This window comes from Pinus tabuliformis, chromosome X (assembly GCF_031772625.1).
Source record: "Pinus tabuliformis cultivar Carrire ecotype Pingquan chromosome X, CPIR1, whole genome shotgun sequence".
In the NCBI taxonomy this organism is placed as follows: Eukaryota; Viridiplantae; Streptophyta; class Pinopsida; order Pinales; family Pinaceae; genus Pinus; species Pinus tabuliformis.
The window spans coordinates 45,558,082-45,630,170 of NC_142308.1; positions in this window are offsets into that span (position 1 = coordinate 45,558,082).

The window sequence follows — 72,089 nt, forward strand, 5'->3', positions numbered from 1 at the left end:
TGACTCAACCATTTGATTTTGGCTCTCGATTAAATATCGACCCCCCTTCTGAATTTTGACTCTTGATTTTTTACTCTCCCTTTTGATTTCAGCCTCCAAATTTTGGCTCCTAAATTTTGGCTCTCCTTTTAGGCTTCCCATTTAGTTAACCAAGATTTCACTAGTCCTTCTCTACTTCAGGGATGAAAAATAGGACCATTTGACATAAATACAAGATGATATGACAGGTTACAACATTGACTCCAGTTGGGGACAATGTATTGCAAGCAATGCATTTAGAACCTGTAGACTGGTAGCCCTCACCATTGGGCATGGAGTCAAAATATAATGAATCTGTAAAAGCAAAGAATCTCCCTTGAACTTTATTTGTTGGGAGTCCTCTCCTCGTAAAAAATGAAATGAAGAACTATAACTTCTAAAAACTGGAAATTAAATGCTCACATAGTGAGATTATTTATTTACAACTCCTACTTATGCACATGGGTCAATTCACACAAGTAAAGTTAACCTTCCGATGATACGAGGCTAACATCTGAGTAGTGGACCTTATGTCTTTGCATTGTTGGGTTTTAGGAATCAAAATAGGCATGCACCATTTGAAATTTTCAAGTAAAACATTTAATACATACCCCATAATGGAGACTTGTTTATGACCAAAGAAAAATGCCATATAGTCAGCTACTGGATCACAAAATTGATGAGAAAAATTTACAGCTGCCTCTCTTTATTGAACATTTTGTAGGGAAGAATCTTTTTGCAAAATGCAACCACAAACATTACTTGGCTCTTCAACTTTGGGCTCTTCTTGAAATTTTTTTTGCTGGTAATATTCTCCCCACTTGCTAGTAAGAAAATCCCTTTGAAAATATGCAACAATCTCATCCTCATCTGAATCATATGAGTCATAAATGAAAGAGTCTTCATCAAATTTATTACCAGCTTCTTGAACTTCAAGAACAAAGGTAGGTATAAACATGGGCCATTAAAACTGATCGAAAACTGTTGATTTATACTCATAAGAAGAGGTCGTGTTTATTTTTTGGGAACCCTTTTCTTCTTGTGGTTATCTTAGGCATATGCTAATACCTTGTTATTCATTTAAATGATGTAAATCATAAACTGGAGCCTCTTTGTTATCCCCATTGTCAACTTCCTCTTTCTGTGCAACTTCCCTTGACTGGGACTATTGTGGTTCTGTAGCACCCAACCCCCCTTCTAAGTCATACAAATCATATAAAAGAGAACCATAAAGTTCAAGAAAATACGTTTGCAAGGGTTTATTTGTAGCTTAAGGATGTCTCCTTATTCCTTTTCTTGATTGTTGGGCAATGCTTCTTCATGCAAGTATATGTTTTCCTGGAGTTGAGCTCCACAAATATCTTCAACAACATCATTAGTCTTGGAAAGATTTTCAACATTAAAATATTCACATCAATCTTTAAACAAAGAAACTGGTGGATAAAATATTTTGTAAAAATCATTATATGTTATGTGAAATATCTTCAGAGAAGATATGTTGCCATGAGTTAGTGTTTTGTACCAGACCCTAACATCCATATCCAAAGAATACATGAAAAATTTCATTTTCACTTCTTCATGAAAAACACCCTGTTTCTCCATACGTTGATGAAAGTCCTTAAGGTGTTGGTTTGGGCTTCCATCTGTAATTCCATTGAATCTAGGAAAATTGGTAGGGCATTCTTGAAATGGATGAACATGATGGAGGTGACCAACGATGGAAGAAAAATCTAATGGGGAAAATTTATTGGTTAAGAATGCAGGAAGAGCCATTTTGAAAAACCCTTTAGGAGAGAGATCTTAGGGTCGAATTCAGGGGGACTTTTATGTCAAGAAGTGTCAGAGCGAGTAGGAGGCATTTTGAAAGCCATGATGATCAAACGAAGATTTAAACAATGGATTTGCCAAGGTGAGAGATATTCAACCCACACCCCCTCTTGCTCACCTAACTGAGGGGTGTACAAGTGTCGTATCGAGGGAAAACATTTTGATTCGTCCCTAGAACCGATGGCAGAAGATGTTGTAGCTCCTAGAGACAACCCTCACATTGAGGATAGGTTAGTACCTAGGAGATATTAGTGTCTCTTGAAGATAATCCATTGTTGCTCAAGAGATAAATGTAAAATAATTTTAAATCTGGTCCAATTAACTTTCAGAGAGGTAGATCCAAGACGCACATAAACAATGTATCATCCCAAAAATAAATGTTTCAGGTCTAGTGGCAGACACACAAAGAATGAAACTTAAATTTGTCACTGCAGTAAATATGGAAATGAGAAATGTAAGGGAGGAATCTAGTGCAGAGGACTGGATAAAAACATAATCCTATGCAACAAATCCCAGTATAATTATGGAAATATAAAAGGAATAAAGTGAAAAAAATTATGGAGCACATTTTAAGGCTTTCAACTCAATGTCTCCTAGGTACCATTTGCTATCACATAACATTAGTAAAGCTATGATTTTATAGGTACCATCTGCTATCGCATAACATAGTTAAATATGTAATTTCACCGGTACTGTCTGCTACAACATAACATAAGTAAATATGGGATTTAAGAGTGAATCTGATAGCTACAATTACATAATTTTTGAAGAATAAAAACACACATGAAATGAATATAGAGGAATAACACATACTACATATCTGCTTGAAATCACTAGGACTTCTTCATTGGTCTTTGAGAATGGAATACATTTCACATGGCCTAAACTTGCAAAATATGCAAAACAGTTACAACCACAGGGACAAAAAAATAGAACCCTCGAAACTGGAAAATACAAAACCCTTCTAATGAGTTTTTGATCCCTCTTTATAGGGAGAGAGTCCAAACAAACATTACAAAATTTATTGAAAGTAATACAACTTTCTAAACTACTAGATGTCTGAGAATGAAGATGTTCTAGTTGTCTTAATGATTACATAACATATCTGATTCTTTTCTTGAAAGTGGAACATTAACTAAGACATGAGAAACAAGAGGTGTCATGATTGACACAAAAAAATATCTCCCATGATGATTCCTTTGATTGCCTCTGAGCTATCCATGCCTCTGCCATAATATTCCTCCATGATTACCTGTCAATACGCCTGTCTTTTTCTCCCTTTAACTGCTTGAATTATCCCTTTTGGAGTTGGATGTGATTGAGTGGGGTGGCATTAGCGGAATTCTGCAACTTAACTTCTGACTCATCCATCCTTTATCACCTCTGTGCTACACTATCAGGGTCCAATACATCTTGTGACATTAACATAGTGAAATTTTGGAGTTGCGACACATCGTAACTTTATTTAAAATGACATTACAAAAATACAAAGTCCCGACGCCCTTCTGTGCTCAACTCCTTATTGCTCATACACCATAGAACCACCACCTATGACCACCAATATAACACTGAGGTGTTATAGTATCAGAGCTTTAATCCATCGTAACTCTATTTAAAATAAACGTTACAAAATTGTAACATTCTGATTCTCTTAGCCTCTTTCCTCTTTGCCCTCTTATCACAATTCAGCCATAGAACTGGATTTCATGACCAATGTATTGATGCTTGGGTGCTAAAGCCTTAGGGATCCTGTTAGGGGGCTATTTCACTTTGTAATCACGCTCTTCCCTTTGTTCTTTTGGTTCCTTACTCCATGTGTCAGTCTATATTGGAATCCCCTCTTATCAATCTTTTTAAAAAATCTTTTATCGCAAAGTTTCGATATCTCCATCCCTGATTAGCTCCATAGAACTTGGGTTCTCGACCCTGGTCTGCATCCTTGGTTCTCTGAGTCCTCATGAACAAATGTTGCTTAAAATCAGAGCCCCTTCATTGGATCAATTTTTTTTTATAAAACAATTTTACAAGAGTTACGAAAAGTCCATCCTCCAAAACATGACCTCCGAAATGACGTCACGTTGATGTCATCATTTCCATGTGGTGCCTCATTAGAGGTGACATGTGTCACCTATATTTGCCCCATTGGGCCCTCAAAAATTCCAAAACTAACTACCACATGTTCACCACATGACCATGTCACGTTGATTTCATCTACCTCGTCAACTTTTTAGAGCTAATCACCTGCTGCCATGTGTATTTTCAGAGGAGAGAGAAAGGTTCTTTGGGTTCTTGGTTTTGCGATGATTTCCTATGTATTTCTATTCTCCTTTCACTTCGGCTCTTATAACATAATTCAAATTTTTAAAGAGTTACGAGGTTTCAATCCATGAACTTCCCAAATGACTGACCCTTCGAAAATCGGGTTTTGATGTGCCTTCCTTTTGACTGCTTGCTTTGATATTCAATTTTGGGTCCACTTTTTAAATAGACTGCTGAAGTCCCTTATGCTTTGAACTCCAATATCCCAAAGTCCTGATATGTTTCTTGCTAGTCCTTTCGATATCAGGTTCTGATATGATCAACTCCCGAATTTCAACCCTCCCTTTTGATTTTGGCCTTTAAATTTTGGCTCTCCCTTTGAATTTCGACTCCCGATTTTTGGCTTCCCCTTTAGTTAACCATGATTTCACCAGTCCTTCTCTACACCAGGGATGAAAAATAAGACCATTTGAAATAAATACAAGATTGTATGATAGGTAACAATAAGAGGTACATATGCAAGTGGGTCTTAGGCCTTAGATTTTTGTGATTTCCTTTGTAAAAGTTAAAAGACCGGAATGAGAATTTTTCCGCAACTATCAGAAAAATTTCCCATTTCCCCAAATCTATCTCCCCATAAATTTTCAATTAGGATCCCTATTAACCTTCCAGGGAAGAACCTTTGGGGTGAGTTATCCGTGGGGTCCCCCACTGTTGTGATGTGCACCAATCACCAATCACTTTTCTCGCCATGTCATCTCGCTTCATCATTCCTACCTTGTGACCCCACTACTCTTTCAAATATATCCCGAGTAATACTGTTGATGGCTTTCATAGATCCCTCTTGTGTGGTCTCATGGTGAAGGGTGGGGGGGTCCACTTTTAACAAGGACCGCCGATCACAAAACCGCGGGTTTGGGAAATCCAACCCATCGTGGCCCCCCCATTGTTTAACCCTTGTACATGCATGGGTCCTCACTCTTTCTGTGATGAGTTAGAAGTGATGTGTGGCACACAATCTGCCTACAAACTTGCTCATAGTTTAATTGTTTCTCACCAACTCCTTTGCAACTTTGGAGAAACTCGAAACTTTCTGCCATTTTGGCGAGCTCCAGTTATAACACTAAGTTTAGCTTTGCAATATTTGAATTTTTGTCTACTACCTTTTATCTGCAACAACTTTGGATCCACAGGGTCGTTTTCAAGCTTACATATACCATTGGAAAACTATTTTCAAGCTTTATCCATTTGAGTCATTTCAAAGAGTTATTGATTTCATATTATAAATTGAAAATGGATCCAAAGGCTCTGATCTTTGATAAATCTGCGTGCACCCATCTTTTCCTTTTCCATCAATGACAACTTATGTCTAACACTTGACTTCTATTAATAAATGGAAAATGTTGAAACTATATACATGCATAATGAAAAAAAACTAGCTCGAATGGTGGTAGTTTATCTCTAAGAAGAGATGTGACAACTACATGCCTTCATCGAAATGTGTTACAATGAGGCTGAAAGGCCTTTTTATAATAAGTAAGTAATGAGAAACCATAAAAATCCAAAGACATAACCTTAGGAGATGAAGTACCAAAGGCTTTTGGGCCTTGATGGGGTAAGTTGGAATGTCAACTTCTCAAGGTTGTAACTTTGGCATATAATATCTGTTTGTTACTCATCAAAGCCTATTGGAAAAATCTATCCGAGAAGTACATTTTTCAACTTTGTTTAGGGCATCAAAACAGATTCAGAAGTTTAGGACCTTAAAAATGTCAAAAATAGAAAATTGCCAAAATAGAAAAATCATGTTGTGAGCTAGTGGAATAGGTGGGTGATCATCGATATCCACCTAGATAAAATAGGCCAAGAAAATAAATATTGCTATATTTTTACATCCCAAGTCAAACAATTTCTAGTTTTCAACAATTTATAAAGGGATCACAACTGGTGGATGATGATGTTGCATGCTTGAAGATGTTCATGTTAAACAAGTAGAAGAAACAAATGGTTTGTTTTGCACACAAGGAAAAGGTGAGATCACTAAGAAAATCATAATCAACACCATAGACCATGTGATGAATTTGGAGAGTGATGCATCACATCAATAGGACCTACAAATTAATAATTAACACACAGAGAAAAACTGAAAATCCACACAATAGGTATGCACATAAGATATCATAAAACAATTAATTAATAAATAAAATATGTACAAGAGAAATATTGGCCTAATCATTGGCCTCTCATTCCTCACTCTCACTCACTTACATGCTTCATGGGCTTTCCTATATTTATACAAGTGGATTTGAACCCAAAGTAGGTTCTAGATCCTAAATAAACTCCCACAATATCTCTCATGATCCATAAAAAATCTCACCTAATCCCTTATCTCTAGATAAGATATAGCTAACCCTCAAATAAATTCTTCCAAAATACTCTCAAACCTTCTCCTATTTACAATAATTCTCATTCTCTCTTAAAACTATAGGAAAATACAATAAATAATTAAATCCTAACTTAGGAAACTAACTCCTTTAGTAAACATTCAACCCTAGGTTAGATTCTCCTGCATCAGACTCCCCAGGGAAAAGAAAATCATTGTCTCCGAACCATATGTCTTTATAAGTTGGTAAAACTCCTCCTAGATCCCAAACTTTCACTCGTAGTAAATTAGTTGCTCTGTCAGGTTGTTGTTTTATGGTTGTCTTTTCTCATCTTCCATGCTTCCAAACTTTATGTTGTAATTCTCCTCTTTCTTTGTATATGTATACTTGTGTAGTCAAATGTATCTTGTTTTTGTTCTTTTAACTCATCTCATGATATCTTGGTTTATGTGCTTTCATTAGTTTCCTTAATTCTTCAATTTCATCATCCAATTTAGTTTCTGATTGAATTTTAGTGTTACTAGTTTGGAACATCAATTCACCATCTCTAACATTATATTGCAAATTATATTTTATTTTAGGTTCCACATTTTTGCTAGTTGAACATTTCTCTTCTTTATCAACAAGTTGATTGGATTCAATTTCCATCGACATCTTTTCTAGCAATTGTAATTCTTCTTCACATTTCATAAGAATTTTACCGTCACTTTAAAAAATCATTTCAAGAGACTGGTCTTCATCCCTACATGAAAGAAAATAAGTGTCTTGTCTATCATATGCAACATATCCTGCATCCACACACCAATTGTCAGATTTAAAAACATAAGGCTTTATAGTCTCGACAGATGATTTTGTCTTGAAGTCTTTATGTTGATCTTCTAAACAATTTGTGGCGCCATTTGTAGGAATCAAACCCACGTTCATATCAACAGACTTCTTTTCATCATCATCATCGTCCTCACCAAGCATCGGTCCTTGTTCTAGTTCACAAAAGCATACATTCATCTTGGTTACCTGGATTTTTTTTGCTTCCTTTAACAAAACTTTAAACTTGTGTTTTTTCCTTCTTATAATCAACTGCTTGATAGACCATCTAGCTGTCTTCTTCATTATCCATCCATGTTTCTGATTCTGTAGCAGTTCCATCAACACGTCAAATCATGTCTTCAACCCAACAATCTATTTTTCAAACTCTTCATCATTTATGCCCACTGCTATAACATCATTGTGACTTTTCCCCGAATTTTGCAAATGACTATCCATAGTCATCTTCATCTCCTTTATCATGTTCACCATCACATACACTCTTCATTTAATTAAAGAGAGATTTCAACCCATATGCAAATTAAAATATCTTGAAAATTTGTTGATGGTATATATATACTATTCATGGATTTTTTATAAACCATGTGCATATACCATTTTATACATTACCATCATTACAATCCGTGAATAAATAAAACTATGTATTCTCAAACCCACACATGGTTTTATGAAACCATATATCACCCACTCAAAACCGTGTGCAACAACTCACCACGTATCATTCAACATTTATTCTAAATAAATTTGTTAATGAGGCGATTTTCTCATTCCTTAACCACATATCCTCTATCTTCATAAAAACCACCATGACCCATTACAAATTATCATTTACACTTTATAATCCTTTGATAAAACACCAATTTACCTTTACCATTTACTTTCACCTTTACCTTTACTATTTATTTTTACCTCAAATTTATTGTAAGCCAGAAAATCGATTAAGTTACAACTTTGTGAATAACACTATAGTAGAAGGAATAATCCAACGCCAAAACGCCTTTTAAACACAACAAATATCAATATTGGCCAAAACGCCTTTTAAACACAACAAATATCAATATTGGCTTTGATTTAATGCTTCAACTTCATGTTATCAATTTACATGGAAAATTTACCAAAAATGCTTCTATAATTTACTATTTCTGGAACAAAGAAAAGTTGTCGAAACTTCGAGAAGCTACCAGATATTTTCTTTAACATTTACAAGATTTCACAACTCCATCATCAGGCAATTTTGCATCAAGTTCCTCTCCAACTCGTTGGGCACTATTCTCAATAGATAGGTGTTAAAATAAATTATTGGTTATTTCAACTGCAGGACACCCAAATCAATAGCTGAGCGCTCCAATTACTATGCCGATTTCACGTATTCAACTTTATGTAATTGAAAATGACCCTGGACTATATATTCAAGGATTCAATGCACTATATATAACATTATACAGCTTTTTCTTTCTAAATATATATATATATATATATAATTAGTCCACCATGCACTTAATACCAAACCTCTGAAAATATATATATATATATATATATATATATATTAATTATCAGTCCACCATGCACTTAATACCAAACCTCTCCTTAATGTAGGGTACTTCCTTCTAATGTTTTGAATGGTCAAAATGTATGGCTAGACCATGATTTCCATACGATGTTGGTTATACTCTATTCTAAGGAATTTCATCATTGGCTGGGTGCTATTTGTAGTATCTAGCCTCCATTTTTCGGACTAGTAATTCAAAGGAGTATGTTATTCTTCTAATTGCTTTAATAAACCAATTTCAATGTGTGAAGGATTAAACTAAGATGATTTATTACAGAAAACACTAATACAAAAAATGATGCAGTACATCAATAGGACTTTCAAATTAATAATTAACACACACAAAAAATTGAAAATCCACTCAATAGGTATGCACATAAAATCTCAGAAAATAATTAATTAATTAATTAAATATTTACAAGAGAAATATTGGCCTAATCATTAACCTTCCATTTCTCACTTTCACTCACTTACATGCTTGATGGACTCTCCTAGATTTATACAAGTGGATCTGAACTCAAAGTAGGTTATAGATCCTTAAAAAACTCCTACAATATCTCTCATGATCCATAAAAACTCTCGCCTAATGCCTTATCTTTAGATAAGATATAACTAACCCTCAAATTTCTCAATTTTCCCAAAATATTCTCAAACCTTCTCCTATTTACAATAATTCTCATTCTCTTTTAAAACTGTAGGAAAATACAATAAATAATTAAATCCTAACTTAGGAAACTAACTCCTTTAGTAAAAATTCAACCCTAGATTAGATGCTCCTACCTCAGAGAGTATAGACCTATAACAATGACCCTTTCTCAAGTAAATAAATCAAAGGTCGATAAAATGACCAACCAACTAGAAACATACAAAAAAAAAATAAGTTAATCCAGTAAAGAATCAAAAGATGTATTATAAAATAGCTAAGTATGATATGACCTACTTTATCAAAATACAATATAAAAATCCACGATGAACTTTCATTGACTCACAAAGATTATACAAATTTATATTTGATATGCAAGAGATTTTTAGCAAAGCAATGATATTATCCTCTCATAACTTAGGATGGAAAATATGTTTTGGCCCTTTTTATTTTGTAGAAATAATGATTTCCATAAGATTATCCCCATCTTCCTCACTTTTAAGAAAATAAAATTGACCAGCATGACACCAATAGATTATTAGAAGGAGCCAGCTAAAAGCTTTGATGAAGATATCAAAGAAATGGTCAAAAACTATAACCAATATATAGAATACGCAAAAAAGTTAACATAGTTTTCATGAACTTTTTAATATGGAATTCGAGAGAAACTATATCTAAAAGAAACTTAAAACCACTTAATTAAATTCCTAGATTCAGATGTTTTGGAATTTTCCCTATGGAGCCTCAAATATTTGAAGGTTCAATGTCTAAAATATTTCAAAATATGGTTTTAATTAAGTTTCCATATCCGTATATTGGAGTTTATTATTCCAAAAGTTTTGGATACATGGGATTGTTAAAAGTTGAGGATGTGGTGGAACCATTTCCCTCAAATGTGACTTTTTGTCCATATGGCTCAAATAAGCCAAAGCCAAAACCTTGAAAATCTGGAAAATCTAAAATCTAGGGATCATGAAAAAGGTTCCAAAATCTAAAATCTAGGAACTTTGCAAAATCCAAATGGTTTGATATTTGGGATTTTTCATAAAGGACTTCTAATAAAAAGTTTGGATATGGATTTTCTCCGTTGTGGAAATTATTTTCTCTTTTGATACACCTTTTAAACCATTGAACAATTTGATTAAATTAATTTTTTATTTCAACAATTTTACTCAATAATTTGTCAAATTGGGATAACGATCAAAGAAGTTGTGATTCAATGCCAAAGAATAAGTGACAATGTGAACTAATGAATAGGAGAATAACACACAAAATTAATTTGCAATTTATATTAATAATGTAGAAATACAATTTTATTGAGAGCTTTCTTCTTTTATATTTTTGTTTTTTCACTTTGCCATTATTTTTTACTGGATGGAGTTTATTTTTACAATTACGCATGAGAATGACTCAAATTCTCAATGGATGATTCATTCCATCCTTATAAATAAATTCCAATTTTTATAATTTTTCAACGACATACTAAGCCTAGCAAACTTCATTACATTACATGGAAAAATAAAAATAAAGTCTTGAAACCGCTAGAATAAACTTAGAAAAAAAAACTAAAATGTAAAAGATGTTCCTACATCAATTTCTGATGGAATAAAAGATTAGTTGATGGGCTTTATCTCATCAGAACTTTAATACTTTATCCATATTTGGAAATTTTTATTGTTGTTATCCACATCAATGATCTTTCCATATGATTAAGTATTGAAAGTACACATTTCCCTGAGTCACTAACATTTTATTCAAAATTATTTCAATTTGTAATTGTAATTGCTTTACTTTAGGTAGTTGTTTCTTCCATTCATTAGTCTAAAATTTTTACAAGGTACATATCATTTATAATGTTTTACACTCTTTTGTAGGGTATAAATATTAAATATTAAAAATTAGAAAATTTTCATAATCATTTGGAAATTTTATTTCATAAACATTTGAGGAAAATTTTCCCAATATGCTCCAATCTTTTTAAGTTTCAAATTTTTTATATTCTCTCTAGAAAATATTTATTTTCTAAAGTATGTTATAACTAAGTCACCAACTTCAAAGTTCAATTGTCTCTTCAAATTTAATTTATATTTGTATTTGTTGATACTTTCCTATAACTACTACATAACTCTCTGTAGAAATTCCCACTGTAGATCAACATATTATGCAATATACTAAAACACAATACAAGATCTACTTCTACAACACTTTGTGGAAGCTTAATCGAATTGAGCAAGATCAAGAGAACACATATAACTGAGAATGAGAAATAAATCACACATAACATAGAGGAAATAACCCGGGGAAAGCCTTAGCCTAAAACCCCAACCTCTGTATTATCATACAAGTGGAAATCTTGTTCAAGTTACAAAAAGATTCAGCTCTCAAGCTACTATGCTCTCTCTGCAATCAAACAATACAGCTCACAGATTGAATAGACATAGTATATGTCCTCCTCAAGCCCTCCAAGCCTCCTATTTCCTTGCGCAGTTTTTCTTGAGGTCTAGTGAAGCCACATGTGTGAATTGGCCTCATCACACTCACAAAGCCTGAAGAAGTAACTGCACAATCCTCAAAGAAAAAATTCCTTCTGCATGTAAGGAATATTCACAATGGAATATTCTAGCAACTGATAGTACACTGCCCCTCCATCTGATCTCAATTGGTTCTCTATATGAACTGACATGCATGATTTATTTATGAGAGAATATTCAGTTATCTGAAGTGTAGTAGTTACATACATGCATGCATTAACTAACTTAACTCACATTAATTCAACAAACTGTTTGAATTAATCTAACTGGACTTGACTCAGTTAACTGAGCCAACTAATTACAACTCAATATTACAACTCATCCTTATCTCTTTAACTGATGAATAAATTCCTCAATTAATGGAGAAACTATTGCATGCCCCCACATAGACTTCATGTTTGATTTTCCTTAACTAATTAACTCAAGATGAATTAATTAATTATTTTACAAATAGTTGCTAAGATGAAATTTGAATTTTACTTCTCTATTTTAGTTTAGGGACTGACTAAAATAGGAAGGTATCCCGAAATGCTATTTATAGCAGTACTAAATTTAGCACTTCTATATTTAGCATTTCTTGTTGCTATTTTCAACACTCCCTCTCAAAAAGAAAGCGATTATTAGTGACCCCAATCCTGTCTCTGTGGAACTCGAACTTTCATTTTGACAATGCCTTAGTCAAAATATCTGCATCCTGTTTCTCGGTCGAAACATACAACAACAACATGATCCTCTTGACCACACAGTCTCGAAGATGGTGATACCAGATATCAATGTGCTTGGACCTGCCATGAAAAACTGGATTCTCAGAGAGTTTGATACAACTCTGCTTATCACAGTAGATCACTGTAGGACCCATCCTCTGACCAAACAATCCCACTAGAATCTTCCGCATCCAAATGGCTTCACATGCAGCCTGACTAGCAGCCATGTATTCAGCCTCTTCTGAGCTAAGTGCAACTGATCTCTGTTTCTTGCTGTACAAGGAAACTATAGTTGAACCAAGGTTGAAGATTCCTCTAGAAGTGCTCTTACGGTTTGATGGACTCCCTGCCCAATCTGCATTTGTGATGCCTTGAAGCTTCACTCCCTCTACCTGTCTGTACCACAATCCGAACTGATATGTGCCTCTAAGGTATCTCATCACATGCTTCGCTACCTTCCAAAGTAGCTTGGTAGGCTGAACCATAGCTTGACTTAGCTTGTTCACTGCAAAGCATAAGTCGGGTCGTGTGTTCACCAAATACATAAGTGAACCCACTAGATGCCAATAAACAGTAGCCGCTACTACCTCACTTGAAGTAGCATCCTCCTTCCTCTTGTTCCCAGATAGAGGAGTCTACATGGGTTTGCTCTTCTCCATGTGAAAGTGCCTGAGTATCTCATTGGCATACTTGGCTTGAGACACAAATACTTCACCATCTTTCTGCCACACCTCCATGCCTAAAAAGTAGTGCATAAGGCCCATGTCCTTCGTCTTGAACTCTCTTGCAAGGTCCTCCTTGCAAGACTGTATTAGCTGATCATCACCTGTCAAAATTAGATCATCGACATAAAGAACAATGATCAATGGTTTACCTTCTACCATGATGTGGTAATGGTTCGCATGTGCTTCACTCTTGGTGAAGCCCAAACTGGTGAAATAATAGTCGATCTTGGTGTACCAAGCACGGGGTGCTTGCTTCAGCCCATACAAAGTCCTCTTGAGTTTGCTCACATGCGACTTATGATTAAAGGTCTCGAAACCTCTGGTTTCTCAATGTACACCTCCTCCTCAATCTTCCCATTGAGGAATGTTGTCTTCACATCCATCTGGTGGATCTTCCACCTCATCTGAGCTAATAGTGCCAACATCGATCTAATTGATGAGTACCTTGCTACGAGAGCAAAAGTCTCATTGTAGTCAATCCCCTTGACCTGTGAGAAACCTCGGGAAACAAACCTTGCCTTATGTTTCTCAACACTGCCATCAGTTGCCTACTTTACCTTGTAAAGCCATCTGGAACTCAAAACTGACTTGCCCTTAGGCCTTGGGACAACATCCCACACATTGTTTCGAATGACAGAGTCGTACTCCTCTACCATTGCATCAACCCAGATCGGTTGCTGCATTTCCTCCTCAAATGAATAAGGTTCCATATCTACACACTCCCCAACCAGGACCATGTACCCAGTGTATCGTTCGGGCGACCTCCTCTATCTGTGCTAAGAAGAAGGTTGTCCCACATCCTCCCGTGCATCCAACATCAACCTGTCAGCTTCCCTTGAGTGTTTCCGCCCATCTCTGGAAGTATCAGCATGAGTGGATGTCTCCACTCCCGATCCTCTGCATGCGGCTGCTCCGCATCAATCTGAGGCTCCTCCTACTTAGGAACTGAAATTTCCTCCTCTGTATGCAACTTGAGCTCCCTCTCAAGTGACACGTTCATGGCTTTCTACTCGTCGAACTTCAGATCCCTGCATACCATAATCCTCTGAATGGAAGGCAGATACACCCGATAGTTGTGGGGTGTATCCGTGTACCCCACAAGTATTCCCGACTCAATTGTTGGGTCTAGCTTCTTCCTAGCATCTTTGGTCACATGACAGTAAACTGATGATCCAAAGATTCGAAAGTGACCTACATCAGGTCGCTTCCCATAATAGGCCTCCATAGGTGTCTTCATTCCCAGTATACGGTGCGGGCTTCTATTCTGCAAGTATACTGCTGTATTCGATGTCTCAGCCCACAAATGCAGTGGTAGGCTTTGGTCATGCAACATCACTCGAGCTGCTCCCACAATCGATTTGTTCTTCCTTTTGGCCATCCCATTTTTCTGTGGGTTATGGGGTGTCGTCAACTCCTGTTTAATACCTTTTGCAGCGCAAAAGTCTTTAAACTGTTGGGAGGCATACTCTCCACCATTGTCGCTAAGCAAGGCTTTTATTTTCTTTCTAGATTCTTTCTTTGCCAAGGCTTTAAACTCACAAAACCTCAAGAAGGTCTAATCCTTCTTTTACATAAAGTAGATCTAGAATCTACGAGAAAAATCATCAATAAAAATAACATAATACCTTTGTTTAGCAGTGGAGGCTGTAGAGAAAGGTCCACAAACATTTGAGTGAACTCACTCCAGGATTGCTCCAGCTCTACTGTCTCGATTCGAAAAGGAATATTTTGCATACTTACCCAAGGTACAACCTTTGCATGTAGTCATCTGCTCAAGTTTTCCCTTGGGAAATCCAGTAGAAATCTGCTGCATGATCTTCAGGGCTCCATGGTGCAAGTGGACCAGTCTTCTATGCCATAGCTCGCCAACATCTTGGCTCTGCACCATCTCAGCTTTGGAACTCAAAGCAACACATTCGTCTACCTCTAGCTTGTATGATTATTAACTCGAACCCCTATTCGCTTTGTCTATCCAATATCGATATGCCTCAGGAATACCTTTCCTTTACTAAAGACTAGACACAAGATTATTCTTCAGACCTGGTACATACTTTACATCAGTCAGGGTGAGGGGAGCACCATGCTCCCTTTGAAACACAATCGTACCTTCACCTGAAACATGGTACTTTCCATCATCGCCCATCTCGATCCGCATCTGGAGATCCTTCTCCTCCAGGTACTGAAAAGATTCTTGTCACCTGACATGTGGAATGAATCTCCACTGTCCAGGTACTACACACATCCCACCATGGATGAAACCATGCATGCGATAATCGAGAAATCGATCTCAAACTGTGAGGCCAGTGCCTCACCATCAGATCCCTTCGAGGAACCGTTCTTGGATTTCTTCTATGGACAATTCGTAGCATAATGGCCACTTCATGAAAATGAAAGCATCATACTTTTGATTTGTCAATATTCTTCCCACCATGGGAAGAACCGGATTTGGATTGGGACGCCTTCCCTTTCCCCTTCCTCGCCTTACTCGATAAGGCTAGATTTTCCTCATCATCTTGCTTCAATGAGGATCCATCTTTGGTGCTTCTTCTTATTTCCTCTTGCATCAGATCCGACCAAAGTTGTTCCCCATATGGAAATTTTTCTCTTCCATTAACCGAGTCTTGGTAGCTATGCCAGCTCTTAAGAAGACCGAGGAGTGCAAGACTCACCATGTCATCATCAGCAGTCATGATTCCTACACTTCCAAGCTCATCCCTGCAGGTGGTGAGCTTGTTCAGATATGTAGAGATCGTGTCACCCTTTCCACACTTGATCTTGCGAAGCTTGTCTTTCAGCGCTAGCTTCCACTGATTGTTGCTCTTCTGATATAAATCTTTCAATGTTTTCCACATCGAAAACGGTGTCTCCTTCCCATGGAGGCTCGAGACAATGTGGTCTTTCTCCTTGCTTTAGCCACACATTTCTTCCATTCTACCAGTTGAGTAGCATCAGTCGGCTTGGAGACTTCTTGATCGATGAAGTCCTTTAGACCGTTATCCTGTAATACTGCCTCCATGAGATCCTTCCAGGCTATATAATTCGAGTTTCCATCAAGGGTATACTTGAGTCTTAAACCACTGAACGCCATTGGTGAAATTGAGATGTGATAAGAACTCGATTTCTATATTCGGGAACCACAAACTTCAAACTTCTCCTTCTTGTATATTTTTCTTCGCCTTGATCACCTTTGCTCTGATACTATGTAGAAATTCACACTGTAGATTAATAGATTATGCAATATACTAAAACACAATACAAGATCTACTTCTACAACACTTTGCGGAAGCTTAATCGAATTGAGCAAGATCAAGAGAATACATATAACTGAGAATGAGAAATCAATCACAAAACATAGAAGAAATAACCCGAGGAAAGCCTCAGTGTAAAACGCCAATCTCTGTGTTATCATATAAGTGGAAATCTTGTTCAAGTTACAAAAAGAATCAACTCTCAAGCTATCCTTCTCTCTCTGCAATCAAACAATACAACTCACAGACTGAATAGACATAGTATATGTCCTCCTCAAGCCCTCCAAGCCTCCTATTTCCTTGCACAGTTTTTCTTGGGGTCCAGTGAAGCCACATGTGTGAATTGGCCTCATCACACTCACAAAACCTAAAGAAGTAACTGCACAATCCTCAAGGAAATAATTCCTTCTGCATGTAAGGAATATTCACAATGGAATATTCTAGCAACTGATAGTACACTACCCCTCCATCTGATCTCAACTGGGTCTCTGTCTGAACTGACATGCATGAGTTATTTATGAGAGAATATTCAGTTATCTGAAGTGCAGCAGTTACATGCATGCATGCATTAACTAACTGAACTCACATTAATTCAACAAACTGTTTGAATTAGTCTAATTGGACTTGACTCAGTTAACTGAGCCAACTAATTACAACTCATCCTTATCTCTTTAATTAGTGGATAAATTCCTCAATTAATGGAGAAACTGTTGCATGTCTCCACATAGACTTCATGTTTGATTTTACTTAACTAATTAACTCAAGATGAATTAATTAATTATTTTACAAACAACTGCTAAGATCAAATTCGAATTTTACTTCTCTATTTTAGTTTAGGGACTGACTAAAATAGGAAGGTATCCTGAAATGCTATTTATAGCAGTACTAAATTTAGCACTTTTATATTTAGCATTTCTTGTTTCTATTTTCAACACTCTGTCCAATAGTTTTTGTATATGTGTTGGATATTGTTTTCATTGATGTGAAATTTAGGGGAGACCTAAAGTTGTGATCTAAAGTGGGAGCGCAATAGAGATATGAAGAAACTTAACAATTTTGTTATAACATGAAAGCCCTATAAAACCAAAGTTTTTGAGCCTCAAGTGGCATAAGCACTTGGCCTGGTAAATTCCAAGTTATGCAAGGTGGGCTAAAGGAAGTGCCAATTATAATTATGTCACACTAGTGAAGCATTGATCTAAAACATGCGTTGAACGAAGCATCAAATTATAAAGTATCACTTTGTTTAAGCATAGATTTCAAATGTGAAATAACTAAACAAAGTTAGTTAACAAAGGATGCAATTTTAAAAGGACAAATAATAGAAGCAAACATTTTTAGAAGTTGGTATTTGAAGGAAGTGTCTAGTTCAAAGTAATTATGTATGTTATATGAGATGATTACAAACATTTAGAAGAGAAAAGTGGACCAGATTAGAAAATATTATAGATCAGAGTCCATAGGGGATTGGTGTATCATGTAGGTTGGTTCCTACAAATCAATAAAGGGTATTGGTGTCTTATATAGGTTGGTGCCTACAAATCAATAAAGGGTATTGGTGTCTCATATAGGTTGGTGCCTACAAAGAACTATCAATTAAAAGAAGTTTTGTGGTTTTCTCGTGGAAGAGTTTCCACATATATTTTGTGTTTCATGTTTTTTTTGTAAGATTGATGTTTTATGGTGTTTGAATGTTTTAAATACGTAAAAATTTGTATTATAATGATTCACCCCCCCAGTATAATTATGAATTCAACAATATGTACAACACATTCTTCACCATCAACACTTCACATTTTCTACTTTCCTAAATTTCTCAATTTATAAATTCCTTTGGGATGCATTCCATAAAGAGTATAGAATGGAATTCAATATGTGCTTCTATTAGGTGAATAATTATATGAAAATTTAGCATATGAAAGTATCTAATCCCATTTCTCAACATGTTCACTTACCAAAATTCTCAAAATATTTTCTAACCTTCTATTTACCATCTTTGTTTTCCCATAAGTTTGTGGTGGTATGTTGAACTGAATTAGGATTGCTTCCTAACTTCCTTCATAAATTTCTCTAAAAATGATGCACAAAATGTGTCCTTGTTATAAATAATGCTTTTTGAATATTTCATTAAAGGAAAAAAAATCAATGTTAGTTGCATCACTTGTCTTTGTGCAAGCTATAAAAGGTGTCATTTTTTAGAACCTATCCACAAAAAAATAAATTGAATCATTATCTCTAAGTTCTTGGCAATTCTAATGCAAAGTCCATACTTACATAATCCCAAGCTTTTCTTGGAATTGGAAATGGTTGATATAGTCCAATATTCTAACTTTTCCCTTTTGCATGCTGACAAATCCCATGTCTTTCAAAACATCTTTTTACATCAGTGTACATACTTGGCAAAAAATAAAATGAATTTAACTAATCAAAAGTCTTATCCTTCTCCCTCTACATATTCCTTCTCATTGGACACCTTGGAATGCATTATTGACTGTTTGTGAATAATAATCCTTCCTATATCATATAATCCAACCATTGACTTTTAAATCTACTTGCTAGATTATCACAAGCTACATAAGCTTCTTTAAAATGTGCATCTTCCTTATACATTTCTTTCAAATAGTAAAATCCTAAAACATTCATGTGGAATTTATGAAAACTTAAATTTATTCTATTTAATGCATACATTTCCTTGTTTGATTGCCCACTTTAGGTTTGATAACAAAATTAAATTCTATAAAAATTCAACCCATTTAACATGTTTCTCGCTTAATTTAATTAGATTGGTTGATTCCTATAAAGTAGTAGAGGGAATTGGTGTCTCATATACGTTGGTGCCTTAAAATATTGTAACAATAGATTGGTGCCTATAAAGAGCTATTAATTAAAAGAAGTTGTGTGGTTTTCTCGTGAAGGGTATCCACGTATATATTGTGTTTCAATTCTTTGCTTATGATATTGATTTTTTATGGTGATTGAATGTTTTAAAGAAGTAAAATGTTTTATTATATTGATTCATCCCCCCTAGTGTAATTGTGAATCCAACAATACGTACAACAAAGTCTTCACCATCAAAATTTTGCATTTACTACTTTTCTAAATTTCGTAGTTCATAAACTCTTTTTGGATGCATTCCAAAAAAGGTATGGAATGGAATTAAACATGTGATTCTATTAGGTGAATCATATATGCAAATTCATCACATGCAAGTACCTAAACCCATTTCTCATGATGTTCACTTACCAAACTTCTCAAAATATTACCCAAACTTCTATTTACCGCCTTTGTGTTTCCATTAGTTTGTGGGTGGTACATTGAACTAAAATCAATATTGGTTCCTAATGTTATCCATAAATTTCTCCGAAAATGACAGACAAATTGTGTCTTTGTAGAAACAATACTTTTTACAAATATCTGCAATCTGAATATTTCGTTAATGAACAAATTTTTAATATTATTTGCATCACTTGTCTTTGTGCAATCTATAAAATCTACCATTATTTATAATCTCTCCGCAACAAAATAAATTGAATCATTACCTCTCTATGTTCTTATCCAAATATAAAGTCCATAATTACGTAATCCCAAGGTCTGTTTGGAATTAGAAATGGTTGATACAATCCAATATTATGACTTTCCCTTTTTCATGTTGACGAAACCCACATCTTTCAACAAATCATTTTAGATCATAGTACATACTTGGAAAAAAATAAAATTAATTTAACTAAGCAAAAGTCCTTCCTCTCCAAAATGTCTTTCTAAGCCTCCACTATGCTTCTCCTTCAAAAAATTTCCCCTGATTGAACACATTGGAATGCATAATTGATTGCCTGTGAATAACGAATAACAATCCTTCCCATGTCATATAATCCAACCTTCAACTTCTATCTCTACTTGTTAGATTCTCACAAGCTACGTAAGTTTCTTTAAAATGTGCATCTTCATTATATGTCTCTTTCAAATCATCAAATCTTAAAGCTTTCACATGGAATTCATGACAAAACAAATGTACACTGTTTAATGCATCTATTTCCTTTTTTGACTACCCACTTGTAAGTTTAATAACAAAATTAAAATTATGTAAAAATTCAACCCATTTAACATGATTCTAGACTAAGTTACTTAGTTAGTGTTTGTGTTCGAGTTCGACATTAAGATCAACATACTAAATTATAATTTTATATATATATATATATATATATATATATATATATATATATATATATATATATATATATAGATATATATAGTTTCAACTCTTTTATATATAATGTGAAGGTATAAATGTATATATAATCCCAAGGGTTACTTCAAGTGGTGTAGAGTTAGACGTGAAGTTATTTGATATTGTTTCTAGCTGTTGCTAATCTCGAGTTCAATTCCCTTGAGGTGAGACCCCTTAATTAGGGTTGACGATTCACTTGGTTTACCATCCACAAATTGTGTGCAAGTACTTTGGGGTTATCCCATGCTTTCATTCTAAGTAAAAAATTATCTCTCTCTCTCTCTCTCTCTCTCTCTCTCTCTCTCTCTATATATATATATATATATATATATAGAGAGAGAGAGAGAGAGAGAGAGAGAGAGAGAGTAAAATATTTTTTTAATATACATATGTTTCTTTTATATTTTATTGAAACATTGCACTTCTACTGTAATTGTTTATAAATATATAAATTATATAATTTAAGTGTGTATGATATATGTGTGTGTGTGACAACATAATTTAAAGATTAAAATAATTTTTTAATTTACATATGTTTCTTTTATATATTTAGCTTTTATATTTTGTTGAAATATTACGCTTCTATTATAACTCTTTATAAAAATATAAATTTATATAATTTAAGTGTGGATGGTATAAATAAAAAATTAACATATTAAAATTGTGAAGATAATGATAAACAAATAGAAATGAAAAATATTGTTAAAAAAAAATGTGTTCTCTGTAAATTAACAACACCACTCTTAGCATCCTCCCAAAGCTAACTTAGTTTGTATTGGTGTCTTCACAATTGTAAAGTTTGACATTCAAGGATAACATTCCATTAGTGCTAACAACTTGATTTTTTTTTTTTTTTTAACAGGTAGGTTTTAGCTTTTAGGGTTTTATTATTTTATTATTTTTTATTTTGTCACGAACCTCTTTGAATTCCATGTGATTTCATAACGAACTTGAAATGAATTTCACTATAATTTTAGATGAATTTCATAAAATTATTTGTGTTCGTATTTGGCTTGTTTGTGTTCGGTTTGATATTTAAGAACGTCATCAAATAAATTTTCCCAACAATGACATTCAACGAACTTCAAATTTAATCAATTTTTTTCATCAAACCTGGTGACTTAGCTTCTAGCTTAATTTAATTTGACTGTTGATAACTTTTAATACATGGTTATAAATATACAATACAAACTCTTTATGCATGAGGTGATGTCTCTATTTCTTCAAAAAAATAAAATAAGAAACAATTAGTAATTTGTATTAATAAAAGAAGGGACATGCCCAAACCATTACATTTTCTTAGAGTTTATAAGCCAAATATCCTTGAAGATTTGGGTTAGAACACATAGTAACAACCTAGAACCTTACATGATTTTCACACTCTACTTGACATTAAATCCATTCCATTTGAAAACTTTCAAAAAAATCCTAAAATCCAGATAAATTTGCAAAACATTCCTATTTTAAAAAAAAAAAATTGACTGTAATTTCACCTTTCCTCGAGAATTATCTTTAGAATTTCTTTTAACTTGGGTCCAAGCCCTATTTTTTGTTGAATCTACAATGTTTTCCAAGCTCGACTATTGGATTATGTTGTATAATCCGAAGGAGGATGGATAAGCTCTGCCTAGTATACCATGCTATCACTTTCTTGTTGTTATCTATAGGGGGTGCAAGCCCCCCTGTAACCACTGCTTCTTTACCATTGTCTAGGATACTAGGTTCTTGCACTGAGCTCTGCTTCTTTTGAGAGGCCTCTAGAGAGACAAAAGAAACATTTGTAGTCTTTGCATCTTCTAAATATGCCTCGATATTAGATGCCTTCACACAGATTTCAGATGAAGCAAATAGAGTCTGTGAATTTCCATTTGAAGGTTCAGATATTTTTAAACCCTTATGCACACCGCTCTCATTGTGAGAAGCTAAGGGAGGAGCCTCCGCAGAGATTGAGTAGTGTTTGAAGGTTAAACCTACCCACCATTTTGGATTTCAAGAAGAATATTTTTACTTTTATTTCCCTATGTTGGGATAGGTATTGATGGAATGGCTTGTCTCATAACATGCTCGACAATTAAAGGAGACATTTTCATAGTCCAAGGATTGGACCCATGAAAATTTAGGATAAGTAATCTTTATCTCAGCAGGGAATCCCTATCTAAAGTCCATATCCACACATATGCGAGCATACATGGGTTAATATAGAGTCTAGTGTCTTCACTACGACAATAAAACCTGCCTAAGGCATTATCGATTGAAGTTAAAGAATCAAGGTTCAACAAATGCAGAGGCAGATTAGGGAGCCTTACCCAAACTTGAGCAATTGTGATTGAAGTTGAAAGTGGGTTGAAAGATTGGAACTAGGGTTGTAAAGAAAGACATGAATAGCCCCAAACAAAGGGTTGGCTTTGAGAATCCATGTACGATCACTAGATTTGTTGAAGGCGATAATGAGGAAACCCCTGGATAAGGGGTAAATATTTAATTTGACTAAGATAAGGGGATTCCAATGCTCGTTAATCTAGGAGTGAATATCAACAAGCTTTGGCCATAGCCCGATGAATCTGAAACTGCTTTTGAGAAAAATCAACTTCACTTAGGGCCTCTTCACCCAAGGAAACCTCAATTGTGGGAGCATTGCTAACAAGAATAATTTTAATTCCAATACGAAGGTTACTTTTAGACGATTTAACGATGCTGCAGAATGACTTCGCTAGGGCTTGGAGGGAATCCAAAATAGAGGAAGAGGAGGCAGCACCAGTAACAACAATTCAAGAGAGGTTGCCGATGGGTCAATCACCAAGGAGGAACTATTCCCATCGATATAAAAATGGGAACCAACCATTGCAATAGGATTCACAATAGGGACCGAGGACTTCATCCAAATGCTAAAAATGACGAAGACAAGTGACAAGGGGATTTTTTCCCCATTTTGAAAACAAGATGGAAAGGGACAAGAAGAGGGAAAAGGTTCAAAGCCAAAAGTAAAACACCATAGGCGCAAGTAGATGCAATAAAGGAGGAGAAGAAGGACAGCTAGGGCCAAACCCTAGTAGTCACCGCATAAGATCTCTACAACACCTTCATACTTCCATCCTCCATTTCTTCAATTATTGAATATTGACATAAAAATATTTATCATAGGAGGAGTATTAAAATTAAGCTGCAATAATTTTTTCACTAAAATAAGAAACCAATTTCCTTTCCTAAGTTAAAACAACTTCTATTTTAGTCACACTACCACCAATCTCAACTTGAATTTTTTATTAAAATATGGTAAAGATAAAATAAGATGCTCTATAATATTCTATTTTAATTATTTGAAACTTTATTAGTTACTTTTTCCCATTAGAATGATTGTTTGTTTCTTTTAATTGTATCTACGATTGGAGCACAAATTCCACTAAAGTTTATCATAAGATTTCTATAAAAATGATCCAAACCATGAAAACTTCTTACCTTGAAAATACTCCTTAGGATAGACTAGTTTATTATGTCCCCGACCTTCTATTGATTCATCTTCATTCTATCTCTTGATATCACAAAACCCAGGTACACCAACTCTGTATTCCTAAAGCTACACTTTTTTAGATTGCTTAGTAGTTTTTCTTTCTACAGTTTACTTAAAACTAACGTGAGATTTATCATATGTTCTTCCTTTTACTAATTGTAAACCAATCTATCATCTAGGTAAACTCTGAAAATTTTACCTATAAATTCTTTAAGCATTGCATTCTTCAATCTAATAAAAGTGTTGGGATAATTTGTGAGTCCAAAAGGCATTACTAACCATTCACACAATCCATCATTTGCTTTCAAAGTTTTCTTCCATTGATATCCTTTTCTAACTCTTATTTGATGATACCTACTTTTCAAATCCATTTTGTAAAATATTTTATACCACTCAAGCAATCCATCAAATCATCAATACAATGTAATTTTATCTATAGCTCTAGAGTTTATCACACATTCTCCATCCTCTATATTTGTTTGGAATTATTATTTTATGAATAACACATGGGATTAAGCATTCTCTAAACAACCCCTTATCTCACAAATATTGTACATGATTCTTAATATCCTTGTTCTTTTTTGAAATAATTATATATGTTTCTTTATTAAAAATATTATCCCTTGGAATCAAGTATATTTGATGATTGATACTTCTTATGGGAGGAAACTCACTTGAAAAATCATCAAGCACAATATTTAAAAATTCATCCAATATATTTTGAATTTATTCAATGAAATCATTCATATTGGTAATAGTAAGAACTATCTTTGGCTTACTAATTAAAGAAAAAATTACCTCCTCATTGTTGATTCAATGTAGAAACTTTTTTCCATTGACCAATAGTACCATAAAATTGTTTCCTTCAAACTCACCTTCAACTTTTAAAGGTAAAAGTGTATGGTTATATCCATTCTTCTCAAAGGTGTAAGTGTTATTCCTTCCATCATATATTTCCCTTCGATCATATTTCTAGGGTATACCCAACGAAATATGACAAATATCCATATGCATGATGTCACAAAGTACTTTGTATTTATAGATCCCAATTTGGAATTCCACTTCACATTGCTCATTAACTAACAACTACTATCCTATTTGTAATGCCCACTCCCTAACCCTTTTATGGTATGATTATTTATTAACCTACCTATTGAAATATCGATTGTTGGTTAATTTCTTATTGATTTTATTAGTATATATATGGGGTACAAGTATTATAGCTACATACCCACACCTCACAGTGATATGTTAGTATTATATGGTCTACTATGCTAGCTAATGTTGGAAATACTGAGAGGAGGGGTGAATCAGTATTCCTTAGGAATTAACACTTTTAAATATTTTTCATAGCATTAGTTAATATTCAATTATTATTAATGTTTATGTTGTAATAACAGTAAATAAAATAACACAGTAGGCATATGAATATTAGGTGGAAAACCTCCTCTGGGTCAAAAACCACTGAACACTTTTCTAATAAATTATTTAATATTCAGCACCAACTGAAATGAAAGCAACAACTTCCTAGAATTGTAGAAAAAAATTCTTCTCCATCTCCCACTGAAAGGACACCCCAACGCCCTGGTTTCTTTAGTAATCAACTGAATGGATGCCCCAACACCCTAGTGAGCCACAACTCGCCCTAGCACCACCCTACCACCCTGAAGTGTTCACAGGACCCAACCTATAGGCGACTTCATACACCTGCCTAGAACCTCTCTACCACCCTATAATGACTAAAATAAGATAAAACTATGGATTCCCAAACCAGGGACAACAATTCATGATACAATAAGATGTATAATGATTTTCGTGTACTTGACCAAATACCCAATCACTCTATGACTTGCAACCCAACCATGACATCATCCCAATAGTGTCTCCTATACCTCCCAACACTACCTCTTCGAATCTAGGCATAATTACTCTTTTAAAATCTTTACAATGATGACTATTTTAAGACTTTAAAATGGCAACTCTTTTACAATGACGAATCTTTTATAAATGACTCTTTTACAACTTTACAATGATGACTCCTAGCCTTAACAATACTTCACGATATCTGGATATTGTCGTGTCTTCAAGGATGTCCCGATGTAATGCTTCCTTTGATTTGATACTTATGCTCTTAAATTCTTGCTTGATGTTGTATTTGACTCTTCTTCTACCTGCATGTAAAATTTTCCCGACGAAACCAATCCCAAAACAAAACAAAATACCCTTCAACTTATCTCTTCTTGCAAAACACATATAAGTGCATAATAATGAATAGATACAAATTAAAATTACAATATGTACCTGAAGTGTGCTTGTCACTTTTGTTGTTGACTTGTTGCAACAATAGACAAAGAATCCCACTCTCGATATAGGCCTAGACTATATGCAAGACTATATCCAAAACTAACCTAAAGATATATACAATAAAAACTGATGACAAACCCTAGACTTGTGATGGACCAAGTTATAAGTACAACAACAAAGACCATTCTATCAACTATGACAAGACAAGTAACATGAAATTATAGCATCATATAGATTTAGTAGACTTGGTGTAGCATCAAGAATCTGTAGCATCAAATGTGTAGTATCAAGAATAGGACATCCAAAATGTGGTATCAAAACTAATTGTGACATATAGAGACATAGAGATATACCCGATACCTATATATACTTACGTTGTCTTGCAAAAACATATGTCAGAGATGATACTAAAAACTCAATTGTAAACATTAATCATACATACCTTGTTGTAGGAGAATTACCCTTGGTTGTTGATGTGTGGTCCTTATTGCAGTGATCCTTGAATGCATGCTTTTTCTTGCCTTCTAGGAGCTCAATATTGAATATGTTGTATCTATGTAATTTTGGATCTCTAGGGTCTAAAATTTCGTGATGTGGTATCCCCCTGAGTTCCCTTTCCAAGTCCATAGGTCTAATCAAGATTGGATTCTTCAAGAAAGCGTTATTCCCAATATCCCACGATGACCTGATTATAGACTGGTTCAGTAGAGCGAATTTGTATGAAGTGACACGTGTCACTATTGCGATCTTAAACCCTAAAAACAATACCAAACAAACTAAAGTTCGTCCTATTTTTGTAACTATTTACGAAATTTGAATCCAATGATTGGAGAGAAAGTTATGATGATTTTCCAAACGTCACCTATTTGACATGGAATTTGGGAGCCCACAAAAATCCTAACTTCCTCAGATCATATCTCTTGAAACTATAGAGAAACAAGAACTAAAATTTGGTCACGAGGTTCATCAAGATTTGTGATAAAATAGGTTTTAATTTCAGTTTTTGAAGCTTCATAGAAAAAAAAATTATAGTGAAAATTCCAAGATGGCCTGTTTGAAGCCACAAAATCCTTACTATAGGAGGATATGAGGGTCACTATTTATATGAATGTCTTGAGTTGAGAGGGTCCTCAAGAAGTGAATGTTGGAGGGATTTTAGGATATTTTTATATATTTATTAATTATTAGTTATTCAATGACCACAACTAGTTATGAGTGCCATGCCATAACCCCATAGTGTTTTAGCCCACTCACTGCGGTTAATAAATTCAAACACTAATATCTCTCAAACCGTGAAGAATTATGTGGTGCGCCATATATCAATGGAAACATATTGACAATTAGAATCCATCTAGAAGATACTTGACTCAGAATAGAGTAATTTGTTAATTCAAAATTACCATACAAAATCGGGGTAGCCCCTGGTGCTACTCAGGTTGACATCAATGACAACCACTGATAAAAAATCTCCCCCTTTAGCATTGATGGAAATACAAGTACTCCCCCCATGATCATGAAACCTCTTCCTAATTCCTTCTCTCCCCCTGACAAACTCTCATCCTGCAGACTTGTACACACCTCCACTCCCCCTTTCTACTTAGTTAGATAAGAGAAATATTCTAATGATAACTTGGGAGAATCCCAACCTTTTGGCGAAGATACTGCTTCATGATGTAATGTTTTGGTAAATATGTCAGAAATTTGTTCCTTTGTGCCAACATATTCAAGCTTGATATTCTTTTTGGCGACTTGCTCTCTAATGAAATGCTATTTGATCAGGATGAGATTTGTTTTGGAATGCATCACATGATTTTTGGAGATACTGATGGCACTGGTGTTATCGTAAAAGATGGGAATAGGCTCATCAAACTTAACTTGAAGATATTGCAAGGTTTTCTTCATCCAGAGAACTTGAGTATAACAAGCTTATGCCACGATGTATTATGCCTCTACTGTGGATAACGAAATTGAACACTGCTTTTTACTTAACCACGAGACAAGGCAACCACCTAGGTAAAACACTGCTCCACTAGTACTCTTACGATCATCAACACTTCCTTCCCAACTGCATTTGTATAAGCTTGGATGACTAGATAATTTCCTTTGGGATACCAGAGACCATATTCCGTTGTGCTCGTAAGATCTCGAAGAACTATTTTGACGACAATGATATGAGATTATTTTGGTGCTGCTTGGAATCGTGCTACTTGTCCATCTGCTTGCATCACATCTGGTCGGGAGGCTGTCGCATATATGAGACTACCAATCATGGATCTATAAAAACTTTGTTCCACATCCTTTGATGAGTCTTCTAAGCTTAACTTGCAACCTGTTACCATGGGGGTAAGGACTGGCTTGCAATCTTCCATCTGGAATCTCTTGAGATTTTCTTTGATGTACTTGGTTTGATATATGAATATTCCTTTATCTTGCTGAGAAATCTGAAGCCCTAAAAAGTATGTCAGTTTGGATAATTCGTATGGAGTCATGTTACAGTTGTTCCTGAGAAGGCCTCTCTTTAAGATGAATACGACATTATCAATTGCTTGAACCCATAATTTATCGTCTAATTTTGAGTCCTTTAACATTGTTCTAGCCATTTACTGTACGGTTTTGTTTTTCCTTTTAGCAATTCCATTCTGTTGTGGTTTTCTGGCTGTTGAGAATTGCGTTTTTATTCCATTTTCATCATAATATTGCTAAAATGCTTTGGATGTGAATTCTCCACCATTATTTGATCTCAGACATTTGATCTTCAAATCAGTTTCATTTTTGACCGATTCCTTGTATATTTTGAAACACTTGAATGCCACAGACTTTTTCTTCAGGAAATTGGCGCATGTAATTCTAGTGTAATCATCTATCATTAGCATAAAGTACAATTCATCGTCTAAGCCTTTTGTTCTTATAGGATCACATAGATCAGTATGTACTAATTCCAATGGACATGATGCAAAGTGTTCCTTTATCTTGAATTTGACTTTTGTTAGTTTGCTGTGTCGACAAGATTCACATGTCATATTGGAAGGTTTCAAAATTTTCGGCATTTCTCTAACTGATTCCTTTTTGCTGATCTTGACCAAATTGTCGAAATTTGTCCCATTAATTTTTGATAACCAACTCTCATATTCTTTTACCAAGAAACACCCTTTAGGTGTCTCATCCAAAATGCATATTTCATTTGGAGCTTTGCTTACTATAGCCACAATTTTACCAAACTTTCCTTTCCTGATTTCACATTTCTTTGAGTTGAATAGCATCGTGTGCCCTTGATCGCACATCTGTCCAACACTGAGAAAATTGTGATTCATATTTTCAACTAGCAGCACATCCTTTGCTAATGCATCCTTGCTTCCAAGAGTGATCGTACCTATTCCTATGACATTTGAAGCCCTGTCATTTCCAAAAGACAATGTTCCATCCTTCTTTTCTTTCAAGGATATTAATTTATTTTTATTTCCAATCATATGCATTGAGAAACCGCAACCAATATACCACATGTTTCTATTGCTTTGAGCCTTGAGAGCGAGAGCACACCTTTCAATCTTCTTTTTCCATATTTTTTCATTTTGATTTTGTGTGAACTCCTTTGGAGAGCTTCCAAGTCTGCAATATTTAGCCAGGTGTCCAAAATTATTACATTTGTAACATTCAACATCATCTCTCAAATAATAAAATCTGTTGATATCTTGCTGAGTTCTGGAATATCCATTTCTGAAATATCTCCTGGAATAATTTTCATACATGTGACATTCTATAGCTCTATGTCCAAACCTTCCACATGAATAACAATGACCATAAAATATAGGTTGATACCTGGGAGGAAATCTTCTTCGAGGAACTGTCTTCCAAGGTTCTTCCAGTGAGTCTTGATCTCTTGATGTAGTTGAGAGATCTATCTGCTTGGTAGATTTTTCATATCCATCTTCTTTAATTTTCATAGAAGGACTCAACTTCTTTTCGAATTTTTCTTTGTAACCAAGACCAGTCTTGTCACTATATGATCAATGGTTGCTGATGAGTTCATCCAAATTCTTTGAATTGTTGGCGTATTTTTGTTTTTTTTTTCCATTTTTTACTTCCTTTCGTAGAGCAACTATTTCAGCTTCTAATAATTCTCTCTCCTTGTTCCTTTCCTTCTTTCCTAAGTTATTCTTCAATTCATTTGTATTCCTCAAACTTGATTTTAAGATTGAGGACTTGTTCCCTTTCTGTCTTCAATTCGTCTTCAAGAGCGTTAACATGCTTCTTTTCATCCTTGAGCTCTTTGATAACCCTGATTACATCATTTTGAAATTCAACTTCAATCATTTCTTCTTGTTTGTCTCCTTCTTCGTCAGGTGCCTCTTGTTTATTGTGATTGGACATAAATAATACTCTCTCGTTGAATTCTTCTTCATTATCACTGTCTTCTTCAGATGAGGAACTATCCTCTTTGGAGAAGAAACTTTTCTTAAATCATTTTTCTTGCCTTTCTTGTTGAACTTCTTAGGACTTTTCTTCCCTTTCGTAACACCCTCATTTTTGTGTGGACATTTGGCTGCAAAATGCCCAACCTCACCATACTCAAAACATATTCATGGAAGTTTACCTTTGAATTTTCCTATACCTATTCTCATTTTCCGCATGAAGTAGAAAAATTATTTATCTGAGAATTCTTCTTCATATTCTTCCTTTTCCTCATCCTTATAATTGCAAGTTTTTTCTTTCAGAGTTTGCTTGTCCTTACTAGTCTTCTTGGATGCAGAAAATATTGTTTCTAAGTGAGATGTGCCATCCTCTTCTTCAATCCTCATTTCATGTGCCATAAGAATTCCATGCAATTCATCTATGCTGAGATTGGTCAGATTCGATCTATCTTCCAAGGAAAATAGCTTAGGGTTAAATCTTGCTGGCAAGGTTATGAGGATCTTTTGGACAATAATTTTCGTTTCAACATGTTCTCCCAAACCTTCAAATGTAATTGTTGTTTCTACAACAAGCTGAAAGTATGCAACAATATCTTCATCTTCCCTCATTTTGAGTTGCTCAATTTTTCCCTGAAAATGTGAAGCTTTGATTCTTTCACCTTTGAGTCACCTGCATATATATCTTCAAGCTTTCCTCATACCTCTTTAGCAATTTTACAAATCAATACCTTAAGATAAACAAATTCGATAAGCCCACTGATAATAAGATCTTTAGCCTTTGCATCATATACCATATTTTTCTTAACTTGTTCATCCTGGGTCGGTGTGAAGCCTTTGTCAACAATTTCCCATACTTCGTATCCTTGCGCTAGCAAATGAACCTACATTCGTCCACTCCAAAGTGCATAGTTATTTCCATTGAACAAAGGAACTCTATTCATAGTATACTCCATGATCTCCTTCTAGTTTTTAGACTGTTATTGATGGAACCAAGCTATGATACCATTTGTTGGAAATACTGGGGGGTGAATCAGTATTCATTAATAATTATCACTTTTAAATCTTTTCAGAGCCTTAGTTAATATTCAATTATTATTAATGTTTATGCCGTAATAACAATAAATAAAAGAACACAGTAGGCACAAGAATTTTAGGTGGAAAACCCCCTCCGAGTGAAAAACCACTGAATGCTTTTCTAATAAATTCTTTAATCTTCAACCCCAACTGAAATGAAAGCAACAACTTCCTAGAATTCTAGAAAAACATTCTTCTCCAGCTCCCACTGGAAAGACGCCCCAACTCCCTAGATTCTTCAGTAATCAACTGAATGGATGCCCCAACACCCTAGTGAGCCACAACTCGCCCTAGCACCACCCTACCACCCTGAAGTGTTCACAGGCCCAAACTTGTAGGTGACTTCATACACCTACCTAACACCTCCCTACCACCCTATAATGATTGAAATAAGATAAGGCTGTGGATTCCTAAACCAAGGACAACAATCCATGATACAATAAGATGCACAATGATTTCCGTGTACTTGACAAAATACTCAATCACTCTATGACCTACGACCCAACCATGACATCATCCCAACAATGTCTCCTATACCTCCCAACAATGCCTCTTCGACTCTAGGCAGAATGAATATTTCATAAATGACTCTTTTACTATCTTTACAATGATGACTCTTTTACAACTTTAAAATGGTGACTCTTTTACAAATGTCTCTTTTACAAATTTACAATTGTGACTCTCTTACAATGACGACTCTTTATAAATGACTTGTTTACAACTTTACAATGATGACTCTTGGCCTTAACAATACTTCACGATATCTGGATGGTTGTCATCTCTTCAAGGATGTCTCACTGCAATGCTTCCTTTGGTTTGATACTTATGGTCTTGAATTCTTCCTTGATGTTATACTTGAATATTCTTCTACCTGCATGCAAAATTTTCTCGGTGAAACCAATCCCAAAAAAAAAACAAAATACCCTTCAAATTGTCTCTACCTGCAAGACACATGTAAGTCCATAATAATGAATAAATACAAATTAAAATTACAATGCACACCTGAAGTGTTCTTGTCACTTTTGTTGTTGACTTGTTGCAGCAGTAGACAAACACTCTCACTCTTGATATAGGCCTAGACTCTATGCAAGACTATATCCAAAATTGACCTAGAGATATATATAATCAAAACTGATGACAAAACCTAGACTTGTGATGGACCAAGTTCTAAGTACAACAACAGAGACCATTCTATCAACTATGACAAGACAAGTAACATGAAATTACAACATCATATAGAATTAGCACACTTGGTGTAGCATCAAATGTGTAGTATCAAGAATAGGACATCCGAAATGTGGTATCAAAACCAACTATGAGATATAGAGACATAGAGATATAATCGAGACCCAGTATATACTTACATTGTACTGCAAAAAAATATGTCAGAGATGATACTCAAAATTCAAATGTAAAAACTAATCATACATACCTTACTGTAGGAGACTTACCCTTGGTTGTTGATGTGTGGTCTTTACTGTAGTGATCCTTGAATGCATGCTTTTTATTTCCTTCTAGGAGCTAGATATTGAATATGTTGTATCTATGTAATTTTGGATCTCCAAGGTCTGAAATTTCGTCCTGTGGTACCCATCTAAGTCCTCTTTCCCAACAAATATATCTGGTCAATATTGAATTCCTCAGGGAAGAGTTATGCCCAATTGCCCACGATGGCCTGATTGTAGACTGGTTCAGTATAGCGAACGTGTTTGAAGCGCCACATGTCACTGTTGTGACCTTCGGCCCTAAAAACAATACCCAACAACCTAAATTCTATCTTCTTTTTGTCACTATTTACGAAATTTGAAGCCAATGCTTAGAGAGAAAGTTATGACGATTTTCTCAACGTCACCCATTTGACATGGAATTTGGGATCCTGCAAAAACCATAACTTCCTCAGATCTTATCTCCGAAAATATAGTGAAACAAGATCTGAAATTTGGTTACGAGGTTCATCAATATTTTGGTTCAAATGGGTTTTAATTTCAGATTCTGAATCTTTGGAGAAAAAATTTTATAGTGAAAATTCCACGATGACCTGTTTGAAGCCACAAAATCCTTACTAGAGGAGGATATGAGGGTCACTATTTATATGAATGCCTTGAGTTGGGAGGGTCTTCAACAAGTGAATATTGGAGGGATTTTAGGAGAAAAAAAAACATTATTAATTACTGACTATTTAATGACCACAACCAATTATGAGTGCCATGCCACAACCCCATAGGATTTTAGCCCACTAATTGGACTTACTAACTTTAAACAAGAATATCTCTCAAACCGTGAATAATTAAATGGTGTGCCATATATCAAAGGAAACATCTCGATGAGTAGAATCCATTTAGAAGATCCTTGACTCAGAATAGAGTAAGTTTTCAAGTCAAAATTCCCATGCAATATTGGGGTAGCCCCTGGTGCTGCTTGGGTTGACATAAATGACAACCATTAATCAAAAGCTAAATTTTAAATGAAAATTTATGTTAAAATTGATATTAATTAATCCCTAGGCTTTATTAATATCTATATATTAAGTGTAACTTTTATGTAGCTTACATAAAATTGTAACATGATGTAACTTTTATATAACCTAATGTATATTAATATTTATGTAACCTAGATGTAACCTTCATAATTCAATATTAAATTAATGTATGCCATATTGATAGGTGGATTATTGATTTTAACTTGGGAAAAATTATTATTATTCTATGGATTTGTGTCATGTCTTATCTTGGAAGAAGGGAAATATTTGAGACATTTATATATGGGTCAGTAAATCATGTAAGATAGGAAGTGGGATTGAGATTTTATGGTTAGGGAGGGGGTTTATTAAATGGAGTAAAATGGGTAATAATAGAGGAGAACAAACTTTAGAGATAAATGATAATTCTTTGAGGGGAAGATGGTGAAGGGAACTTTTGTCTTATGGATTTTTGTGGAAGTCTTTGAAGAGGGGAGAGGAAAAAAATTGAAAGAATTTCGACACTAAGGGAGGTTGAGGAAGGTATATGCACCTGATGATTTGAGAAAATTGTTTGGACACAATACAGGTGGTGATCTTAGGCTTGGGAACAAAGGACTCGATAACCCATGGAGGTTCCCTAGAGCTAGGAAGCCATAAAGGTTGTTCTTAGTTTGCTAGGTGGAAAAGTAAGTTGTGTGGGATTTGCAGTTCATGAGAAGAAAGGTGGATTAAAGGACTCGAAAATGTTCTAGATACTCTTCTTTATATTTCTATTATTTAAGTTAATTTATGAATATTGAATATGAAAAAATAATATAGACATACATGCTTGCAATATGTTGTTGATGAATATATTGTTAAAGTGATAAATAATTATTTTCTTTTGTATTATAAACTGTAACATGGAAACACTAATACGTTGCCAACATCATATACCACATGTGGGGAGGAGAATTGGAAGGCTTGTGGATATTTTGCAGTACTCAATAAAAAGAGAGTAGGGTCAGATGGACAAAATCCAAGTAGACTACTCACGTGACCCTCTTTAATTCTTCCAGATTTGGTTAGAGCTATTTGGCCTTTTTATTGAGAAACAATAGTGGATGTAGATTAGGGTTGATTTCTCTATCATGATAATTACTTGTGAATGTTTGTTGGCTTTATTAAATTTTATGTTCTTCTTCTTCATCAAGCAATTGCCAAAAGTACAAAACATGAAGATTGGAAACAAAAAACTGGTAGTTGGTCTATTAAGGTCTATGTGATTGTTATTTCTAGAGAGGAATTCATTCCATGAATTGAATGATGGAGCAATCATACACTGAAGAGGACCTTTTAAACATTTTATAGATACATCTGCCTTTTGGGAAGCATGTAGATTCACTAGGTTCCATCAGTTGGTTACAAAGACTGTCGCAGGAAAGTCATGAAAACATTCACAAAATTATTATACAAAGATAAATGGCACTCTTTTCTCAAGTACAGGCAGAAAACAATTAAACCCACAAGACATACCATCTAAATTCCTGATTAGGTGAAAGACCAGTAAGGGGTATGTTAAAACACAGGCCAAGATTGGATCCATAGGAATGTGGTTAATGGATCAACTTTGGTATCAGGATAAAAGTAATGTTTTAGGGATGTAAACTCTTCCCAATCCCCTAGTACTAATTATGACAAGAAATTTTATTTATGATATTCATTTCTAGTTTTATTAGTGCATTCATATTGCATCCTAATCATTGGTTGTATGTTATCATGATTGAAGTTGAGGGATAGTCGCTAGTCATATATATCTAAATGTTGCATAGGTGCATAATCTCTATCGGTGGAAACTATTGGATAGTTAACTCAACACCAAGGTGGCCCTAGGATGTGACGAAGACATTAAAAAAACCTCTTAAATTGCAACCTATAGATTCAAGCTCATTTAATTTCCCCTTGCTATATTGTATATATTAACTTGACGTAAAATGACAAATCTCAAAATTATGTAAAAGTTAGTAACAACACCAAAGGTCATGAGGAAGTTGAATGAGCCATGAGGGAACATAAAGAGTCATGGGAAGGTGAAAGGCCATCCACCCATATGAATAAATACATCCTCATGCCTCCTTTTAAGGAGCTTTTGGCATTTCAATATTAGCTTAGCTAGAGTATTTAGGGATTTGACCACATTTCCTCTTAGTAGTTTATAGGTTAAGTGATTGTGAGGCTAAATAATTTTGTTTTGAAGATGATATGAATTGATCTCATCCCACTATTGGGTTTTCAAGATCTTTTGGCACATGTATTTGAATATGAAACCATATTAATGATAAGATTTTCACTTCATGCATTGATTCCCATACATATTAATCGAATTTGTAATGGCTATCCAATGATTTCACTGTAGACGCATGTGTGTTTACATATTGGTTACATGTTAATGAACTAATTTATTTCATGTGGCTTGTATGTTTCATTTGGATATTTTCTCTTCCTTCCATGCAAATGCCAGTAATTAATTATGAACTAATTTGCAGTTGGTTTTTAGCACTTTCCTGATCATGTATATCTTATTTTGTCTTAGTTGTCTGATTCTTTCTTAATAGATGCTCCTTCTCATTATTTTGTTGTTACATTCTTGTACTATGCTCTACAAGCTATAAATTGAGGGTTGATTTCATCCTCATTCTTTTGGAATTTTACACTTGGTTTCACACTCATTTCTCTATATTTGAAACCAAGAGTAACACACACATGGTGGAAATTGGGGCCACATACTACATGGGGTTCCTATCCCAAACGATGTGAGTTTTGATTGAGACTTTACACCAATGAGACCCCAAAACTATTGGTGGTACATTTTGTCCTAGAAACACACTCCCTTAGTCCTTGTCTTGCTATGAGGATTTGAAACCTTGGCCTACTTTCCAAGCACACACCCTTTACACACTCCATCCTACTCCACCTTGATCTCTGAAAAATCTGTAACCGTTCTCTTCAACATAGGATGAACTTTGTATTGTAGGTCTCCCATCCTCTTATGTCATATCTCACTCTGGTTGTCACTTTCATGTATGAGAGCCTTCATTTGTTGTCCTCTCAACATATAGATATCCCTCCCCCTTCTCCCAATTACTGACTTCTTGCTTGGATCAGTTCCTTTCGTCCCAACAACCACTTCACCTCCAATATAGGTGAATTTTATTCCTCTATCTTCTATGGCTAAATCTAAAAGGATATTCTTCTCCAAACCCAATACATATAATACTTTGTTCACCTCCATGATACCACCTAAGTCCATCTTAAACTCAATTCTTTCAGTTACTTCTACTACATACTTTGCCTTATCACCAAGCTCCACATGTGCATCCCTAGGCCCTTTGGTAATGGTTATGAATATGTCTCGAGATCCCATCATGTCATGAGATTCTCCACTATCCACAAACCAAACACCTCTCATGACAGTTCTAGAAAGGCATGACATTGAGGAAACTTTTTTCTCAAAATTTTTAGTGATCTCATCCATTTCAACATTGGTTGTCATAATTGTCTTTCCATTTTCGTTCATCTTCTTTGGAAAGTGACTATAAAAATGCCCAAACTTTTGACAAGAAAATATCTTGATTTGTATGATGTCCTTCTCTTTTTTATTCTATGAAGGTCCTCCTCCACTATGGTTCTTCTTAGCCTTCCCTTTGCCATTTTTCACTTGTGCAACAAGAGAAAGCTCATTTTTCTCCTTAGTACCCTTTTGTTGTCCTCTTGTCAATGAGTTCTCCCAAATACCATTGTTGGAAAACTGGTTTTGTTAGGATGGAAGGTGGCATTAAGTGTGTTGGCATTGATGTAAATTGGGATAACATTGATTGCAGATGCATAGTGTGATTGAAATTGATGTGGTATATTACTTGTTTTGTTTAAGTTGGTGCTTTAGACAAATTCAAAGGGGGAGTTATACCTTTGAAGCAATTTCTACATCGGGAGATCAGTTTAGATGCTCCTGAAAATGGGATAGTTGAACGTTAGCATATAGGCATAGGATGACGTTAGCATGATGTAAGACATTGACACAAGAAATTCCAACACAATGACATGTGGCATGCATATTCAACACTTTTAGGTGGCCTAGTGAACTGAAAATAGATGACACGTGGCACTAGTTGAAGCGTGACACATGGTGGTTGGCATAGGTGGCAGACAAGTCAACATGCTAGTAGGGACACATCATCCTAGGAAATTTATGATTGGAGAAATGGGACCACCAAGACACATAATCCCGCAGGCCTTACCCCATAGGTTATTAAGTTTGCTCAAGGAAAATTCTCCAGGCTGTCGTAGCTCCAAGACATGGTGGCAGAAACAATACAGGGCCCAATAGTATGAAGTGGCAAGGCCACATAATCCTAGGATAAATCTCATTGGCACAAGTGTGCAAGCATAGTCCCATATGAACACATCATCCTAGAGGATCATCCCTAGAGTTTTTCATCACAACCCAAGTTATAATGTTCAAGGTGATGGGGTAGTAGGACACAAAGACATTAGATCCAGGTGTGAGATAATATAACATGTAATCTTGGTTGTTTCGTAATTGATCAGTGTACGTGGGGTGTGGATCCACCGGGACACATAATCATGGGAGGCTTCACTTGGAGGAAAATGAAGGCGTGCCATTGATTTCTGTTGGGAGCTAAGATAAAGCTACAAGATTGGGTTTTTTGTAAACATTGTGACCATGGGCACAAAAGGTTAGTGCATGTTATATAAACCCCTTGAGTCTTACCGAAAAGGGAACCCAGGATTCGTATATTCGATGTTAGCATGTGTAATATGACCAAGGGGATTTTGTGGAACAAACTTTTAATTATGAGAATTATAACCCTTTGGGATTATTGCACAACATTATGGGCTTAAGAATTCCGGGCCATTAATAATATAGAAAGGTATTTTTTCATAGGGGTTGCATACATACTCAAGAGAACTTAGGACCAACGATATGAATGAGTCGACAACTAAATAGCACTATGTACTACGTTTGGATTTTATGTCATATTTGAGAGTGCTCTACATATTGGAAGAGAAGGCATGAATAGCTCAGAAACATACTTGGTAGGGTCCCTCCATATTTGGCAGTTATTCCAAAATTGGCTATTTGCAATAATGGAATATTTAGGTGTTGAACAGGTCAATAGCTAGGTTTGAGACTTAGTGGTAATGGCAATATTGATGCTAAGGAAGATTATCGAGGCCAAGAGACTGAGAAAACAAAGACCATGATTTGCAAAGATAAATAATGGTGCTTAGATTTACCAGAGTGAGTCATACCTAAGTGTCCCTCACACCATGAAGAATTCAATGGAAAAAAAAGTGTTAGGTGTGAAAGATTTGATCACAGATCAAGTGAGCCATGTTGGAAGTACACTTTGAGAATTATGATAATTTAATAAGAATGGATAACCATATTGTGATATTAATATCATTGATAGTGTGCCATATATTCTAGATAAAATAATGGAACAACATAATGGATAGGTTGACTATACTACGTGCTCAAGTAGAGTGATGAGATGGCAAAGTCTGCATTGTTCTCTATGTAATGGAGGAACAAAACTAGGGATTGCAGCAGAGTAATGTGTATAGTAGAGCTTTGTGTGAGAGTGGGTTGCTGAGAGAGGCCAAGAGAGCTTATGAAACATCGAATTCTAAGAGCTAATGTGTATATTGTAAGAAGGTTGAGAGAAGAGCATTGAGTATGTTGTTGAAGTGTTGAAGGTCGTGAGTTGAGATTTTTTATGTTTGTATCAAGTGTAGAATGCCAGTAAAAAGGGTAGAATGTGTGTAATGCTATTATGGTGAATGGAGGGTTGATAATTGGTTATTATAGATAGAATAAATCATGTATAGTAAGTTCCAAATAGAGGGCCAAGAAGTGGTGAATGTAGAGATGAAATTAGGTAAAGTGGTTGCCAAAACAGAGGGTATTAAGTTCCTTTTGAGTGTAGAATAGAGCCTAAAAAATAGGGAGTTGAAGCATCCATCTAGTGGGTGTATGAGGAGAGCTTAGAGTTTGGTGCCTCCTGAAAGTGGGTGCTTGCATAAATCGATGAATTTAGTGCTTCACGGTAAGTTGATCAAGTGTTTACGAAGAAGAGAGTTGGTTCTTCCTATTAGTGGGTGCTATCAAACATTTTAAGGGAGTTGGTGATTCCTGTGAGTGGTGGCTCACAAAAAAATTGATGTAATAAAGTAGAATATTACATTTACAACATAATACAAAGATTGATGTTTTTTCCCTTTTGGGTTTCCACATTAAATCCTTTATGTTCTATGCGGTTGTTGCCCATGCTTCTGTTGTGTATGTTTTTGAGATGGTTTCAATTGTTTCACATGATATGATGGTTGTTGCTCACATGAATAAATGCCAATCTTAAATGATATAAATTGGCATAAAAGTTAAAATTAGCCTTAATACTGATTCACCCCCCTCTTAGTATTGGACATTGTTTCCAAAAATTGGTATCAGATTCAGGTTCCTTCAGGAATAGCTTAAACACTCAAAGATAGATCAAAAGGAAACATGGTTAATCAAGTTTGTCTTACACCAAAAGGAGTCCCATCTTTTAATGGAACAAACTATGAGCTCCAAAATATTAGAATGGGGGCCCTTTTAATGGTTATTAATGAAGATATTTGGTTGTCTATATAATATGGAGAGAAGAATAATTTTTTTACAGAAGACAAGAATATTATCATAAAGGGTATATCAAATTCAGAGGTTGATAAAGTGAGCCATTGTGAGACTACCAAAGACATGCTCGAACAACTGCATTACATATATGGAAAGGAGAGTCTTGAAGATTAAGAGAATGCTAAAGAGCCTTGTTTCTCAAGTAGTGAACTAGACCATGCAGATGATGTTGCTGGAGATGAGAAGAAGAAAAGGATGAAGAAGAAGAAAGCACCTCTGAGGAGAGATTCTCAAAATATTGAAGAATTTTCTCAAAATGTGCAAGCTATTGATCATCGCTCTAAAGATGATGGTGAAGAAGAAGGTTTGGATGAGAGTCCAGACTGCTTAGAAGTTAAGATATTGATATGTGATGAATGTAAATAAATAGGTTTTTTATCATCTAGATGTTCATATGCATCCTTTGAAGATATAGATGACCATACACCTAGTAGTTTTGAAGATAAACCAACATTTGTATCAATAGCTAATGAGGATAGCTCTGAAGAAGAGGAAGGAATACTTCATGAAGAAATGGGAGAGAGATCATATGAGTGTTATCATGTAGAAGATAATAAGAACATCCCTAGTGGTGATGAAGAAGGGATACTTCTTAGGCCTGTGGAATATTTCCTAGACAGAGAGGTATCTAGATCTCTCTGATGGCTCTGTTAGCAAAGAAAAGGATCTGAATGAAAGAATCTATTTTAGGAAGAAGTTGATCTCTGCTCTAAAGGATATCAAGGATCTATAAGAATCAAATCTCAAGCAAAAAGGAATAATTGCATGTGTTGGAAAATGTAACAAGTTCCAGTCTTCAAAATTTTCATTGTACTCATGTCTTTATGTATATCTTATGTAACAAGGAAAGGAAGAAAGAAAAAATATTATTTTCAAGCATGGGTTTCACACTTATTTTGATTGGTTAAATAGGTTAAGCATTTTTTTCATGCTTCTAGGGTTGTCCATGTCATAAGAATAATTTTCATGAGTCAAGAGAGTCAAGATCAATTGTATAAGACGCATTTGGGCAAGTTGTAACATGAAAAATAATTCATTTTTGTGTCTAGAAAGTCAAAAAGGTCTCCAAGCACAAGTCGGCCCTACCAGTGACAAGTTGTCCTAAAAGAGGCCTATTAATCCTCATGAGCAGGTCTTGTGGCCAGTAACAACCCCCCTTATTATTTAGTTTTATCACTAATACTAAATAAGTGGGGACCCTTATTCAAAAATTTAAAAAATCGATGAATGCTTGTATTTCCTTTTTCGATAAAACGTACTATCATAAAATTAGGAGAATACCCTCGGAAAATCTAAAAAGACTTAAGTTTTATGATAAGTTTGAATAAAATCACTCCTTAAAGCTTGTCGCATCGCAAAAAGGGTAATGGATACCTTCCTACAAGCGAAATTTTAAAAGTGCGAAATCGCGATGCAAAATCACGCATCAAAAGACCCTCATCGCATCGCATGCCTCAAACATCACTTACGCTGAAACGCCTTAAACCACCGATATGAGATGGTGCATCTCGCAAATCACATTTCGCTGAAAACACATTAACGGATGATTACCACACGCAACGGATTTGCGATATTGCGATCTGCGATATTGTGAAGCAAATCAAAAAATCGCCTTATCGCAGATTTGCAGGGCTCGTTGTTCAAAAAAGCTTTTGTCCATAAATCGAGGCCCGGTTATGCATGTTAATGTTAATCAATGAGTTATTTAGCAATCATTAATGAAATATGGTTTTGATCTTATCGAAGAGCCATTTCACGTAAGGTGATATATTTTATATGTTTTCCGCATTTAAAGGTTTCCCATCACATTTTTCTTATCATTATTCTCACCTCGTTTGTAAACTGCAGGAGCGAAGAGTAGAGAAGTATACATAGTAGTGTTTGGGATATTATAGGAAAGAAGGGTAAAGCTTCGAGTTCTGAAGGTCCTTGTACACATACATCACCTGTAACAAAGATGCCAGTATTACTACTTGGGAAGGCATGTACAGTCTACTCGAGGAAGAAAATTCCAAGGTAATGGAGGTTACAGCTACTGCAGTCTCACACGGGTCTTTTGGGGCATCTATTACAGACCTAGCATGTTCATTCTTGCACAGGATAGCAGCGAGGCCCAAAATTCTTCCATACATGGACATGGTTAAATGGATACTAGATAAGGTTGATATCACGTATAGATAATTTAACGCTCAAAACACGAACTCACAGAGTCGTTATTTTCACAAAATTTAAGATTTATATCCTCTAACAAAAAGCGATTAGAGGCTAAAATTGCACCAGGGAAGCTCGGATCAAGAAACAGAGGCAGTTTCCGATGCGCGATTAGCACATCACCAGGCAAAACCCCTCGATATGGAAAGCCTCTAATCGCTCAGTCACCTGTAAGCCTGGAAATTTGTAAAAAAAAAGCGCTAAAGGCGAAAGGCAAAACTTGAACTCTAGACCAGTGGTATTTATCAGGTATATCATCAAGTGGTATGTAGATATCTACCGAATGTACAACATCTACAGACAAGCTAGAGACAGAAGGCTCAAGAAAGGGCAGAATCCATCAAAAGGTTAACCAAGTTGAATTGGGATTCTTACTGGACATACTTGGTAAAACCACACAGCCAGTGCATGAATCTCAAATGTTTCATCAATTCTGCCGAGAATATGGCGCCAGCTCTTACCGATTCCGTTTTCGCAGGACAGCTAAAATCGGAAGTCGGCCAGCCAACTCTCCTCAAGCAAATGCTGAATGCTTGCAATTACAAGGAATAGATACACAAATAGTTAGTTGTTAGTGTTAGTTTTAGATTCATTTTTAGTTTTAGTTTTTCTTTAATTTTTCTTGAAATGAGGATGGTCATTTAAATCGCATCCTACATTTTTGTAATAAATTATTTTTAGATTTAGTTAGTAGTATTTAAAACCTTCTCATGCATTTAGAGAAGGGTCCAGAAATTTATCAAAAACTTGTCCTCAGAACATGCACTTTTGCACCCTTCGAGGAGGTTTTGATGAATGAATGGAACAAGATTTATTGATATCTGTGTTTAATATCTGCTACTGATGTTGCACTTCTGTACTCTTAGTGGATGTTGGATTAAGAAGAGATAGATCATTATTGCTAGAGCTCATGAGTAGAACTAGTTATAAATGGTACTTTTATCTCTTAACTATTTCTACTTATGTGTTATGGTGATATTCACGTTCAATTATTTATATATGAATGCGTGAATGCTTTAGTTATCATTTGGCACTTCTGTACGGTGATAGCTATTTATTTATGTTTAATGTATGAGTAGCTTATTATGCGATATGTTTTTCACAACTGTTTCGTCTAAATTTTTATATGAAATGGTTTATCTTTATTGAATTCTTTTCTCATGGTAGTTGAATGATATTTATTACCAACTGTCATCTGAAATCATTTTAGATCGCATAACATAAAGATTACATCCTGGGTTAGTTTAGAATTAGATATCTCTGTTTATTAGAATACAATTGCATGTCGTTAAATTAGATTTAGAATAAAATCATTTTACTTAGAAGTTATTAGAAAGGAAATATCAATTCTCAACACACATACACATAAATTGGGAAACTGGTCCCATATCCCCAGTCAGACCCACTACACCAAACAGAAAAGGAGCTGCTAACCAAGGTCCGGACTGGGTGGGTATCCCCCTTGTTGTAGACCCGATTTTCGGGGCTTCAACAGAAGGATATATAAATAATAAAGTTTGATGCATCTTGGACACACTTCTGCAATTTGATCTCAAGAAAGAAAAGAAGAAAAACAAGAGCGAAGTAGAAGGAATCATGAGGAAGTCAAAGCAAGAAGAAAAGATTTTATTTTTGAGCCTTATTCTCTCACACATGCTAATATTAGCATTTCTTTCAAAGTTGCAGGGTTAAGAGTTGCAAGTCGAAAGTTGTAGACCTACATTAGAAGCTGAAACCTTAACTATATCAAATTTCTAAGAAGGATTGACTCTCATTGAATTTGAAGACCTTAACTTGCTTAAGGAATAAATTCTTGAAGGGCTTACATGTGCAAGAAAGCTAGGGTTTCTGCAGTCTAGAAGCTGAAATTGCATATCTGAAGTAGAAGGTCAAAATTGTGATTGGGAGCAAGATTGAAAGAGGTCTGACCTTGGTTGACTTGGCTAAATAATTGACTTATTTGAAATATATTATTGGAGGGCTGACTTGGTGCTTGGAGGAGGTCTTAAATTTGACATTGGGGTCTTGGATTTCTCATTTGAACTGATTCTATAAAAAGAGAAGAGGTATTTTTTGGGTTTTCCTCTTTGAGGTATTATTCCCTAGCTTGGAGCCTACTTAATGTGTCTTTTGTCTATTGTTTATTTTATGGATAATTGTTTGATGAAAATATCTAATAAAAAACAATAAGAACATAACTAAAGTTCACAAGATTTTATTGAGGTTACGGAGAATTACTTTTTAATAGCTTCCCTACTAGATTCTCCAACAACATGTATATGAGCTTGAGAATAATGAGTTGAGAAAAAACATTGTTGACCTTAATTCTCAACAAAGGAATTAAATAGATTGAATCAAATATTGACCAATCATTGTAATGAGAAATAAGTCTATCATGAGAGACTAAAAGCTAAATTAGTCTCATTGAGACATGACCTAGAAGGAGAAAATAAAGAGCTATCTCAATATAAGAAGCTTGAGGAGAGCACAAGGGATTTGGATGTGACATTGTTAAGAAAAGATACCTTCCGATCAAGGATGGTTTGGAATTCAAAGAAGAATCAAGCTCCAATAAAGCAAAGGTTGAAGGTTCAACTACCCAGGCAAAGGAAGTTGAAGGTCCCAACAAAAATAAAGGAAAATAAGTTGTTGGACAATAACAATACCAAGGAAAGCATCAACAATGAGAGAGGAAAAAGAAGTAGAAAAATGTTAAACAACAACAAAGAGTAGCTCAAGGTAGAAATTTAAATAGGCATGGGAGGCACATGAATAACCAAAAAAGGTCCTTTCCTCCTCAAGGAAAAAGTATATCCAACTATCAAAGGTCATTTCATAGTTATTATTTTCTTTCAATACTTTTGGTCATAAAGCCATAGATTGTAGATGGAAAGTGTTAGCACTTAGAATTAACCTTCAGGCTGAGAAAGGAAATTCCGAGGTAACCATAGACCAAGCTTAACCTGGTAGCTAGCCCTATCAGGTTGAGAAAGGGCTCTCTCCTTGCCAACAAAGTGTGGCTGCAATAAATAAAATCTTAGGCTAGCTATGGAGTGAGGGGATTTGTTTGAAAAGTGTTGGGTTGAAACAACAAGAGAAAGGACGATTTTGGACTATGGAGTCGATGCCAGTTTTTGCTGACAAGCTTGGGGAAAATTAAGTACCATGTTCAGCCAGATAAAGATTGTGAATGTGTGTAGCATAGGGGAGAAAGCCCGCTGCCCTGCAGGCATCAAACAAAGGATGGATTTGCATCAACAACTTTAGATGAAAGAGAATAACGAGGTTACTCAATAGAGCATCTAGCAAAGGATGAATTCTGCTAAGACAACCATTAAAACTAACAGCAAAATCATCATGAAAGGAGCATCATTACGGATGAATTCCTAACATATCATTTAGATAATGCTGAAACAAAGAAGAAAAAACATAATGTGTAAGTGAATTACATAAAAAAAAGACTGAACAATAATACCATGATGGATCCTAGGTCCAAAGGGTAGAAAACTGCTTTATTAAAATGATATTCAGGAAAATTTTACATAATACAAAGCAGCCTCTTTGCTGCCAAAATCGAACCTCTACACTATGAAATTCATAAAATATATACATTTTCTCATCCTTGTACTAAGGGAATTGAGCTCAACCATCTTCTTCAAAATAGAATCAATTACATTAAACTTGGACCAAATTTCTGAAAATAGGTGTTCAAGATGAACTCGTATCTCCTAAACCATAGATGGTTGAGCTCAATTCTCTGATTCCAATTCATAGCGTAGAGGTTCGACTTTGGCAGAAAAGAGGCTACTTTGCATTATGTAAAATTTTCTTGAATATCATTTTAATAAAGCAGTTTTCTTCCCTTTGGACCTAGGATCCATCATGGTATTATTGTTCAGTATGTTTTTCATGTAATTCACTTACACATGATGTTTTTTCTTCTTTTTTTTCAGCATTATCTAAATGCAAAATTTGTTTTTTTTTTAATGTAGGCTTCAAATATTACTTCATATATCCCACATAGTAATACATGTGCATAAATTGAAGGAGGTTTTTGTTATTTGGTATGTGATGGACAAAAGCCTCTTCCACTTTTGTAAAATTCCTGTCCAAACTGATTTTGTTGTAAACTTGTCCCTGTGTGTAGGAACTGACCTCAAAACATGCATAACCAAGAATCAATCATTCATTTCGATCATATCTTATAGTCCAGGAACCAGTTACGGGAGTGTGATATACTGTTGGAAAGATATTTCTGAGATGCTCCTGATGAACACACTTGTGACATGTTTTTTTTTGCTGAATATCATGTGAAAAACATCTAACCAAAACCAAAAATAGTATGAGCTCATGTTGATCCTTGGTGACAGGTTGCAAATAATGGAACTAACAGAAATCAAGAAAGCAATAAGTTTTGAGTAACCACAATCCAAGAATGCATGAGATGCCTTGGAATATGAATGGTAGCAGCAAGAGAAAACATGGTAAGAAGGATGCCAAGAATAGAAACTCTTTTGTACCATTCTTAAGTCTTGTTGAGTGCTATAATTGTGGTAATTCTAGGAACAAGGCAACAAATTGCAGGTATAGTAGGGTGAAGCATGCTTCTCAGAATATGCATGCAAAGGTAGCAGCTCATTCCTTGAGGACGAAAATAAATAATAGAGAAAATGATTGCGAGGCTATTATCAGTGCTATGAGTAAAGGGAGCTTGAAGAAAGGAGAAGAAAATAAACAGAGGTATGACTCTTCATTTAAGAGAAATCATAAGAGAGTTAAGAAGAATGATCTTCTTACACTAGCTATGAACTCCTATGTTAGTTGCAACAACAATAAACACACATCTCAAGCAATCAAAGGAATCAATCACACAATTAATCCTCCTTTTCACATAAAGGAAAAATGCAACATAAATGTTTGGGTGGAGAAAGAGGATTTGAAGGAGAAGTGAAATTTAGCCCTATGTGGTCAAGATGAAGTTCAAGGCTAGCTAAATAAGAAGTTGAAATGTATTTTTCATGTTAGGACTCAATATAGCAAGGTTTGGATGAAAAAGTAGGATAATCTACTCAGGGGGATTAGATCCTCAATTTATCTTCATTGGAAGAAGAGAATAGCTTCAAGTGAAGCCAAAGAAGTTAGATGTAGGCATCAGAAAGAAATACACAGAGGTGCATCTGAGTAATTGAGGAAAGACATAGTCCCCTTGCTAATTATAACAATAAATTGTATTATCTCAAATACATTAGCATTACAGGAGAGAGGAGAGTGCAAACAACACAAAAACATTATGTGTTGTGAGAAGAAGAGGATTTACAATAGAAATGTGGAATGAAAATATTCCCAAAGTTAAATCAAGTATATAGGATCAGTCCCCAAGCAGAAGTAAGGAGGTAGATGTAGGAGATTAGAGAGCATTGGCTTAGGGGTAGCTTCTTTAGTAGCAATAGAAGGCAAAACTATTTAGCTTCAAGAAGAATGATTGTTCAAGAAATGAAAGGTTTTCATATTGTATGAAGTACTCTTATTTCATTTAAGTTGCAAGTTTGATTGTGCATAATAATCTAAGGTTGATGAACACAATTGGTATAAGATTTACAGGTTCCTTAAATTTCAATTGGTATCAATATGTCAATTGGTAGTTTTTGGTTCACATGGAGTAACATCTTATCTAAATGGACATCTCTTTTTGAGGAGAATTCATGAAAGTTTGTCTGCTGCACTGTCCAATTTATATCAATCTCTTGGTACAATTCGTGTTGTTTAAGAAACAATCCCAATTCTAGAGTAGCATGAGTCTCAAGGGGAGAGGAATTGGTTATTAGGATGCTCAAGATAAGTGAGAATAGTGTTTGGAGGAGTAGCAACATTAAATATTAAGCCTAAATGATCATTAACTACGGTATTTGTAGCAGTAGCATTATCATTTGTAGTTTTGATTGGTATCCATTTCTTTTTAATTAATACAAAATATGCATTAACAAAGATATTCTTCATCCAACATCCATAAGATTTCCAAAACTAGATGATCATTCAAAGAAGAGGAAGTATATGTTTAGGGGGAGCATATCATATATACCCAATGCTCATAAAGTGGAGGAGAAGATACAAGAAGACACAAGGACATGTTTTTCTAATGCTTGGTTTTCCAGGTGTGCTTTACCATGTTGACGTAGTTGAGTTTGGATGGTATACTTCAAGTGCCTCATCAAGGACATATAATCCCTTGAAGCAATGTCTATAAAGAAGAATGAACATTAGTAGTTAGACCCTCAAACATTATTTGGAAGGGGGAGAGAAATATATTGAGGGCTCATGTAGGGAAAAACAATCTCAATGAAAGAAGTTCATTTGATGAAATTGTGTTTGTTAGATGTAGCATGAGGAGTGGCCATTGATGTGGAGAAGTGAGGTGTTGCCATCATTTCCAAAGGGGGATATTGTTAGAAAACTGGAATTTTTAGGATGGCAGGTGGCTTCAAGTGTGTTGGAATTGATGTCAAACTGGCTAGAATTGATGTCATATGCATAGTGTGATTGAAATTGATGTCTTATGTTGCATGTTCTATTTGAGTTGGAGCTTTGGACACATCCAAAGGGAGATTTATAGCTTTGAAGGAATTTATACCTTAGGATGCAATTATGATTCTCCTAAAAATCACATAGTTGGATAGTGCTCAGAAAGATCTTTCTAACAGTATGCTGAAGCCCAAAAAGTTTCTCTAGGATCAAAAGTTATGGCCAGTTAAAGTTAGCAGGCCAAAATTCAAACTTAGTGACCTGACCATGGGTCTCAACATACAAGAGGTGCTTGAGTACAAGTAGTAGCATGTGATTGGATGCTTTTAAGCTTAGGAGGAAACATGTGGGTCCCATCCAGGACACACAATCCCATATGGTCTACCCTAGATGTTACAAAGGCTAGCACAAGGTTGAAGTTTGGGTGTGATGAGGCGTCGAGGTGAGTTGGCATAATAGGCAAAAAATCATGCAAGGATGGAGGCCCCACATTGACACGACACGAAGGCAAGTGGCACACACCAATTATATGAGGAATACATGTGGATGTGTAGGTGGAAACAATGGTGGAAGACGACATAAGAAAATTATAGGTCTGGGATGATGTTAGCATAATGTAAGACATGGACAGATGGCAATCCAACACAGTGACACATGGCATGAAAATTCAACATTTTGAGTGGCCTAGTGGTCCAAAAATGGATAATACGTGGCACTAGTCAGAGTGTGACACATGGTGGTTGGAACAAGTGGTAGAGAGGTCAGTGTGTTGGTAGGGACACATCATCTCGGGTATTTTATGATTGCCATAAGTTTGGATAAAAGGGACAACCAATACACGCAACCTTAGAGGCATTACCTCAAAGGTTATTAAGTTCCTTGAAGGCAGGTTCTCTGGGATGACATAGCTCTGGGACACAGTGGTAAAGACAATGTAGGGCCTAGCAGTATGAAGTAGCAAGGCCACATAATCTTGGGAGTTATATCATTAGTGCAAGTGTGCAAGCATATTCCCACATGGACACGTCATCCCAAAGGATCATCCCCATAATTTTTCTTTGTAGCGAAAGTTAGAATGTCCAGGGTGGTAGTGAGACACGACGAAACTAGATCTAGGCATGAGATGGTGTAACACACAATCTCGGGTGTTTCGTAATTGGTTAGTGATTTGAGGTGTGGACCCACCAAGGCACATAAGCCCAGAAGTCTTACCCCAGAGCAAAATGAAAGCACACCATTGATTTCTATCGGGGACTAAGATAAAGATCAGGGATTGGATTTTGTGTGTGTGTTGTGACAATGGGCACGAAAGGTTAGTGCATTTTTTTAATCCCCTTGAGGCTTCACAAAATGGGCACCTAGGAGCGATTATGCAATGTTAACATGTGTAATGTGACCAAGGGGTTGTCGTGACAAAAACTATTAATTATTGGAACTACAACCCTTTTGGATTATTGGGAAGTGTTGTGGGATTAATCATTTTGGGCTATTAATAATATAGAGAGGGATTATTTCAAAGGGGTTGCACACATACTAGAGAAAACTTATCACTAGTCATATAAATGATTTGGCAGCCAAATTATCACGATGGGCTATGTTTGGAATTTATGTCATATTTTGGAGTCCTCTACATATTTGAAGAGAAGGCTTGAATGAGTTGACAACATACTTGGAATGGTCCCTCCATATTATGTAGTTATTCCAAAATTGAATATCCACCATAATTTGATTATGCAGGCATTGAACGGGTCGAGAACTATGATTGAGAATTGGTGGAAATGGCAAGATTTATGCTAAGGAATATTGTTGAGGACAAGAGACTCAAACAAAAAGGAAAACTATTTTTAGATCTAAATTATGGTGCTTGGAATTATCACAATGATCCATACCTAAGTTTCCCTCACACCACAAAGAATTTAATAGAAAAAAAGTGTTGGGTGTAGAAGATTTGATCACAGATAAAGTGAGCCATGTTGAATGTACACTCTAAGCATCATGATTATTTAATAATCATGGAGATCCATATTGTCATATTAATATCACTCATAGCATGCTATGGATGCTAGAGAAAATAATGGAACAACATAATGGAGAGGATGGTTGCAGTATGCTCTCAGGCAAAGTGATGAGCTGACAGAGTCTACATTTCCCTGTGTAACAGAGGAACAAAACTAGGGATTGCAATAGAGTAGTGTGTGCAATAGGTCTATGTGGAAATATTTGTGTGAGAGTGAGCTATTGAGAGAGGCCAAGAGAGCTTATGAAATAGCCAAAGCTGAGAGCTTATGTGTAGATTGTAAGAAGGTTAAGGGTAGATTGTTAAGTATGATGTTGAATTGTTGAAGGCCATGAGTTGGGAGTTTCTAAGTGTGTATCAGGTGTACAAGGCCAAGAATAGATGGTATAATGTGTCTAATGTTACTATGGTGAATAAAGGGCAGAGAATTGGTGATTACAGAGACCAAAAATTAGGTAGAGTAAGTGCCAGAATAGAGGGCCAAGAAGCGGTGAATGTAAAGTTGAAATCAGGCCTAGTGGGTGACAAAATTGAGGGTTTTAAGTTCCTTTTGAGTGTGGGTTGGAGCCTACAAAATAGGGAGTTGGAGCTTCCGTCTAGTGGGTGCATGAGGAGAGCTTGGAGGTTAGTGGCTCCTCCAAGTGGGTGCTTGCATAAATCCACGAAGTTGGTGCTTCATGGTAAGTTGATTGGGTGTCTACGAAGAAGAGAGTTGGTGCTTCCTGTGAGTGGTGGTTCACAAATAAATTGATGTAATAGAGTAGGAGCTTATATTTACATCATAAAACAAATATTGGTGGTTTTTCCCTTTTGGGTTTCCACGTTAAATCATTTGTGTTCTATGTGGTTGTTTCTCCTGCTTTTGTTCTATATGTTATGAGATGGATTCAATTTTTGCACATGCTATGATGGTTATTTATCACATGAATGAATGCCAATATTGAATGATATAAATTAGCATAAAAGTTTAAATTAGCCTTAAAATTGATTCACCCCCCTCTCAGTATTAGACATTGTTTTGAACATCCTTCTAGATGAAGACATCCCACAACCGGTCCCAATCAGGAATATGTTACCTAGAAAGGATCTCATCCACACATGTGGTACAATGCTTAACACAACCCTTCAAAGAAACTTTCACCATCTCTAAATCAATCACAATTTTCCCAATAGTTGCAATCTCATCATGGTCTTGCTAGATCCTTGTGAGGTAAGTTTTAATTATCTCAAATATGCTCACTCTAATGTTATTTAATTTCTCCCAAAACACAATTTTCCTATTTTCATTTATGCTTTGATAAATACCGGTCATAGCTACCCACATCTCTCATTTGATATCCTTCCCTAATGTGTGAGGAATTATGTTATCCCTCACACCATCCAAAATTATGCAACTTTCCTTCATATATTTAAGATTATGCTCCACTGCAAGGTTTGGATCTGAAGGAACCTAAATTTATGTGTTCACAAATCCCACAAACCATTCATATTTAGAATCATGGTAATACACATTGAAATTTGTAGTCCCATATTACCTGTCTTCATATCACAAACTTTTTAATGGTATCATATTCACAAATTGACTAAGTCACAAATCCCAGCTGTAAAATTTTAAAATAATTCTATTGCCATCAAAAAGAGAAACTTGTTGTAAACCCCAGTGATCTTGGGTCTCTCTCTGAGATTTATCTAGAATGCTATGATACCATGTTAAATTTCAAAATACCATCACTGATTCTTTTTCTCCCAATAATTTATTTTATTCCTACTTAATTATTTAATTAGCCAAATAAATTTTGAATTACTGAAAAATAAAATCACTAGTATTTTAAACACACACACACACACACACACATATACACAACAAAATTCAAATCGGAGAGATCAATTGCACATTGCAAAAATAATTCACCTGCAACAATTCTCTGTCATTTATTAATCTGGAAAATCTAAGCTTTTAACCCATAGAAATAGAAGGACAAATACAATAAATGGAACCTATAACTTGATCCCCCCACATGATGAATTCTCCCCAAGGAATTCGGCCACCTAGAAATCAACCACTAAAGAAAATCGACTTGGAGAAATTTGGCCCAATCAATTTGCTGGAAAATCGACCCTGCGCTTTCCCACGAACTAATACTATGCCTTAGGAAAATCAAACTCAAGCAAATCAGGTACTCCAATAAATCCAAAATCTTTTTGGAAACTCTGCCATGAAATCTATTGAAATGTGGCAACAAGAATATTCCAATTTTAATTTGTCCTTGAATTAAAATTCGAATTTAGTCTCACTAGCTGCTTGAAAAATAATTAATTAATTCATCTTGAGTTAATTAGTTGGAGAAATTCAAGCTAGAAGTCTTTGTGAAGTCATGCAACAATTATCCCTTAAATTAAGGAGATTATCCCTTGATTAAGGAGATAAGAGTGAGTTGTAATTAATTAACTCAGTTAAATAAGTTAAGTCTAGTTAAATTAGTTCCAAACAGTTTGAGGAACTAATTGTGAGTTTAGTTAGTTAATGCATGCATGCATCAAACTAGTGTACTCCAAATAACTAAATATTTTCTTATCAATAACTCATGCATGTCAGTTCGGAGAAAGACCTAGTTGAGATTAATGACAGGGACAATGTACTATTAGTTGCAAGAATTTTCCTATAAGGAAAACTCTTGCATGTAGAAGGAATTCATTCCTTGAGATTTGCACAGTTTTACAGGGTGTAAGATCAGTGTGAGTGATCAATGTCACACTTGGTGACAGCTAGAGCACCCAGGAGAAACTGCACAAGGAAATAGGAGGCTTAGGGGGTAGAGGAGAAGGCATATGAGTAGTCTATTCTGTCTATGAGAAGGGTGAGGGATTGTACTGAGAGCTGGATAGCTGTGAGAGCTAAAGTTGTGTGTAATCCTGATATATTTCCACTTGTATGATAATACAGATAGCGGGGTTTTTAGCTGAGGCTTTCCCCAGAGTATTCTTCTATTTTTCATGTGTATTGATTCTTCTTCTCTGCTATATGTGTTCCGCTTGATCTTGGTCAAATATATTAAGCTTCCACAAGTTTGATTGTAGAAGTAGATTAAGTAATTTGATTTAGTTATATTGCATAATCAGGTTAATCTACAGTCAGAATTTCTACATGGTATCAGAGAAAAGGTGATCGAAGCTGTGAACAGTATACTGAGAAGGGAAATTTGAAGTTTGAAGTTCTTTGTTGCAGGTGAAAAATTGTATTCTTATCATACTTCAAAGTTCACCAATGGCGTTCAATGGCTTGAGACTCGAGTATGCTCTGGATGGTAGCTTGAATTACATGGCATCAAAAGATCACATGGAGGCTGTATTAGAAGACAATGGTTTGAAGGATTTCATTGATCAAGAAATCCCCAAGCCAGCTGTAGCTAATGCACAAGAATTGGCTGAATGGAAGAAGTGTGTGGTGAAGGCGAGACATATTCTTTGGGAGGGAGTTCAAGACCATATTGTCTCAAGTCTCCATGGGAACGAGACTTCGTTTTCAATGTGGAAGACATTGAAGGACATCTATAAGAACAATAATGACTAGAGGAAATTGGCACTCAAGGATAAGCTTCGAAATATTTCTACATATTTGAACAAGCTCACCACCTGTAGAGATGAGTTTGGTAGTGTAGGAATAACTACAGCTGATGATGATATGATGAGTCTTGCTCTCCTCGGACTTCCAAAGAGCTGTAATAGCTACTAGGACTCTGTGAATGGAAGAGAAAAACTACCGGATTGAGAACGACTGTGGTTGGATCTCATGCAGGAGGAGATTAGGAGAATCACTCGAGATGTTTCTTCATCAAAGAATGATGATGAAGAAAATTTGGCTTAGCAAGTAAGGTAAGGAAAGGAAAGGGAAGGCTTCCCATTCCAAATTTAATTCTTCTCATGGAGGGAAGAAGATTGACAAATCTAAAGTGAGATGCTTTAATTGTCATGAGATGGTCCATTATGCAACTAATTTCCCATTGAAGAAATCCAAGAAGGGATCCTCGAAAGGATCAGAAGGTGAGGCATTGGCCTCTTAGTTCGAACTATATTTTACCCTCATCGAATGCATGGTTTCATCGATGGTGGGTTGTGTTTGGTATCTTGACAGTGGAGCCTCATTCCACATGAACGACGACAAAAGTTTATTCAGTACCTTGGAGGAGAAAGACCTCAAGATGCACATAGAGATGGGTGATGACAGAAAGTACAGTGTTTCAGGAGTGGGCACGGTTGCTTTTCAGAGGGAGCATGGATCTCCTCTCACCTTGACAGATGTGAAGTATGTGCCTGGACTGAAGAAGAACTTGGTATCGATCACGATGTTGGAGGACAAAGGCTACAATGTTGTCTTCATTAAAGGAAAGGTGTTCCTGAGACACATAACCACGGGTCAGACCAAGAGGATTGGGATTCGAGTGAAGAATCTCTATAAACTAGAGGTGGATGATTGTAATGTATTGAGTTCGAAAGCAGAATTGGTGCAAAGCCAAGACCTTGGCGAGTTATGGCACAAGCGGTTGGGCCATTTGCATCATAGGGCCTTGAAGATAATGCATTAGATCTCTACTAGACTTCCCAAAGGTAAACTTGAGTAAGTTGATAGATGCAAAGGTTGTAGCTTGGGTAAGTACACAAAGTCTTCCTTTCATGATCGAGACAGTCGAGCTGAAGCTATCTTAGAGCAAGTTCATAATGATTTGTGTGGACCATTCTTGACGACATCCACCACAAAGAAAAGGTATTATGTGATTTTCATTGATGATTTTACTCGTAAATGTTGGATTTATTTCATGCAAAAGAAGGACCAAACCTTCTCAAATTTTTATGATTTCAAAGATTTGGTTGAGAAAGAGTCAGGGAAGAATATCAAATCCTTGAGAAGCGACAATGGTGGAGAGTATGTCTCTCAAGAGTTTAAGGACTTCTATGTAGCGGAAGGAATTAAATGGGAGTTGACGACACCCCATAACCTAGAGCAAAATGAGGTGGCCGAGAGGAAGAACATAACGATTGTATGGGTAGCACGGGCGATGCTGCATGACCAAGGCCTACCACTTCATTTGTGGGCAGAGGCATGCAACACAACGGTCTATTTGCAGAATAAAAGCCCGTATCGCATACTTGGGATGAAGACACCAAAGGAAGTTTTCTCTAGGAAGAGACCAAATGTGGGTCACTTCAGGATATTTGGCTCATCAATATATTTCCATGTGACCAAGGATGCCCGGAAGAAACTTGAGCCGACATCAGAGTTGGGGATACTTTTGGGGTACACTGATACATCCCACAACTATCAGGTGTACTTTCCTACTAGTCGGAAGACCGTGGTTCGCAGGGATCTCAAGTTTGATGAGCAGAAGACCATGCGAGTTTCCCTTGAGAGGGAGCTCCAACTATAGGCTATGGAGGAACTGTTGGTTCCTAAGGAGGAGGACCCTCAAACTGATGCGGAGCAACTGCATGCAGAGGTTCCAAGAGTGGAGACATCCACTTAAGCAAAGTCTTCCAGAGATGGATGGAAGCGCACAAGAGAAGCTGACAGGTTGTTGTCAGATGCGAGAAAGAATGTGGGAGAACCATCTTCTCAGCGCAGACAGAGGAGGTCACCTGAGAGGTACACTGGATACATGGCCCTTGTTGGGGAATGTGTTGAGACTGATCCATCTTCCTTTGAGGAAGCAGTGCAACATCCAATTTGAGTTGATGATATGGTGCAGGGGTATGACTCCATAGTCTAGAATAGTGTTTGGGATGTGGTTCCAAGACTGTAGAGAACAAGTTAGCTGTGAGTTCCCGTTGGCTTTACAAGGTAAAGCAAGCTGCTGATGGTAGTGTGGAGAAACATAAGGCAAGATTTGTTTCCCGTGGTTTGTCACATGTTGAGGGGATCGACTATGATGAGAATTTTTCTCTTGTAGCAAGGTACTTATCTATTAGATCAATGTTGGCACTATCATCAGAGATGGGTTGGAAGATCCATCAGATGGATGTGAACACTGCATTCCTCAATGGCAAGATTGAGGAAGAGGTGTACATAGAGCAGCCGAAAGGTTTTTAGACCTTCGATCATGAGTCACATGTGTGCCGACTCAAGAGAGCTTTGTACGGGTTGAAGCAAGCACCTCGTGGTTGGTACACCAGGATCGACAACTACTTCACCAGGTTGGGCTTCACAAAGAGTGAAGCAGATGTGAACCTATACCACATCATGGTAAAAGGTAAGAAGTTGATCATTGTACTTTATGTTGATGATCTCATATTGACAGGTGATGATCAATTGATCATGTATTGCAAGAGAATTCGAGATGAAATACATGGGTCTCATGCACTACTTCCTTGGCATGGAAGTGTGGTAGAAGGATGGGGAGTTGTTTGTGTCTCAGGGCAAGTGTGCCAATGAGATACTCAGAATATTCCACATGGAGAAGCACAAGCCCATGCAGACTCCTCTAGCAGGTAACTGGAGGAAGGAGGATGCTACTTCAAGAGAAGTAGTAGAAGATATTGTGCATCGGCAGCTTGTGGGTTCACTGATGTACTTAGTGAACACACGATCGGATTTGTGCTATGTGGTGAACCAACTGAGTCAAGCAATGGTTCAGCCTTCCAAGATGTTTTTTAAGGCAGCTAAGCATGTTTTGAGATACCTTAGAGGCACATCTCAATATGGATTATGGTACAGACAGACAGAGGGAGTGAAGCTACAAGGCTTCATTGATGCAGATTGGGTAGGGAGTCCATCAGATCGGAAGAGCACATCAGGAGGAATTTTCAACCTTTGGTCAACTACAGTTTCTTGGTACAACAGGAAATAGAGGTCGGTTGCACTCAGCTCGGCAGAGGCTGAATACATGGCTGCAAGTCAGGCAGCATGTGAGGCCATCTAGATGCGGAAAATTCTAGTTGGTTTGTTTGATCAGAGGATGGATTCAACTGTGATCTATTGCGATAATCAAAGTTGTATCAAAATCTCTGAGAATTCAATATTTCATGATAGGTCCAAGCACATCGACATTTGGTATCATCATCTCAGAGATTGTGTGGCGAAGAGGATCATGTTGTTGCAGTATATTTTGACCGAGGAGCAAGATGCTACAATTTTGACAAATGCATTGTCAAAGTGTAAATTCATGTTCCATAGAGACAGGATCAAGGTGGCATATAATCCCTTTATTTTTGATAGGAAGTGTTGAAATGTGGCAACAAGAATATTCCAATTTTAATTTGTCCTTGAATTAAAATTCGAATTTAGTCTCACTAGCTGCTTGAAAAAATAATTAATTAATTCATATTGAGTTAATTAGTTGGAGAAATTCAAGCTAGAAGTCTTTGTGAATTCATGCAACAGTTATCCCTTAAATTAAGGAGATTATCCCTTGATTAAGGAGATAAGAGTGAGTTGTAATTAGTTAGCTCAGTTAACTGAGTTAAGTCTAGTTAAATTAGTTCTAAACAGTTTGAGGAACTAATTGTGAGTTCAATTAGTTAATGCATGCATGCATCAAACTAGTGTACTCCGAGTAACTGAAGATTCTCTCATCGATAACTCATGCATGTCAATTCAGAGGAAGACCCAATTGAGATTAATAATAGGGACAATGTATCATCAGTTGCAAGAATTTTCCTATAAGGAAAACTCTTGCATGTAGAAGGAATTCATTCCTTGAGATTTGCAAAGTTTTACAGGGTGTAAGATCAGTGTGAGTGATCAATGTCACACTTGGTGAAAGCTGGAGCACCCAGGAGAAACTGCGCAAGGAAATAGGAGGCTTGGAGGGTAGAGGAGAAGGCATATGAGAATTCTATTCTGTCTATGAGCAAGGTGAGGGATTGTAATGAGAGATGGATAGCTGTGAGAGCTAAAGCTGTGTGTAATCCTGATATATTTCCACTTGTATGATAATACAGATAGTAGGGTTTTTAGCTGAGGCTTTCCCCAGAGTATTCTTCTGTGTTTCATGTGTATTGATTCTTCTTCTCTGTTATATGTGTTCCATTTGATCTTGCTCAAATCTATTAAGATTCCGCAAGTTTGATTGTAGAAGTAGATTAAGTATTTTTCTTTAGTTATACTGCATAATCAGGTTAATCTACAGTCAAAATTTCTACAAAATCTCCACAACTCAACCTCATAGATTCAGTCCATATTCTCCCATACTTCTCCTATGCTATACTCTAGTCTACTAAGCCACTCATGCACTAGAGATAATTCATCTCTCATGTTGTGATTCACTCTCTTGATTTCTTGTGTTTCTCTGCCTCTTTGCTAGGTTTCTTTTATAATCTTCATTAATTCCAAATCCCTACCCAAAAGATCACTTCTAGAGGATTTGGAGATCAATAGTTGTGATTATTTCTAAGTTACTTAAATAATTAAATCATTTATCCATAGAAAATGATTTAATAATCCACAATAATTAATTGAATTTAATTATTGTACCTTTCCTAAATTAAACTTAGGAAAGAAGACATAACTCACTTACTCCACCAAGAAAGCACCTAAAGAAGCAATAAATCATCTCCCACATGCTAAGAAACCGAGCCTGTGCGAAAGACCTTCTCAAACTACCACAAGCTTCAAAATTTCCTACTTACTCAAAGACATGGATGTAATAGTCCAAAAGCTGTAGTAAATGGGAAACATCTTAAACATTTTCTTTGTATGATAATCTTAGCATCTACCATGCACACACTTATCACTTTTCTTCCTAATTATAAATTCTTACTTTAAATTTATTACAATTTTATTTAACTATAGGGGGTGAATATTTTATAATTGGAGAAAAATGTTGATCAATATTTGTTATCAACTATAAATACTTTAAATTTTTTATGTTTTCATATCCTTTATATTCATTTTTTATATTCATGATAGATGTATGTGAGTAACCTAGCCAAACATTATCATAATGGTATACCATGCTTTCATTTAATTTATAGTATTGAATAACTCTCTCATGAAAAACCTCATATTTATCTAATTTCACTAGTGAGGAATGTGGGATGGCATGGTGACTCAACACTTTGTTCTATAGCATCCTCCCAAAACCCTTCTTCCATAGTTAGTCTTTTTCTTAATGTCAGGTTACTGCGATGACCTAAACCTTGCTCAACCCTTTACACTTCACCTTACATTTTGACATGCCTATTTCCACATCTACTTCATGCTTAGGATTTTATAATGATTTTTTTACAAAGAATTTCTTTCAAGGTGATCCGGATCTTGGGGGGAGGTCCCCAAGATCTAAGAGATTGAAATGGATCTTGGGGGGAGAGACCCCCAAGATCTAAAGACTTGAATTGCCAGAAGAAAAATAAGGAGAATGCCCAATAAACAAAACCACAAAGAAACTTTTATTTAAAATAGTAATGGAAATAAACTAGCCAGGGCGATGGTAGCTTATCTCTGAGAAGAGATGTGGTCGCTACATGCCTCTGAACTGTAAAGGCTACATTGTGGCGGACAATCTGTCCTTTTACAAAATGTGACTTGTTACTTATAGTATTTTTCAGTTACAATACCACGGGTCAATTTCATGGGTGAATGAATACCATGAGTGGATTTCACAATACCACAGGCCAATTCCATGGGTGAATGAATACCATGGTTGGATGTCACAATACCATGGGTGAATGAATACCATTGGTGGATTTCACAATACCACGGGCCAATTCCATGGGTGAATGAATACCATGGGTGGATGTCACAATACCATGGGTGAATGAATACCATGGGTGGATGTCACTTACAATACCATGGGTGGATGCCATTTACAATACCATAGGTAAATTTCATGGGTCGATGAATAATATGGGTGGATGAGTACCATGAGTTGATGCCATTTTCCATTCGGACCATTCCTCCCTCCTTAAGAAGCAATGGTCCCCATTGCGTAAAGTTCCCTCCTATGAAGCCTTTGTGGAATATGAAGAGCCAATGAAGATAAGGGTTTTATGTGGTTAACCCAAAACCCTAATAAACGAAGATCCGAGGATAGAGATATCCTGTAATGCTTGTGACCAACTGTGATTTTGACAGTGTGCGGCCTAGCAAATGGACTTCGATGACAAGGATTTTATGCGGTTGACACATAACCATGATGTTGGTTGCTGATGAAGTAGCAGGTGTCTACATAGCCTGGGGTGGGAGGGCACGCCTCCAAATAACCCAAGCCGAATGCTGCTATGTTGAAACTGATGAATGTGAAGCAGGTGCCTACTAAAGTGGGGTGGGAGGGCACGTCTCCAATGGGAACCCACTCCGAATGCTGCTCCAAAATTAAAATGGACATAACTTGGCCAATATAACTCAAAATATTTATTATAACCTATTTTTAGAAGCAGAAGGATCATTTTGCATCTTCCCATGGGCTGGAAATCCTTATCTGGACACTATGAGATCTCAGATTTGCGCTACAACAGTTCCGTCGTCACAAAAATTCTGATAAAATAGCTGATTTTAAATCAGCGATATCTCCCACATCCGAACTCCAATTCGACCCATTTTTTTTTTAAATTGGGTGATTTTTCGAGAGGAATCCAAATATGGTATTTGTTGTTGTAAATTTTGTACCAAATGTTTCAGATCTGATCTGAAAAGTCGCCGCCCAAAAAAAAAATCCTGCAAAAAAATGAAAAAAGAAAAAATTCTTCCTGCTTGACCCAAGAAACATGCTTTGTGGAGGTTGTAGCAAATGCCTGAAATTTGTTGAATATTGCTGCAAAATTTGAAACTGAAATATGCTTGAAACCCTCATTCCCATGGAATCATAACCTGCTCTGATACCACTGATCCGGATCTTGGGGGGAGGCCCCCAAGATCTAAGAGATTGAAATGTATCTTGGGGGGAGAGACCCCCAAGATCTAAAGACTTGAATTGCCAGAAGAAAAATAAGGAGAATGCCCAATAAAAAAAACCACAAAGAAACTTTTATTTAAAATAGTAATGGAAATAAACCAGCCAGGGCGATGGTAGCTTATCTCTGAGAAGAGATGTGGTCGCTACATGCCTCTGAACTGTAAAGGCTACATTGTGGCGGACAATCTGTCCTTTTACAAAATGTGACTTTTACTTATAGTATTTTTCAGTTACAATACCACGGGTCAATTCCATGGGTGAATGAATACCATGGGTGGATTTCACAATACCACGGGCCAATTCCATAGGTGAATGAATACCATGGGTGGATGTCACAATACCATGGGTGAATGAATACCATTGGTGGATTTCACAATACCATGGGCCAATTCCATGGGTGAATGAATACCATGGGTTGATGTCACAATACCATGGGTGGATGTCACTTACAATACCATGGGTGGATGCCATTTACAATACCATAGGTAAATTTCATGGGTCGATGAATAACATGGGTGGATGAGTACCATGGGTTGATGCCATTTTCCATTCGGATCACAAGGTGAATTAAATACTCATCACTATGACACCATTAGCACATTTCAATTGATCTTACCATGCAATATGGCATGGTCCTCGATAAAAGGATTATACAACTATTACCTTGGGAAGGAAGTTGTTATTAATATACCATCATCAAATGTTATGGAAAATGGGTAATGGAGCTAGTAACATTAAATGTACTTTCCTTGTTTATTAGCATCAATTAACTCAAGGATACCATAAAAAAAAATGTTCAATATAAAGAAAGAGCATTATTGTGGAGATAATGTTAATACATTGGGGTGGGAAGACTATGACTTCCATTAGTATATAGCATATTGTTGGATAATATAACTAGATTCGCTATTCATAATTATCTTTGTACTTATGACAATGTATATGTTTGTAAAATGAGAAAAATATTTATTATTTTAAGCATGGGTTTCATGCTCAAATTTATTTGTCAGTAGATCAAGCATGTTCTTCATGATCATAGAGTTCATTTAGTCAAAAGAGTCTTTGTCATATGTATAAGACCAATTTCATAAATTTTCAACAAGAAAGAGAAATTATTTTTTAGTATAAAAAGTTAAAATGACCTCCAAGACCAAGTTGGCCCTGCTAGTGAAAAGTCAGCCTAGAACAGGCCTAACAAAGGAAGATAACTCAACTCATTTGGACAATTAAAAGTAATAAAGAAGAAGCAAGAGGAGCGAAGGTCAAGAAATCAAGAGAAAGTCAACGAAGAAGAGAAAGAACTCGTTCTTGTGCTTACTCTATCTCACATGTGCAAAACTAGGGTTTTTGTAGTTGTTGGTAGGCCAAAAATTGTAGGTTCAAAAATCAGACCTCGGGTAGATGGCTGAAAAGTTTTACTGGAGTAGAATTTTAGAGGTTTTCTTTTTGTTGACTTTGATGACTTTCACTTTCATAGGAAAGGAATATTTGGAGGGTTGACTTGGTTCTTGGAGGAAGTCTTGGATTTGGTCTTTGGGTCTTGGAGTTCTCATTTGATTTGATTCTATAAGAAGAGAAGAGATTATTTTTGGTTTTTCCTCTTGGAGGGGTAAATCCCTGCCTTGGAGCCTACACTTTTTGTCCACTGTCTTTTCCTATCTTCATGGTTTATGCTCTTGATAATTATTTGATGAAAATAATTCAATAAAGAATAATAAGAATCTAACTAAAGTTCACAAGAAAATGTTAAGTATAGGAGAATTGTTTAAATAACTGCCATACTAGATTCTCAAACACATATAAGTGGTATTTTTTATTACCCGAAGAGAAAATAAGTACCAAGCAAGCTTGGGTGTCTGTATTAGCAAAAGTGGATTGCATGGCTAAAGTATTTGACTTCATAGACATTATTTCTTGGTACAATAAAATTTCTTAATGGTAGAAAAGGTTGTTCATCTTGAAGAAATTCGGAGAGATCATGTACACCTAATGCCAAACCTTTCCAAAAGAATGTTATGACCACCAAATCCATAGAAAGTTTTCAAAATATCTAAAATAAACAAATTCATCGAGGATTGAGGAGGATAAACAAAAATTTTAAGATTTTTTCTAAATAATTAGAATTAATTTGGTTTTAAAATTTTAATAAATTAAATTTTATTTATTAATAATAATTATGAATCAAGTATCATTAAAAAGTATATTTATTAATTATAATTATTTTTTAAAATATAATTTTTAAATTAACATGTATTTTTAAATTTTAGTAATATATATATATATATATATATATATATATATATATATTTTAAGTTTCTAATGTTTAAATTAATAAATAAGAAAATGCAATCAATAAACTATTATTAATGATATTTATTTAGAAAATACAAAAATAATATTTTAAGTTTATTTATAAAATTAATTTTTTTATTAAATTTTAAAAAACTTAAGTCATAATTTTTTATATTTTTAGATTTAATATAACTTTAAAAAAAGTATATTTTAATAAAATTTAATTGAAGTTATGAGAGTTTCAAGAAATTTAAATTTAATATTCATAGCAACTCTTATCAAATTAAATTTAAACTTAGTATCTTACCAATTTAAATTTAATATCTTACCAATTATATAAAATGCCAATAAGATGAATAAAAAACAATATAATTATCATGGGATCTATTGGCATCGACAGGGGATATTGTTAGATGTGATCATGATGCCCAATTAAATTATTAGATTTGTGTGTTAGCTAATGACGTTTATATGTTCTAGAAGTGTATATAATTAGATGATGTTAGTGAATTTGAATGTGTATTTTAGATTATTTTATGTTTATTAGATGGTTATCATCATGATGTTTTTATTTATTTATGAAACAATATATATTTAATATAGATTATATATTGGTGTACTTATATATATATCTATATATATATATATATATATATATATATATATATATATATATATATATATATATATATATATATATATATAACATGCAAAAAGACTTACTTTAAATAAAAAATGCAAGATATTTTTATAAATCAGAAAGTTTAATATGGTTGAAACTAAAATTGTAAAAGTACTATAAATATTTTTCTCTTGTATAGATAGTTCATACATATTCATTCTAACTAAATTCTTTTTCAAAAAACAATCACATATGAATAAATGTTATTATCCATTTTACTATTTACTCTTTTTTAATCAACTCTTCTACCCCAAAAATTGTTATTATAAAAAAGTTATGATCTCCAAACATAAGCATTATATTGGCCCTGAAATTTTATGGATGCAAATATTTTTATATTTGTTGTTTTTGTCACTATTTCGTAAGTTGATCGCTATCAAAATTTTAAATTACTTCATTAATTATGGTTTTAGTCAACATTGGGGGCATAATTTAAATATTTCCAAAAGAAATGATAAAAGTATGTAAACTAACAAAAAACTAAGTTGAAAACTAAATAATCACAAAATCCAAATTAAACTTATCACATTTTTTTTGTAAGCTTGGTAGGACCTTTTCATTCATTCATTTTCAAAAAGAAGGTTACATCCATGAAAGACGTTTAGTGGCCTCAACCTACCCATTGGGAAACTAGGTATGCTGGCCATCGAACCGCATTGTATGCCATCCAAAATATCAATAACTTAAGTCTGTTAAACAAAGTGTTATATGATTGAATGTTTGTAAACCAATTTTCACCTAAAAAACTATAATAAGTACTACTAACCGACATATATATAAGAAAATTAAACAAAATAAGGAGCTTCTACATTGAAACTAACAAATAATGATCAGAGTACTCCATAGGAGTTAGGTCCTTAGCACTGGATCCTGGTAATTTTGACTGAGGAAGGAACATAATGTGCTTATAAATATGTCCAGGATGAACATTTTGCTGCTGGAATTGAAATTGGACAAGTTGAAATTCTTTCTGATTTTCCTGGAAACTTGGATCAAATTAGACAGAGCCTGTAGGAGAGGTCATAATAGCTCTGGCCACAATAATTTTCATCAGCAAGTAGAGATGACCAATTTTTTTATACTGGTTGGTACAACCATGAGTGTGTCCTAGATCTACAACTATGACTTGCCAGTCTTCTAACTACACTTCAACTTCTAGCCTCTGATTAAGTTTTGCTTCCCATCTCAAGATCATTTGTTTTACCTGGGTTGGGGTACCTGTATTATATGCCTGAGTCACCTCATTGATAATTTGAGCATCTGACTTGCAATTGCTTCTCTTTGGTGGTCGAAAGGAGGAAGAACCCTAACCACCTCAATTTGCCAACTTTCTATTGCGGCCTTGACCCTCATTTCCAGACGAATCAACAACAGGGGAAGGATGAGCCATTTAGAATAGAAACTAGTCAATCAAATTACAAACTTTCAAATGAATAGACCAAGCCATAGTCTAGGACCAAACCGTCTTCTTGTGGCCTAGGTGGTTACACAATTTTTTAGAACTCAACACAATTACATAAAATAAGAGAAAGAAAAATATATGTTAGGCCCAAGCCTTACATATACATTGAAAGTTGAAAAGGGTGGCCACTAACACCACTCTATTACGATAACCAACACCCCATGATCAATTGGGCTAGTAGATAGAGAGAATCCAGAGATAGTTTGTCTTCTCAAATGAGAGGTGCCACAAACCGGCTCCCCAAGATGAATACCATTGAAGACCACACCATAACCATAAAAAAGTAGATAAGAAGAATTAAAGGTCATTCCCTTGCTTAGGGACAACAAATCACGAAGATATCCATTACCATCAGGAGAAAAATCATTCAATAGAAGATGATTAACCTGAATTTTTCCATACATTTCCATTCAAAGCAATAAAATACCAAAGAAAACAAACACCAGCATAGAAACAATAGACACAACATGCAATGAAACCACATAAACTCTCCCACTTTCCGAGCAACCAATTTCGTTTCTTACAATATTTAATTTGCAGAGATTGTCAACAAAATTGCGAGAGACATTCAAGTATAGAGCAAGCCACGATCAAGGAGGGGAGAAAAGGAAAAGAACATACCCTACTGCACATGACATGATCTAGAGGTCGGTCACATCCCTAGAGTAGAACTTCCTGACGTTTCTTGCAAATAGAGGATTGAAAGCCAAGATCCTGTGCTTACCTCCAGGAACCGAGCTCCAAAATAAGCCAATCGTATGAATGGGACTCCACACCCCTCCCACCTAGATTTTAAGAGCCCCACATCTCATCACTTCAACATTAAACCTTCTCATGTGATCTACCACCCCACTATCTTGATCGCACATGTGAGGGAAAGGGTCGGGTCACCCTTAATCCCTGTCACCAATATTTTCACACATGAAGAAAATCCTGAGATGGATGATGACATGTATCACACCCTGATTGGGGAGCTTGATTACCTTCCTCCTCTATATCTCGGTTTTGGAGAGCTTCCTGAGCCAAAATTTGAAGCAGGGGATCCATGTCCTCTCTATGATGATTATCCGTCCAAGGGACATCAAGGGTCTTACCCATATGAAGGCATCCCTAGTTACTCAAAAAGGTAGTTGATTTGTTACCAGTCCTTAAAACATGCGATGGAATAATATAGTCAAAGAAAGGAATGAGGTATCTAATTTCCTGAACCAAGCAGGTCGTCCTCTAGCTCTGAATAAGTTTCTCCCATTTGGTGCCATGATTTAGCATTTTTATTACTTTAATCACAAGGTTGGAGTCACCTTCAACCACCAACCTTTTAAACCCATCTATTTATGCAGTGAGAATACTAGTTTTACATCATTGAATTCAGCCTCATTGTTGTTGGCCAAGCCACAATTGACTGCATAGAGATGAAGAACCTAACTCTGAGAATCCCTAAAAAGGCCTCCAAAAGTAGTTAGATGCCCCATCGAAATTAAGATTAAGAAAATTGAGAGGAGGGGCTAAGAATGTGAAAGGAGAGGATCTAGGGGAAACCAAGAGCTTCCAAGAGGATGGGGAAAGCATTTGCGGGAGAGATTCAAGGTAGATAGGGTCTTGGATTCATGGGGTGCTACCTGCCAATCATCAGTGTACCACTTCTCAGCTAATATAGTTTCTCTTATGTTTTGGAGAAATATTGCCCATATCTTTGCCTTAGAGAGTCTCTGCTCTTTAAAAATGCTTCTATTCCATCCTTTCCATAATGCCCAAAGGAGAAAAATTACAAAAATACTCCAAACCCTATTCTAGACGGGGCTAGAGAAGATGCCATTCCTCCACATTTCAATGGAGGTTCTGATGCTGGTAATGTCCCAGTCCAGGTGCCCAAAAAGTTGTACAATGTTTCTCCATAATTGGTCTGCAAAGGGACATAGGTTTAGAAGGTGTTCCATATCCTCATTATTGGATTCACACATGTTTCATAGTGAGGGGCCATGGACTCCTCTTTTTTGGAGTTGATCCCATGTAAGAATTCTTTGCGGACATGCCAACCAAAGGAATGTTGAAAATGGCAACAAGAAATGCTAAAAATAGAAGTGCTAAAAATAACAGTTCAGGTACCAATGCTAGACTGCGCAACAAGGAATGAAAAATGGAAGTGCTAAAAATAGCAAAAAATAACATTGCTATTTTTAGCAGTTTGGGATAGATTCCTATTTTAGTTAGTCCCTGAACTAAAATAGTGAAGTAAAATTCGAATTTGATCTTAGCAGATTTTTGTAAAATAATTAATTAATTCATCTTGAGTTAATTAGTTGAGGAAAAACAAACATGAAGTCTATGTGGGGACATGCAACAATTTCTCCATTAATTGAGGAATTTATCCATCAGTTAAAGAGATAAGGATGAGTTGTAATATTGAGTTGTAATTAGTTGGCTTAGTTAACTGAGTCAAGTCCAGTTAGATTAATTCAAACAGTTTGTTGAATTAATGCAAGTTCAGTTAGTTAATGCTTGCATGCATGTAACTACTGCACTTCAGATAACTAAGTATTCTCTCATAAATAACTCATTCATGTTAGTTCAAATAGAGACCCAGTTGAGATCAGAGGAGGGACAATGTACTATTAGTTGGATGAATTTTTCCTATAAAAGAAACTCATCCATGGAGAAGGATTTATGTCCTTCAGGATTGTGCAGTTACTACTAGGCCAAGTGAGCAGTGTGAGGTGGGAATTCACATGTGTGGAAGCACTGGACCCCAAGAAAGACTACACAAATAAATAGGAGGCTTGGAGGGCAGAGGAGAAGGTTTGTGAGAGGCCTTTGACTGTATATGAGCAATAGAGGGATTATACTGACAGCTGGTTGGCTTCCAAGGCTTTGTGTAATTCTGTGACTATTTTCTACTTGTATGATAATACAGAGATTGGGGTTTTAGGCTGAGGCTTTCCCCAGGTTATTTCTTCTGTGCTATGTGTGATTGATTTTTCATTCTCAGTTATATGTGTTCTCTTGATCTTGCTCAATTCGATTAATCTTCCACAAAGTGTTGTAGAAGTAGATCTTGTATTGTGTTTTAGTATATTGCATAAAATGTTGATCTACAATGGGAATTTATACATGGTATTATAGCAAAGGTGATCAAGGTGAAGAACAATATACAAGAAGGAGAAGCTCAAAGTTTGTGGTTCCTGAATATAGAAATTGAGTTCTTATTACATTTCAATTTCACCAATGGTGTTTAGCGGTTTAAGACTTGAGTATACCCTTGATGGCAGCTCGAATTATATAGCCTGGAAGGATCACATGGAGGTAGTATTAGAGGATAACGTTCTAAAGGACTTCATTGATCAAGAAGTACCCAAGCCGACTAATGCTACTCAACTGGCGGAATGGAAGAAATGTGTGGCTAGAGAAAGGAGAATCCTCCTGGGGGGAGTTCGAGACCACATTGTCTCGAGCCTCTATGGGAAGGAGACATAGTTTTCAATGTGGAAAACATTGAAAGATTTATATCAGAATAGCAAGGATTAGAGGAAGGTTGCGCTGAAAGACAAACTTCGAAAGATCAAGTGTGAAAAGGGTGACATGATCTCTACATATCTGAACAAGCTCACCACCTGCAGGGATGAGCTTGGAAGTGTAGGGATCATGACTGCTGATGATGACATGGTGAGTCTTGCACTCCTTGGTCTTCCTAAGAGCTGGCATAGCTACCAAGACTCGGTTAATGGAAGATAAAAACTGCAATATTGGGAACGAATTTGGTCTGATCTGATGCCGGAGGAGATAAGAAGAAGCACCAGAGATGGATCTTCTTCATCCAAGGAGGATGAAGAAAATTGTGCCTTAGTGAGTAAGGCAAAGAAAGGGAAGGAGAAGGATTCTCATCCCAAATTGAGTTCCTCCCATGGTGGGAAGAAGTTTGACAAATCAAAAGTGCGATGCTTTCATTGCCATGAAGTGGGCCATTTTGCTACAAATTGTCCACTGAGGAAATCCAAGAATGGATCCGTGGAAGGATCAAAAGGTGAGGCACTGGCCTCATAGTTCAAGTTGGATTTCACACTTTTCACATGTATGGTTTCATCCATGGTGGGAAGTGGTTGGTTTCTTGACAGTGGAGCTTCTTTCCACATAACTGACGACAAGCGTTTGTTCAATACCTTGGAGGAGAAGGATCTCCAGATGCGTATCACGATGGGTAATGATGAAAAGTATAGTGCCTCAGGTGTAGGCACAATTGTTTTTCAGAGGGAGCATGGAGCTTGCATAACCTTGACTGATGTCAAGTATGTACCAATACTGAAGAAAAATTTGGTGTCGATTGCGATGTTGGAAGATAGAGGATATGATGTAGTCTTCAGTAAGGGAAAGGTTTTTCTTAGACACATCATCACGAGACATGTGAAGAAGGTTGAAGATGCATGAAAAGCCTTGAGGAGCAAGGAAAATTATGGAGACTTGGCGGTTGAGAGGGAGAGTACATTACCTCTCAACATGCAGCCACAGGATAAGTCTCAGATGATTGTGGAGGAGCCACGATTGGTGAAGCAGCTTCAGGAGGTTGTAGAGCAGCCGCAACTAGAGAAGCTGTGAGGAGAT